At 35.1% G+C, this 72,089-nt stretch overlaps 2 protein-coding genes across 4 annotated transcripts; one reads left to right on the top strand and one right to left on the bottom strand.

The window, feature by feature from the left end:
* Positions 1 to 53,860: 53,860 nt before the first annotated feature.
* On the top strand, positions 53,861 to 64,665 carry LOC108463958 (DNA topoisomerase 3-beta). Of its 3 annotated transcripts, XM_017763988.2 has the most exons (15): positions 53,861 to 54,186; positions 54,316 to 54,372; positions 55,678 to 55,781; positions 56,238 to 56,331; positions 56,958 to 57,057; positions 57,404 to 57,647; positions 58,690 to 58,852; positions 58,943 to 59,062; positions 59,766 to 59,845; positions 61,053 to 61,331; positions 61,577 to 61,745; positions 61,825 to 61,953; positions 62,070 to 62,282; positions 62,380 to 62,559; positions 63,713 to 64,665. In XM_017763988.2, the coding sequence occupies exons 1-15, from the start codon at positions 54,160 to 54,162 to the stop codon at positions 64,370 to 64,372; spliced, it is 2,619 nt and encodes an 872-aa protein (XP_017619477.1). In that variant the 5' UTR covers positions 53,861 to 54,159; the 3' UTR covers positions 64,373 to 64,665. The 3 variants fall into 3 exon arrangements, with proteins under 3 accessions (XP_017619477.1, XP_052875974.1, XP_052875975.1); XM_053020014.1 differs by lacking the exon at positions 61,825 to 61,953 and having other exon boundaries at positions 53,933 to 54,186; XM_053020015.1 differs by lacking the exon at positions 53,861 to 54,186 and having other exon boundaries at positions 54,364 to 54,372; positions 56,243 to 56,331.
* A 220-nt stretch (positions 64,666 to 64,885) lies between these two features.
* LOC108463960 (WAT1-related protein At5g40240-like) lies at positions 64,886 to 67,006 on the bottom strand. Its single transcript, XM_017763990.2, has 7 exons — positions 66,701 to 67,006; positions 66,550 to 66,618; positions 66,335 to 66,448; positions 66,033 to 66,243; positions 65,431 to 65,589; positions 65,184 to 65,332; positions 64,886 to 65,116 (listed from the first exon to the last, which is right to left on the bottom strand). Exons 1-7 carry the CDS (start codon positions 66,895 to 66,897, stop codon positions 64,987 to 64,989), a joined length of 1,029 nt encoding a protein of 342 aa, XP_017619479.1. The 5' UTR covers positions 66,898 to 67,006; the 3' UTR covers positions 64,886 to 64,986.
* Between the last annotated feature and the right edge of the window lie 5,083 nt (positions 67,007 to 72,089).

Here is a 72,089-nt window from a genome sequence, read left to right as displayed (position 1 = left end):
AAACAATCACTCTTCAAGCTCACAATTTAATTAACACATCAAATATCAAGGGTGATTGTATAAATCGTACTACTAATACTGATCATGTGGTGAAACCTTATTTTCAGGAAACACGTTCAAAGAACACACCTGAACCATGTTCGAGTAATGACAAAGGACCCATCTATGAAGAACGAAGGCTACAGGTCGAGGAGCTAGATGAATGGCGGACATAGAAACCGAGATCACACGATAAACCAAAGCTACGCCATGATGAGCTCAATATTTCACCAAATCAACTTAAGGTTGGAGACAAAGTAATATTAGATATAGCAGACCCTCGGATTGCCACCTCTGAACCTAATAGAGAAATCGCTCTTACGATACTTAGCATTTTCCCATACGGCACAGTTGAGGTAATTCATCCCAAATTCGGTACATTCAAGGTAAATAGTACTCGTCTAAAACCTTATTTTGATAAAATTGATAGCAGGTATGAGGAGTGTAAAATCCTCGCACCACCATGACTGTGCAACAGAGAGGTAAGTCGAGCTTAGACTATAAATAAGCACTTCTCGGGAAGCAACCCAAGCACTAACGGTGTTAACTTCTTTAGATTTTAGTTTTTAACATTTAATTCACTAACTGAGTCACTGAACAGGTTTTCCAGAACCACACGGCCAAGCACACGGGTGTGCATTAGGTCATTCCCATACCACGGAAGGCAACATGGCCGTGCGATATGGCTGTGTGAAAACAGGGAAAAAATTATCCCCAACACGGGAGTCGATAAGTTGCCACAACCGTGCGACATAGCCGTAGGTGAATCTGCCAACAACACGGACGTGAGACACACCCGTGCTCACTACTCGTGGTCAAGATTGACAAAATAACACGGGTGTGGACATACATACATGGGCATGGGAGAAGCGAATGAACCAGAACACGGCCGTGCGACACGATCGTGTGCATCAACACGCCCAAAGAACACGGGCGTGGGCTGAATTTCAGACGTACCCAAATTTGAAAATCACGATACTCACCAGCTAAAATTAGAACACACGGTCGTGTCCCAAGGCAGTGTACCTCAAAATCTATATAAACCCCCACTCTTCATCATCCCCTTCCCTAAATCCACTTGTCTCCCTTCAACTGCTGGAGGGCTGTCATCCTTGCTTCGGCCACCTATAACCCGAGTCGCTCCAAGACATCGGCTCTCACCCCATCCCTGCCATACCTACATGCCATCCTAGCCCACACCCTGACAGGATGGTGAGAGAGCACCAGTGTCGTCAACACTCACGATGCCCATTTCTTATGGAGCATGGCGAATGGACATGTCTTTGACCTTGCTTATTTCATCGCCCTCGCCATTCGCCATCAGACGGAGCGGCAGAGGAAGGGAGTCATATCCATCGGCCCTTATGTGACTTGCCTGGCCTTGTACTTCGGTCTTCTCAACACGGTGATTCAAGCATCCTCCCTCACTCTCATCGGTCAGATGTCCCCATAGGGCATCCTGAGTATGCTGCATATGAGGATGATTGAACAACGACGTGGATTTAACCCTCCCCAGCACCGCCTAGTCCAATCAACTGAGAAGAAGGACCCAGAAGACATTGCCGATGATGTCCCTCCACCTCACAAGGATCCAGTTTTTCAGTCACCACCTATTCATCGTCCAGTTCATACGGCGGCTTCACTCTCTAACATCTCTGAGTGCTTAACTCGATTCGAGCAGTAATGTTTTCAGCACTTCAATCACATTGATGCCACTCTCTATCAGATTTGTCAGCACCTTCACATCTCATCGCAGCCCCCACCTTGCGAACCATCTAGCGATGAAGATGTTTAAAGACTTTTATTTATTATTTTTATGTTTTTATTTTTATTTTTATCTTTTCAAAACTACTTTTTATTTTATTTTTCTTTTTATTTTATTTTAATTTTATTTCATCCTTAGGTTTTATAGTTTATATTGAACAATTTATACTTTTGGCCATTTCTTTACGAGTAATCATGCTTTTATATATTTCCTAAGGAGTTATTGATGCTATCGCAGTTATAAAGAGCTCCAAAGCTCACTATTACTTAGGAACTTGAAACTCCACTAGAAAAGGTTCTCTACGACTGCCATGTCCTGCCCAACCACCACGATAACCTCTTCGCTGGACACTGTGGTTGTGGAACCCAACGTCTACCACCACCGGAGTATCCTCCTCCAATCTCATCATTGCCTTTGTCAATTACTTTCCATGACTCCAAGTCAAGGATTCAATTCATCATTTAGGAAGCTTCACTTCTCTCCTTACCTTATGATCTTATATTTATATTTTTCAGTAAAGCTAACTTTGTACATTGAGGACAATGTACATCTTAAGTGTGGAGGGGATTTATATATCATTATTAGAAAAATCCCTGAATTTTGTATTGTTTTCAAATAATCTCCCTATATCATTATTAGAATGAATTTTGATTAATTTATGATTTTTATTGATATGTATTGAATTAAAATAGAGGCAGTTATGCATTGATTGTTAGACTTTAAAGGAATTAAGGAATCAAGCATGAAAAGTTGATTCTTGAGAATTAAAAATTTTTAGGTTGTTTCCCCAAGTTTAGATATTATCATGAGTTGAAATTCACAAGTTAAACATCAAAAAGCCATAATTTTTGTGAGATCTTCAGCCTTTAGATCATATATTATTTCTTTCATGCTCACTTTTATTGTTGCTTTGAGTGCGTTAATAACGAATCGTTATTCTAGAACTTGTTTGATTATACATGTCAAGACCACACCATTGATTTGATATGTCGAGATGATAAAGGCACTTAGGTTTAACCCACTTACTCCATAAAAGCCTACCCTCATAATTAACCCTTAGTGAACCCCTTTGAGCCTAACAAGCTATTCATTGATTTACCCTCAATATTAACCCATAACCCATTATTGTTGAAATCCCCTAATTTGATCCCTATTTTTGTCGAGATTTGATTTGAATTAATTGCTTAGCTATGTTTTATTTTTTGTTGTAATAATTAGCAAAGTTCTATGTTAATTGACTTGTTCTTAAAATAAAAACATACATACATATTAGTAGTAATTCTTTGTTTTTGAGCTTAAGTTATCCCATGAAGAAAAGCTCAATTTTAGGATTTTCTAATTAGAAATGTAATTTATCAAGTTGTAGTATTTTTCTAGTTAGGTAATTTTTCAATTCAATCTCGATTTTAACCTTCTTTTTCAGCTTGTAACCACACCCCCTAACCAAAGCCTCGTTACAACCTTCTAAAGACCTTTTGATTGATGTATCATCTTAATATATAGTGGTAGAGATTTGATTTTCACGCAAGCCTATGGTAGTAACTTTTCATATTGACTGTTGAATGCTAAATTTCTTGTCCTTAAACACCTCGAGTGATTTGAGTGAATCTTTAAGTGAGGATGTGAAACTCTGTGATATTTTGAATCAAAGGTGATTACTTAAATGAGGGGAGACACCTAGGTCTCAACTTGGAATGTTTGAAACTTTGATATTCTTCGAGTTGAATTTTCAATGTATGATTACTTATGGATTATTTTGAGATACTAATGATGAGAATTATAAGTTGAGAAGAATTTATTTTGATTGTGAGTTGAGGATTTTACTTGAGGACAAGCAAACGCTTAAGTGTGGGGGTATTTGATAAATCATAATTTATACATATTTTTATCCCATGCTTAGCATAATTTTGGATGAATTATCCTTCGAATTGGTGAATTCAATGCTCCTAATCCTTTAATTTTATGTTTTATACTTAGGAGAGAATATGAGAGTAAAAAGAGAGAGAAACGGGCCCAAAACTGAGAAAATGGGTCAACATGGGATATCAACACGGCCTGGACTTCCTCATACGGGTAGTTCACACGCCCGTGTCCATTTAATAGACTCGATCATGATTTGAAGCAATCGCACACGAGCGTGTCACACGGGCGTGTCCCTGTCGAGCCCAAGTCTAGTCCTATTCGAAAAAGGCCACTCTTGAGGGTTTAGAAGCATTCTAAAGCCTATATAAACACCCCAGGAGGTACCAAAAAGACACACGGAGTAGGAGGCAAGGAATTACTCAAAGAAAGCCGATTGATCCATCTCAGAAGTCGGATTCACCTTCAAGACTGAATATCTCGCTTCAATTCCCTTCAAGAGTTCTTGGGTTTTCTTTATGTTTTGTTATCATTATTCTTTTGAGATGTTTTCTTTCATAAATATGAATTAAACCCCCTAAATACCTAAGAGGAATGAAACCTAAGACAGATCTTGTTATTATGTTCTGAATTGTATGATAAATATTTGACTTGTTCTTAATTATGTGTTCTTAATTCTTGCTTTAATATTCCAGGATATTGATTCAAGTATTGATGTGCTTATTCAGAGGAGCAAAAGTCCCTATCTAAGAGTAGATCTAACATAATTAAGCGGAGTTGATTGCACGTCTAGAGATAGGGTGATATAATTTTACCGGATTAGGGTAAAACCGAATAAAGGAATCCATAGATCGAGTTAATGCAACACTAAGGGTTTTAATTAGAAAGAGATTTCAATTAATCAACCTAGGGTTAGATGTTGTTAGTCTCGAGAGAGATAATAATATAACTTAGGGATTTCTATGGATCAATTCAAGTGAATAAATCATCTGATTCAGAGTCAATAACAAGTGAAGTCTAGGTGGATTTTTCCCTCAGGTATTGTGCAAATCATTCAGTTTTCCCAAAAGTTATTTCCCTAATTTACTTTCTGTGCATTCTTAGTTTAGTAATTAGTTTAGATAAAACAATCCCCTTTATTTTTAGGCTAGATAATAAAAAGAAAGTTAATACTAGTACTTTTAGTTCCTTTGGGTTTGACATCCCGGTCTTGCCATAAGCTATACTACTGTTCGATAAGGTGCACTTGCCTTTTTCGTGATAATAGTTAGTTTTCAAGAACGGACATTCATAAATTATAAAACTTATCACGATTTGTTCACATCACTTGGTCAGAAAAAGGTAAGGATATTGCTGACGCATTGAATCCTCTAGCTCCCAAGTTGCCTCCTCAGTGCTATGATTCCACCACAGCACCTTCACTAAGGGAATAAACTTCCTACGCAGAACTTTGACGTCGCGATCCAAAAGTTTAACTGGCTCCTCCTCGAACGCCAAATTTGGTCTAACCTCAATTTCCTCTAGAGGCACAATGTGCGTGGGATCAGAGTGGTAACGTCTCAACATCAAGACATGAAAAACATCATGAATACGATCTAACTTTGGAGGTAACTCCAACTGATATGCGACTAGCCCAACTTGCTTCAGAATCCGATATGGCCCAGTAAACTGAGGACTCAGCTTACCCTTACGTTCGAACTTCAGAACCTTCTTCCATGGCGAAACTTTAAGGAAGTCTAAGTCCCCCACAAAATACTCAATGTCCTTCCTTTTCAAATCAGCATAAGACTTCTGTCTATCAAAAGCCACTTTCAAACGCTCTCGAATCAACCGGATCTTATCCTTAGTCTTTGAAATCAACTCTGGACCCAGAACACGTCGCTTACTTAATTCAGCCCAGCACAAAGGGTTGCAACACTTATGACCATAAAGTGCCTCAAAAGGTACCATCTGAATACTAGACTGATACCTGTTATTGTAAGCGAACTCTGCCAAAGACAAGCACTCCTACCAACTACCTCGGAAATCCATAACATAGCCCTTCAACATATCCTCCAGTATCTAGATCACCCTCTCCGACTGGCCATCTGTCTGAGGATGAAATGCAGTACTGAACTCAAGTCCTGAACCCAAAGCCTCATGAAGCTTCTGCCAAAATCGAGAAGTAAACCAAGGATCCCTACCGGAGATAATCGACACTGGAACCCCATACAGTCTTACTATCTCTGAGATGTAAAGTTTAGCCAACTTCTGTAAAGAGAAGTCTGTCCTAACAAGAATGAAGTGTGCAGACTTGGTCAATCGATTCACGATGATCCAAACAGAATCCTTCTTAGTGAATGTTAGGGGCAACCCACTAATGAAATCCATCATCAGTCGCTCCCATTTCTACGTCAGTATCTTAACCGGATGTAGCAACGCCGAAGGCACCTGATGCTCAGCCTTAACTTGCTGATAAGTTAGACAGCGAGCAACGAAATCGGTTACCTCACGCTTCAACCTTGGCCACCAGTACAACTCTCAGAGATCTTCATACATCTTATTTCCACTAGGAAGCATAGCATATGGCTACTATGTGCTTCCCTCAAAATCGACAGCCTCAAATCCCCATCATTAGGTACACAGATCCTACCTTGAAAGCACAATACCCTATCATTATTCAGCCCAAAATCTGCAGTAGTCCCAGTCTTAACCTAACGAAATCTCATCTTGAGAGTCTTATCCTCTAACTGTTTAGCTTTAATCTACTCAATCCATGTCAACTTCACTTGTAGCTCTGCCAGAAGACTCCCATCGTCATAAAGACTCAGTCGAGCGAACAACGCTCTCAAATCAGCCACAGCCCTATGACTTAATGCATCGGCCACCACATTGGCCTTTCCAGGGTGATACTCTATACTACAGTCGTAATCTTTAAGTTGGTCAACCCATCGTCACTGCCTAAGATTTAACTCCTTCTGAGTGAGAAGATACTTGAGGCTTTTGTGATCAGTGTAGATGGTACACTTCTCACCATACAGATAGTGCCTCCAAATCTTTAATGCAAGGACAATTGTAGCCAACTTCAAATCATACATCGGATAATTAGCCTCGTGAGTCTTAAGCTATCTAGACGCATAGGCAACTACCTTACCGTCTTGCATCAAGACACAACCTAAACCCATATGTAACGCATCACTGTAAACCATGAAGTCCCTACCAAGCTCAAGCTGTATCAGAACTGGATCCTGAGTCAAAACTATCTTGAGCTTCTCAAAGCTCTCTTGCTGTGTATCAATCCAAACAAAAGGAACTCCTTTACGTAGCTACTTAGTCAACAGCACTGCGATCAACGAGAACCTTTTTACAAAAATTGGTAATATCCTACCAGTCCCAGAAAACTACCGATCTCTGACACATTCTTATTCTGTTTCCAATCCAACACAGCCTCAATCTTACAAGAATCAACACAAATCCCCCCAGCAGACACCACATGCCCCAAAAAATTACTTCCTAAAGCCAAAACTCACACTTAGAGAACTTCGCATAAAGTTATTTCTCACGAAGGATCTGCAGAATGACCCTAAGATGCTCATCATGCTCGTCCTCAGACTTAGAGTAAATCAAGATGTCACCGATAAACACCACCATGAACTGGTGTAAGTAAGGCTGAAACACACGGCTCATCAAGTCCATGAATGCCGTTGGTGCATTAGTCAACCGAAAGGGCATAAACAAAAACTCGTAATGTCCATAACGAGTCTTAAATGCCATCTTGTGCACATCAGACTCCTTAACCCTTAACTAATAATAACCTAATCGTAGATTGATCTTGGAGAACACAGAAGCCCCTCTGAACTGATCAAATAATTCATCTATCTTCGGAAGTGGGTATTTATTCTTAATCGTCAACTTATTCAATTAACGATAATCGATGCACATCCTCATCATACCATCCTTCTTCTTTATGAATATAATAGGTGGTCCCCATAGAGACACACTGGGATGAATAAACCCACGATCCAACAACTCCTGAATTTGAGCATTCAGTTTTGCCAGCTTCTTTTGTGCCATTCGATAAGGGGCGATAGACACCAAAGCTGTACCAGGAATCAACTCAATCTCAAATTCTACCTCATGACTCGGAGGCAATCCTGGTAGTTCCTCTAGAAAAACATCTGGAAAGTCCTTCACAGTACAGATGTCCTTAATCGAAGAGTCCACAGAATCAGAAACACTGATGTAGGCCAAGTATGACTCACATCCCTTTCTCAGAAGCTTCTCTGCTACCAACGCAGATATCACATTACTTAGATAATTCCATCATTCTCCAATCACGACTACCTCATTATCCTCTTCGGTCCTTAGAACAACACTCTTTTCAGCACAATCCAGACTTACACGATGCTTTATCAACCAGTCTATGTCTAAAATTAAGTCAAACTCCCCAAACGGAAGTTCATCAATCAGCCAAGAATACCGTTCTTTGGACTTCTAACAGAATGTCTCTAAACAGTTTACTGACCCTAATAAACTGCCCCAACAGACTCACCATTAAAATCTCACTAGAAGTGCTCTCACACGAAATTCCCAAAGTCTCAGACACAGAACCTGCCACATAGGAATGTGTAGAGCCTATGTCTATCAGTGCAACAAAGGTACATTAGAAATGAAGAACGTACCCGTGATGACATCCGGAGCATTTCCATCCTTACGGCAACATGCAGCATACACAAGTGCAAGATGCCTTGCCTCAATCGACCCAACACCTCTGCCTAGTGCTCTCTGACCTTGACCCTTACGTTACCACCCCTAGCCTGTCCTCGGCCCCAAGATGGCTGTTGTACCTCTCTCGACAGTTGTACAGCCTCAACAACCGGAGCTTGTATCTAATTACTCCTCAATGGACAATCCTTAACATGATGCTCAGCCGAACCACACCTCAAATAAGCTCCAGTAACCCTCCAACACTCACCTGGATGACGTCTATTACAAAGCTGGCACATCGCCACCCCAACAGGAATAGCAACAGTAGGCCCAACTCTCACAGGCCCATCAGTCCTGGCCTTTTTCTTAAGCCTCATCCCAGTATCCGAAGGCTCAGAATCCCTCTTGGCTTTCCCTTTCTCAGGATTTTGGCGCTCAGAGTGCTTTACCTCCTCAGCAATCTTGGCCTTCTCGACCAAGGCTGAGAAATCTCGCTCCCTCTGTAGAGTTATCAGAACTCGTAGACTATCTCGCAGACTATCCTCAAATTGAACAGAGCGCTCATACTCTGTCGCCACCATGCCCCTCACATAACGACTCAGTCTCAGAAATTCGACCTCATACTCGGCCACTGAACGGTCCCCCTAAGTGAGATTCAGGAACTCATGTCGCCTAACGTTAGTGTAGCTAGCTTCCACATACCTAATCTGATAGGTGGTCTTAAACAAATCCCATGACAACCGATCGAGCTGAATGCCCTCCTTAACAGTCAACCACCACCCATACGCCTCATCGAGCAGCAAAGACACTGCCCCCTTGAGCTTCTGCTCATCAGTAAAGTACAAATCATCTATTATGCGCATTGTGGCCTCCATCCAGTACTCGGCCACACTCAAAGCAACTCTAGCGATGCCTTTGAATATCTCAGTCCCATTTGACTTGAGTCCCTCTGTAACCAACCTACAGTCTCCAGATCTAGTATTGGCACCAGCAACCCTCTCCAGAATTCGCAGAATGGCCTGGGACAATGCATCGTCCCCAGCTGCACGATCATGAGACTCAGCACCAGCCTCAGTAACAGGTGACACCGGTGTCTCGCTAGTGTCCAGATTAGGAATCGTATCAGATGCGAAAGACTCAGCTCAAATCCCTCTATGACCCCTACCTCTGCATCTAGTACCCCGTCCACGAGTACAATGTGTGCTCATTGTAACTATCGAATTAATCTGTATTTAGAAGTTTTATGTAAATTAGTTTACAGTTTCGATAATTATTAACAGATATTTTATGCAAAACAGTATCAGATTTTCAGAGTCAGTTATCGCGAGTAATAAGCTCACCACGGTTTCCAGTTTACACTACCTAAAGGGCTCCAGTAGAGTACTACTTACAGCAGTCTCATCACACCTACACAGTGTTTCCGACAGATACAAACAAAATTTCAGTATAGGCATGCTTTCAAACAGTACATATCAAAGTTTCAGAAAACTTACAGGATCAGTGCTGGAGACTCGGTGTACCACATACTTGTTATAAAAAATATTTCAAATCGCTTTATAAATCATTTTCTTAAAATCAAATTTTGAAACCCAAATCCACAGTCGAGTTTTGCAACATGGCTCTGATACCACTAAATGTAACACTTTAAACCTGGCCTAGATGTTATGGCCGAATCTGGCGAAGTCACATGAGAATGTATTTAGAACTGTGTTTACCCAAAAATTGTTCCAGATACCACCTTTTACTTAACTTAGAAAACATATATTGATCAATTTGCTTGAAAACATTGTATTAATTCGCGGAAGCTTAAGAACAAATAAAGTTGCAGTTCCAGAATCCATAAACAGTATTTCAAAATTCCAAACTTAAACTAAACAGTCTGAAACCAGAAATTACATAATTACTCCCAACTATAGCAATTAAAATAATAAAAGCATTAAAAACCTTTAAAACCAGAGTGTATGTAGCAGTGGTCACCGTCGAGCCCTCCGCTGCACTGATCCACTACTGCTGAGGATTACCTGACAGACAAATAAAATAAAGGGTGAGTTTTCGAAAACTCAGTATGTACATCCCCACAATAAAACATGCATGTAAACGGGTAATAGTCAAACAATCATAATCAAGCCTGAGCTCTTAACAGAATTGGTCTAGGCCTTAGCTCACTCAGAATAGTATCAGATACATTTAAGCCTTAGCCCATACAGACATACATGCATATCAATCAGGACAGTAAGGCCCACCAACCCTGTACACCATCTCCGTCCAACCCAACACACCATGTGGGGATAAAATTGACCCATCTAGCCTTACACACCAAGCATGGGATAAAATCAACCCATCCAACCCTACACACCAAATGGTTTAGCATAAGGCACGTATCAGATATATGCAGCATAGCTGCCATATGACAGGCTAATAGCCTTTCAATCTTCCTTCTCGTCAACAACATACCCAACCCAATGCAATGCAACATAAATAATATGGCATGCTCATGTGCAGATATCAAATCATAACATCATCATCAAATCAGACAAATACACATGCTTTAATTATCATGCTTTTACATAAATCTTAGTATCGGATCGAAGTATAAGGGTCTAAGTAATGCTTACCGACCCTACAATCAGGTCACAGTCGACTTGGACGACCCATGCAACCTTGCAGAACATCTCAAACAAATCGAGTTCACAAGCCTATGCGCCCTGCCCGCATGGGCCCACAAGCCTGTGTGGATCACACGGTCTGGCCCAAGATCATACACGCCCGTGTGGTTCACCTGTGTGGCCCACAAGGCCCAATTGGTCAAGCCCCTGCCTCACACACTTCGTCGACCATATGGCCGTGTCTTGCCACACGGCCTCCACACGAGCAGTCCACACACCTGTGTGGCATCGACAATAGTGTTTTTGACTTTCGCCAAAACGCGATTTCAAATAGATTGGAGTACACACCTAGTTTTGATTGAAGTCTAATGCAATCCCGAGCACTCTAGAACCTGTAGTCGACAATGCCAAGACCAATTTCAGTCACTTAAACAATTTTTAATTGAAACTAAACAAGGTATTCTGCCTTGAAATTGTTAAATTTCTTACCTCGAGCGAGAACTAGCAAATACTATGCACTTAATTCGCTGTTCAGGAATGAAGAACAGCCCATTGATTAGTACCTAAACACCCAAAAAAAATTCCCCCTTAATCTCTTAATCAAACGATGTTTACGAATGACAAGCAGAAACTTACCAATAAGGAGAACGTCAAAGAATCGCAAAAGCCCGTTAATACGAAATCAAAATGAATGGGAGGAAAACAAGGGAAATTTCGGCAAAAAGAAAAGAAAAAGAACGCGGAGAGGGGAAAAATAATAAAGAATTTTGGCAAAGAGAGTTCTTTTGAGGAAACTACTCAGAAAAAAATCTCATAAACCCTACCACTTCAGTGTTTTAGTTCACCTCCAATTCTATCACGGCCTTAGTGGCAAAAATAATGCCCAAGCCAGGATTCGAACACAGAACCTCTGGCATAAACCCTTGCCACTTAACCACTAGACCAGTAGGCCCATTCTATTAAGTTTTTACCAATAAATTCTTATAAACCCATTAATCAAAAGCCAAGCTTTATTTAATTGAAAAAAAAAACCAAAATTTTTTGCAAGTTGAGACTTGAACTTGGGACTTCCCTAACACACCCTCAAAGCACTTAAACACAAAAGCAGACAGATATTATGCAAATTCATACAAAAACATATTCAGATATTTTCCTATGTTACAATTTCACAAAAGCCGAAATTATAGAAATTTAGGGTGTTACATCTATCCTATTACATATTTGCTATCAAAAGTGAAAACTAAGCATTATGCTCTGGTTCTTGGAGTTGCTTGCACTAGATTTGAAAATTGTGAGCTCATACTAGATATCTTTCATGTATGATCAACAAAAGGTAAAACTTTAATTTTTCTATTTTGTTTTATGTTGTTTTTGTTTAGGGTTTATTATATGTTAAAGAATTAAATTATTTTTGTTCTATTTGCAGGGACTTTTAGAAGCAATATATATGTTGTTTCCTAATGCAAAAACAAGAAATTGTGTTAGACACCTATATGCCAATTTCAAGAAAGTTGGTTTTCGAACAAATGAATTGAAAGATTTGCTTTGAAAAGCTGGTAGATCAAGCACTCTAAGAGATTTTAAGGATGTCATGGCTAAACTAAAGAATACCTATCAACATGCTTATGATTGGTTGAAGGAAAAGAACCATACTCATGGTCACAGTCCCACTTCTCAATTAGGAGCTAGTCTGACATGTTGGTGAATAGTCATTCTAAATGCTTTAACAAGGTAAACCCCTATTTTTTATGTTACTTACTAACCATTAAAAGAATCTTGTGTCCAAAGATCAAGAAAAAGGTGGATGTCAAAATCAAAGATTCACTAAGGCAAATAGATAAATTTTAATATATTGATGCATTTATTTTACCTTGTGTATGATTGCTGGTGGGGCTGATTTCATGCTATTGGACCAATACATGTATGTCTTTATTCTACCATTTTTTAATATATTTATGCCTTATGTATGATTATTGGTGGGGCTGATCACACGTTGCTTTTAAAACTTTTTTAGTGACTATTATTTAGGTGTGTTCCATCACATGCTATTGAGGGTAGGTATCAAGTTGAATGTGGTCCAAGCAGTCAGCATGTGGTGGACCTAGTTGAGAATTCTTGCTCCTGCAGGAAATGGGATCTCACTGGCATCTCTTGCATGCATGCAGTGGCTATCATTCATGTCACACCAAAAATAAGACCTAAGAGTTCTAGGGGTAAATTACGAATTTCAGCCCTAGGGAGTTTAGACTTTTGCGACAGGGTTTATCAATAATGTTTTCTACTATGGTTTTTAGAAAACTAAATCAATTTTTGAAAATGAGTTTTAAATACCTTTAATTTTTAAATTTGAACTAATTTGTAAAATAGTCAAAATTTTGAGTTTTTAAAAGGTAATTAAACCAAAATTTAAAAATACCCTAATATCATCCCCTATCTATAAATCTTACATTAGTCTTCGTCCCCTTTTATTGTTGTTGATCTCCTTTACTTCTTTAAGCCCTTTACAATCGATTTTGATTCCTAAACTCTATTCCTTTGATTTCTATCATCCTCCTAGCTATAAACCTCCATTGCAACCAATAAAAAGAAACCAAGAACACTATATTTTTCTCCATTGTCAAGCTTTTGGGTTTTTTGGGTTTTTACTCAAACTCTTGGGTTTTCATAAACTAAGGTAACAATTAAATTCCTTATAAGTTTCTAATGTTATTTAGTTTACAACTAACGTGTTAGCCATTAAATTGTATATTTTCAATAAAAGCCAAAATTTGGCTAGTTAATGGTGGATTTCGAGATTTTTAGTAAAAACGTGGTTTCAAAGTGTTTGTAATGCCCCAAAAATTGAAGTGTTTATTTTGTATGTTGTGTTGCATAAATGTATGCTTGTTCCAGTGGTCGAGTGTCCTGAGGAGTGTTGGAGAGGTCCTGAGTTCAAGCCTGGTCAATTGCTAAAACTTTGGTCTTTTTAAGCATAACCTTTGCTTGTAGTTAATAGTCTTTTAAATTGTTGTGGGTAAAATTTGTCACAAAGCGGTTGCTAGCCTAGTGGTAAATGGTGTGTGGGTGTTTCTTAGAGGTCTGAGGTTTGAGCGTTGGCAGGGTGGAAGGAGTATTTTGTTTTTGTCGCAAGTATGAAAGAGGTATCCTAGGTTGACCGAAATTGAAGAGTTGGTGGGAGTTTGAATAAGTGGTTGAGTAGAATAAGGTAGGGAGATTTTAGGAGAGGGATAAAGGAGAGGAAAAAATGGAGTTTGAGGTTGAGTGAAGTTATGCCGAATTTGGGTGTTGTGCATAGGAACTTTCGACTGAGTAGTTCTTTCTTAGGATTTTCAGTTTTGGTTACTCTTTTGGGGTCTTTTCTCTCTTCTTTCTCTCGGGTTTTTGCAACTGGGGTATTTTCTTTTGTTTCTGAAGCTGACTCGTGCTTTTGGAAAGTATATTTTTGGTCTTTGTTGCCTGCGATTTTACTACTTTCTCCAAACCTTTTCCCCACGATGCGATTTATTCTTCGCTGGCTGAATACTGCTTTTTCTTTTTCCTCTGTGTGCCGACACTTCTTTTGGCTTTTGCTTCTTTTTGTGGTCTTGGTGGTAAGTGCTACTCATTTGACTTTGTTTGGTTCATTCCTTTTTCTTTTTACCATACCTATGGTTCTCTTTTAACACTATGTTTTTGTCGAATGTTGCTAAGGGGTTCGATCTCTTTAGTCAAGGGATAAGGCTGATTGTTCTTTCCCGACAAGTGATCCTTTCATTCGTGGTAAGTGCTTAAAGTTCTAGATATGTCTATGTTGGGTTTAGAATCTTATGAATCGGTTAACTGTTTGTGTGAAGGATAGAGCTTTGAGGAGATTACGTTGGTTCTGGTTCAAGAGAGGGTTCTGCGACTGTTCAATTGGTAAGTACTATTGAATAGGGTTAAGTATCTTCACTACTATGGTTTTGGATTAATCATGAACATGAATTGATGATGGGATTGTTGTCATCATAGGTGTTTTGGATCTCGGAAGCGTTTCAACTACAGATTCATTAGGTGTGTAATCACACTGCAAAGTTTGTTAATTGGAAAAAAGCTGGAAGGCATGTTCATAGACGCTACACGAGCGTGTGCTCACTCGTATGGTGAATCGAACGCATAAACACGTACGTTTGATGATAGAGGCCACCATGAACGATATGATGGGTTTAGGCCGTTTTGGGCCACGTTGAGCCGAAATGTACCGTGTGGGCCCACGGGCTCATAGGCCCTGCAAGGGCAAACCGCATGGATGTGTGGAGATTATTGAGCTGGCGGTGTAGTTTGCATGGCCAAGGCCATTATTTGGGCTTATTGGGCCACACAAGCATGTAAGCCCACATGGGCCGTATTGTGGGCTTGGGCCCATTTTCACTGTTTAACTGTTAAGGTTGCACGATTTGCCTGAAACGACTGTGGACCTACTATTGGGTTGGTAAGTATACTTAGGCCTAATCTATGATATGACTGTTATACCCCTATGAGGTAAATGACGGACATGCCCCTATGTGATGTATGACTGTTTGAGCATGCCATTTTTATTGTATGTACATTTATCGTAACAGCCCGTTTTTAGAGTTAATCGGAACAGTGGTTTCAGGACCACCAAATCTGACGAGTAGGTTTGTAAATATTATATTTAATATTTAAGAGTTAATTGTGATTTAAAAAAGGTTTTTAATATTGTGATTTTTGTTTTATAAGCGATTTATTAAGTTCAAGTGGTATGACCCTAAGGTCAAGTGGGTTTAGAAAATAAGGTATCGAGACCTCGTTTCTATAAACTGAGTCATAAATATTTTAATAAATATTTATAGAGTGGCAATAAAATGGTATTAAAGTATCGTTGAAAAATTTTATCGTTTTGATAATTAATTAAGCAAAAAGGATTAAATTGCGCAAAGCGTAAAAGTTGTGTTCTATAAGTTAAAGATATTAAATGGCTATGGAATTAAATATTGTGAGTCCTTAAGTGGTAATATTCCATAATTGTTGACAGTGGAATTCCATGGCTTGGTATAATGGAAATTATTAATGTATATTAAGGTTAAATATAGTATTTGGTAATTATAATAAAATAAAATAAAATAAAATAAGCCAAATTACATGCTACCATCTTCATCAATAGCCGAATGTGAGAAAGAAAATAATGTTATCAAAGCTTTGAAGGTTCGGCCATGGTTGTTCATGCATATAAGTCCATTTCATCTCGGTTTTTAATAATTTTTACGTTTTTGAGATCGTTGCTTTGTGTTCTAGCTAGCTCGTACCTCCGATTTCAAAATTGTTAAAGTATTTGGATGATTCCATTGTTGAATATTTGAGTATCTTGATGTTTAATGATGTAAAATAAATCTTTGATGGTAGATTATTAAGTTTTGTGAAGTGAATTTTAGCAAAAATATCAATTTTGGACTAAATTGTGAAATATAATAAATTGTGTGGTAAAAGTGTGAATAAATGAAAAATATGGGCTTATATGAGCATGTATGAAATTCGGATAGCTTGGGCTATGATGAAATTGACTAAATTTGCATTTTATGAGCTTAGGGACTAATTTGTAAAAAGGTCAAACGTGTAGGGGTAAAATAGTAATTTTACCAAAATATGAAATTGAGTTAAAAATGAATAGAATATGAATTTAAATAGCTGAATTTGATTCATTAGATTAAGTTAAGCCTCGTACGAGTCTATATCGAGGGAAAAATAGAGTTTCGAACTAGTCGATCCATTTCAATGTTTTGACGATCGAGGTAAGTTTGTATGTATTAAGCATTGTTAAATTTATGCTTTCAATGCTAGATATTGTATAAATTGTCTATACGTGATTATTGTTATGATTAATGACTTATCGGCTAAAATGGCACTTAGTGTGCAGTTCGAAATAGCTTCGGCTAAAAGTGGCACTTGGTGTGCAATTTGAGATAGCTTCGGCTATATATATATAAATGGCACTTAGTGTGAAAAGTATCGAGAATGGCACTTAGTGTGCGAAACATCCAGAATAGCACTTAGCGTGCGAGGTATCGAGTATGGTACATAGTGTGCGAGACATCGAAGATGCAACGACATTATGTATATGTATGAAATGGTAAGGATCGATACAGGTATGTACAAAAACTCAACTTAATATGAAATCCATGAATGGTAAGTCCATGAGCATTGTGAAATGATGTTGTGTTAATTTGGTGAATAATGATATATGTTTATAAATGTATGGATTTCTAATTGAAAGAAAGGATGGTGTGGTAAATTTAGTTATTATCATTTTCTTACTAAAACAGTTTTGGATAGTAGCAGTAGTCCGAATTTGAAAATACACAAAAAATAGTAAAAAGTGAGTTAGAGATTGAATTAAATATTTAATTCAATCTTATTAAGTCTAGTCTCTTATAAAAGAAACGGTGTAAGCAAAAGAATTTCATATTATGATTTATTTGAAGTTGTGTGAGACAGAGTCAGAACAATTTTGAAATCCCCTGCTCTAATTTGAGAAAATCATTAAAAATTGTACAAAAATATTTATGGGTTATAACTTATATGCATATAATTCTTAATGAGTCTATTTTCAATAAAAATATATGGGAACATCATCTAAGTCCCGTACTATGAGATAATTAATTTTTAGTGAAGAAAGGTCAAAGCTATCAGGTAGCGAAATAGGGGTGATTTTGAAGAATAAACTGTACTTATTGGATAAACCAAAAATTCTAAAAATTTTATGATAAGAATATACATGAGTCTAGTTTTAAGGAAAATTAGCAGAACTTAATTTGGAGTTCCGTAGCTCCATATATAAATAAATTAGTGACTATGACTCGAGAAAACAGCTTGACCTGAACATAAGTAAAAATGCAAATATGGTTGTATTACCTTGAAAAGCAAGTTAATAAATTGCTTATTATTTTCATATGAACTTAATAAGCTTTATAGCTTACTCCCCTTCCTTTTCATCTCTTATAGGTTTATTTAGCTAGCTCGAGTTAGAGATCGTCAGAGATTCAATCATACTATCAAGCTACCATTTTGGGTATAAGTATTCAAATACTTAAGTCTATGGCATGTATAGGGGCTTTATCTTTTGTAATTATGTCATTACTAATGTGACCAAATGTGTTGGCCTATAATGGTTATAGTTTAATTTGTGTATAGCCATGAATGGTGGCTTATGTTATTATATGATTATGCATGTACCTATGTCATGGAGATGAGGCTTGTGATTGTGTGTATATAATAAGTTATATTGTTGGTGGTGAATGCTTGATGGTTTAATTGAGATGAGATGATGTTTTGATAACTAAGGCTTAAATGTGTGATATGGAAGTAATCTTATAAACTTTGAAGCATGAGAATTAGTAAATTTGAGCTTTACTAAGCATGATGTTTTAAGTATGTAAAATATGATATGAGGTTACCATGATCTTGTATTGTTTGTGGATGATTGAATGTTCAATTATGCCATGTTAATGGTCAATAAAAGTAAGCATGTGAGTTTGTTATTAAGGGTGGCAATTGGCTTGGAAAATAGCCTAAAAATTGTCCACAAGGGTCGTGTGTCCCCTGCATCATGTACTTTAGTTTGAATTGGCCACAAGGGCTGTGACACGCCATGTGTCTCAGCTGTGTGATGGACACGGCCTGGAGGCACGGGCTTGTGCCCTTATTTTTGTGATGACGTCATAAACAGAGAGTTACATAGGCTGAAGGCACAGGTGTGTCCCGAGCCACACGGGCATGTGACCTGTTTCATGATGAAATTTTCTAAGTTTTCCAAAAGTTTCCAAAGTTATCGGTTTAGTCCCGAACCACCCTCGATGTATATTTTCAACCTCGTAGGCCCGTATAAGGGATGTTATGAATGTGTATGAAAAGTTTTAATTTAGATGAAATTTTATTGCCTGGTTTTGTATGAATGTTTTGATGTAAGTCCGGTAATGCCTCAAACCCTGTTCTGACGTTGGATACAGGTAAGAGGTGTTACATTTATATTATGTTGCATTGCATGGGGTGGGATATATGATATTGGAGGAACTGTACTGAACGACTATAAGCCTATTATTGGCAGCTCTGCTGTAAATACTGTTAGTGCCGCAGTCGGTGCTATATTCTAAAGTGTAGGGATGGGTGGGTCGATTTTATCCCCACATGGAGTGTAGGGCTGAACGAAGTGGAGTGTAGAGGATGGATGGGTAGGATCTCTGTATGCATCTCTGATACTGTACTAAAATGGGGCTAAGGCCCATACTGATACTGTTACCGTAATGGGCTAAGACCCACACTGATATTGCCACTGATAAGCGCTTAAGCCCAGACTATTTTACACTGCATGATTTTCTTCTTGATAAATAGGGATCATAAACTGATTTTTCATAAACTTACTCTTCTACTTATTTGCGTAGGTAATCCATAGTCAGGTCGATGCTGCGAGGGACTCAGAGATGGCCACACCACTGTTTATGTTTTCGTATTTGACTTTTTAGTAAAAGTAGTTTTATTTGGGTAAATTTTATGTAATAAGGCCGCTTTAAGTTTTATTTTTATTTGGGGATTTATTTAAATTGGTTTATATCTGTTAGCAGTAGGATTTTCAACTACCACGTTACGCATCTCATTTTAAAAGTTTCCGCAACGAATAATGTTTTTTTCAAAGGTATTTACAATTTAATATGACAGATGTTTTACTAAACCAACCTATTTTCTAACAACAAATAAGATATGTTAACTACTCTTAAAGATCGCAATGGGGTTTTAATACAAAACGGACTTTACAATGAACTATGCTTTTCAAAACATAATCTAGTGTAACACCACAAATTCGGCCATAACATCTAGGTCGGGTTTGGGGTGTTACATTGAGTGGTATTAGAGTCAGGTTGCAAAACTCGACTGTGGATTTGGGTTTTTCTAAAGACATAAATTTTCAAAGGAACTATTTCAAATAGTAGAAAAGAATTTTTGAAGTGATTCTTCTGAATGTGTGGTCTACCGAGTCTCCGACGCCGATCTTGTAAGTTCTCAAAAACTATTGTTTAATTGAAATACTGAGATTGCTGTAGATAATAGACTGTACTGAGACTTTTGTTAGGGTACCCTAAAACTGTAGTAAGACTGCGAACTGCGAAAATAAAAACTCTGAATTTATGATACTATTTTTCATAAAATATCCATTAATAAACACTGAAACTGTAAAATTGATGCATAAACTGTTAATACAGCTAATACAAAAATCGATAATGAGGACCAGAGGTACTTGTGGAAGGGGTACAAGAGGCCGCAGCGGAGGCCGTGGAGGTGCTCGGGCTGGGTCTTCGGCATCAGACCATATGCCTAACGTTGAGCCAAGAGAGGCACCGGCTTCACCTGTGATTGAGACTGGGTCACATGATCGGGTAGCTGGGGACAACGTACTGTCCCAAGCTACGCTGCGAATTTTGGAAAGGGTCACTGGGCCCAATACTGGTACTGGGGGTCGTGGGCCGGTAACGGAACGACTTAGGTCTAATGGGGCTGAGATCTTTAGGAGTATCGCTGGTGTTGCCCTTAATATGGATGAATATTTGATAGAGGCCATGGAAAGGATCATGGATGGCCTCGACTACACCCTAAAGCTGAAACTGAAGGGTGTAGTGTCGTTGTTGCGAGATGAAGCCTATCAGTGGTGGCTTATAGTGAAAGAGGGTACTCAGCCCAATCTGTTGACTTGGGAGTTTTTCAAGAATGGTTTCCAAGGGAAATATGTAGGTGTTAGTTATATGGATGCCCAGAGAAGGGAGTTTTTAAATCTGACCTAGGGGGATAAGTTAGTAGCTGAATATGAGTCTGAGTTTTTGGGACTGAGTCGCTACGCACGTGGGATGGTGGCAACTGAATATGAGTATTGTGTTCGTTTCGAGGATAGCCTCAGAGATAATCTACGAGTTCTGATAGCTCCACAGAGGGAGCGAGATTTTTCTGTGTTATTAGAAAAGGGGAAGATCACCGAGAATGTGAAGCGCGCTGAGCGCTAGAATAGTGAGAAGGATAAGGGAAGGAACAAAAGGGTTTGGGAGCCCTCAGGTTTAGCTATAGAGCCTAAGAAGGCCAGAATGGATGGGCCAGTCAGATTTGGGGTCCCTGTTACTTCTACTGAACTACAGTCTTGCGCTAATTATGGAAAGTGCTATTAGGGCGAATGCTAGAAGAGGTTAGGGGCATGTTGGAAGTGCGGATCTATAGAGCACCGTATCAAGGATTGTCCAATGAGGCCTGATCAGATGCAAGCTTCTGGTATGGGTATTGTTCAGACACAAAGAGGTATTCAGTAGCCGTCGAAAGGTTGTGGTCAGGTCAGGGGTGGTAATAGTATGGGCCGTGGTCATAGAGCACCGAGTAAAGGTGTTGGGCATACTGAGGCGAGGCAGCCGGCGCTGGTTTATGCTACACATTGCCGAAAGGATAGAGATGCCCCAGATGTTATTACGGGTACGTTCTTTATTCATTATGTACCTTACACTGCATTGATTGATGTTGGGTTTACGCACTCTTATATAGCATGCACTATGTCTGAGACTTTGGGTATGATGTTTGAAAACACTACGAGTGAGGTTACTGTGTTAAGTCCATTAGGGCAGTCTGTGAGAGTGAATAAACTGTTTAATGAGGTACCTTTGGAGGTGCAATGAGAGATCTTTTTGGCAGATTTAATGGAACTCCCTTTTGGAGAATTTGACTTGATACTGGGTATGGATTGGCTAGTTAAACATTAGGCGAATTTGGATTGTCCTGCTAGTAGTACTGAAAACTGCAGAGGGTGACGAGGTAGTTGTGATTGAGGAACATCGGAACTATCTCTCAAATGTGATTTCTGTACTTAGAGCTGAGAAGTTGGTTCGTAAGGGTTGCGAGGCGTATCTAGCCTAGGTTAATGCTTCTAATTCTGAGGTTTTGGCTATTTGAGATATTAGAACAGTTAAGGATTTTCCAGATGTCTTTCCTGATGAGCTACCAAGGTTACCTCCTAACCACAAAGTTAAGTTTGGGTTAGAACTCGTGCCTGGTACAGCCCCGGTGTCTATCGCCCCTTATAGAATGGCACCGAAAGAGCTCATGGAGCTTAAGGCTCAGATTCAAGAGTTACTGGATCGAGGGTTCATCCGCCCTAGTGTGTCTCTGTGGGGAGCACCAATTTTGTTTGTGAAGAAGAAAGATGGAACTATGTGTATGTGCACCGACTACCGGTAACTGAACAAATTGACTATCAAGAAAAAGTACCCCCTACCGAGGATAGACGATCTATTCGACCAGTTTCGAAGAGCTTCAGTCTTCTCTAAGATTGATCTCCGATCGAGGTACCATCAACTAAGGGTCAAGAAGACTGATGTTTTCAAGATAACATTTAGGACTCGTTACGGTCATTACGAGTTCCTAATCATACCATTTGGACTGAGAATGCACCAGCGAATTTTATAGATTTGAGAACCGAATGTTTCAGCCCTATCTAGATCTGTTCGTAATTGTGTTTATAGATGACATTCTGGTGTATTCGATGACTGAGGATGAACATGATGCACATATCCGAGTTGTTTTACAGATTTTGAGGGAGAAACAATTATATGCTTAATTCAGCAAGTGTGAATTCGGACTACATGAGGTAACTTTTCTGGGTCATGTGGTATCTGCTAAGGGGATTAGGGTTGATCTTCAGAAAATTGAAGCTGCTCTGGATTAGAAGCAGCCTAAGTCGGTATCTGAGATTCGAAGTTTTCTGGGTTTCGCATGGTATTATAGATGGTTTGTTAAGGGGTTTTCGTTGATTGCAGCACCTCTAACTAAGTTGTTGCGTAAAGGAGTACCGTTTAACTGGACTGATAAGCAGCAGGAAAGTTTGAGAAACTCAAGAAAGTTCTGATTGAGGCCCCTATCTTAATACAGCCAGAGTCTGAAAAGGAATTCACTGTCTACAGCGATGCATCACATGTTGGTTTAGGATGTGTGTTGATGCAAGGGGGTAAGCTAATAGCTTATGCGTCTCGTTAGCTTAAGACGTAAGAAGCGAACTATCTGACACATGACTTGGAGTTGGCTGCGGTGGTATTTGCACTGAAGATTTGGAGGCATTACCTATATGGTGAGAAGTGCATCATTTATACGGATCACAAAAAGCCTTAAATATCTCCTCACTCAGAAGGAACTAAACCTTAGGTAGCATAGGTGGATTGAGCTACTTAAGAATTATAACTGTTTGATTGAATACCATCCTGGTAAAGCTAATGTGGTGGCCGATGCACTAAGCCGTAGTGAGGCCCCTGTCTTAATACAGCAAGAGTCTAGAAAGGAATTCACTGTCTACAGCGATGCATCACATGTTGGTTTCAGATGTGTGTTGATGCAAGGGGGTAAGCTAATGGATTTTGCGTCTCGTTAGCTTAAGACGCAAGAGGCAAACTATCCGACACATGACTTGGAGTTGGTTGCGGTTGTATTTGCACTGAAGATTTAGAGGTATTACCTGTATGGTGAGAAGTGCATCATTTATACGGATCATAAAAAGCCTCAAATATCTTCTCACTCAGAAGGAACTAAACCTTAGGCAGCATAGGTGGATCGAGCTGCTCAAGAATTATGACTGTTTGATTGAATACCATCCTGATAAAGCTAATATGGTGGCCGATGCACTAAGCCGTAGTGAGGCCCCTGTCTTAATACAGTAAGAGTCTGGAAAGGAATTCACTGTCTACAGCGATGCATCACATGTTAGTTTAGGATGTGTGTTGATGTAAGGGGGTAAGCTAATGGCTTATGCGTCTCGTTAGCTTAAGACGTAAGAAGCGAACTATCCGACACATGACTTGGAGTTGCGGTGGTATTTGCACTGAAGATTTGGAGGCATTACCTATATGGTGAGAAGTGCATCATTTATACGGATCACAAAAAGCCTCAAATATCTCCTCACTTAGAAAGAACTAAACCTTAGGCAGCATAAGTGGATTGAGCTGCTTAAGAATTATGACTGTTTGATTGAATACCATCCTGATAAAGCTAATGTGGTGGCCGATGCACTAAGCCGTAGGGCTATGACTGATCTGAGGGTGATGTTTGCTCGTCTCAGTTTGTCTGACAATGGTAGCTTGTTGGCAGAACTCCAAGTTAAACCGAGATGGATTGAGCAGATTAAGGGTAAACAGTTGAAAGATGAGTCGTTGGGTACTCGGTTTTGACATTTAGAGATTGGGGAAACTTTAGATTTCGGATTGAATAGCGAATGGGTACTTTGTTTTCGTGGGAGAGTATGTGTATTGAAATATACTGATTTGAAGCAGTCTATACTGCAAGAGGCACATAGTAGGCCTCACTATGCATCTTAGCGGGAATAAGATGTATTGAGATCTTTGGGAGTTATATTGGTGGTCAGATCTTAAGCGTGAAATTACCAATTTTATGGGTAAATGTCTGACTTGCCAGCAGGTTAAAGCGGAACATCAGCTTCCTTCAAGGTTGCTTCAGCCAGTTAACATTCCACTTTAGAAGTGGGACAGAGTGACTATGGATTTTGTTAGTGGGCTGCCCTTAACGCCTACTAAAAAGGATTTAGTATGGGTCATTGTTGATCGACTGACTAAATCTGCCCATTTTATACATGTTCGTACTGATTACTCCCTACAGAAGTTAGCTAAGCTGTATGTGACTGAAATAGTGCGACTGCATAGGGTACCAATTTTTATAATATCGAATAGAGATCCTCGGTTCACATCTTAATTCTAGAAGAAGTTGCATGAAGCATTGGGTACAAGGTTGGACATCAGTACTGCATTCCATCCTCAGATAGACGGACGGTCAGAGAGGGTGATTCAGATACTGGAGGACATGTTGAGGAGTTGTGTAATTGACTTTCGTGGCAGTTGGAAAGATTACTTACCATTGGTAGAGTTTGCATACAACAATAGCTACTAGTCTAGCATACAGATGGCACCTTACGAGGCCTTATATGGTCGTAGGTGTCGTACCCCTACGTGTTGGGCTGAGCTGGGCGAGCGGCATATTCTGGGTCCCAAATTGATTTCTGATACTGAACATAAAGTTAGAATGATTCGGGATCGACTGAAGGTGGCATCCGACAGGCAGAAGTCATATGCGAATCTAAAGCATAAGGAGATTGAGTATTCGGTAGAGGACTTGGTGTTTCTTAAGGTCTTGCCATGGAAGAAGGTACTAAGGTTTGGTCGAAAGGGCAAGCTAAGCCCTAGATTCATTGGGCCTTACCGTATATTGAAGCGCGTAGGACCGGTTGCCTATCAACTTGAGTTACCTCCAGAATTGGACCGGATCCATGATGTGTTTCATGTCTCTATGTTGAGGCGATATCACTTAGATCCTACACACATCATCTCGACGGAGGAGATTGAGGTTAGGCATGATCTGACTTTTGAAGATGAGCCGATTCAGATTTTAGACTGCGATGTGAAAGTTCTGAGGAGAAAGTCGGTTCCACTGGTGAAGGTGCTATGGCATAATCTCAGTTCTAAAGAAGCCACGTGGGAACCCGAGGAGGCAATGCGACAACAATATCCCCATCTGTTTTGACCAGGTAAATTTTGAGGTCGAAATTTTCTTTTATGGGGCAGAGTTGTAATGCCCCAAAAATTGAAGTGTTTATTTTGTATGTTATGTTGCATAAATGTATGATTGTTCCAGTGGTCGAGTGTCCTGAGGAGCGTTGGAGAGGTCCTGAGTTCAAGCCTGGTCAATTGCTAAAACTTTGGTCTTTTTAAGTATAACCTTTGCCTGTAGTTAATAGTCTTTTAAATTGTTGTGGGTAAAATTTGTCACAAAGCAGTTGCTAGTCTAGTGGTAAATGATGTGTGGGTGTTTCTTAGAGGTCTGAGGTTCAAGCGTTGGTAGGGTGGAAGGAGTATTTTGTTTTTGCCGCAAGTGTGAGGGAGGTATCCTAGGTTGACCGAAATTGAGGAGTTGGTGGGAGTTTGAATAGGTGGTTAAGTAGAATAAGGTGGAGAGATATTAGGAGAGGGATAAGGGGGAGGAAAAAGTGGATTTTGAGGTTGAGTGAAGTTGTGCCAAATTTGGGTGTTATGCATAGGGACTTTAGGCTAAGTAGTTCTTCCTTAGGATTTTCAGTTTTGGCTACTCTTTTGGGGTCTTTTCTCTCTTCTTTCTCTCGGGTTTTTGCAACTGGGGTCTTTTCTTTTGTTTCTAAAGCTGACTCGTACTTTTGGAAATTACCTTTTTGGTCTTTGTTGCCTACGATTTTACTACTTTCTCCAAACCTTTTCCCCACGATGCGATTTATTCTTTGTTGGCCGAATACTGCTCCTTTTTCCTCTATGTACTGACACTTTTTTCGGCTTTTGCTTCTTTTCTATTATCTTGGTGGTAAGTGCTACTCATTTGACTTTGTTTGGTTCATTCCTTTTTTCTTTTTACCGTACTTATGGTTCTCTTTTAACACTATGTTTTTGCCGAATGTTGCTAAGGGGGTTCAATCTCTTTCGTCAAGGGATAAAACCTATTGTTCTTTCCTGACAAGTGATCCTTTCATTCATGGTAAGCGCTTAAAGTTCTAGATATGTCTATGTTGGGTTTAGATTCTTATGAATTGGTTAACTGTTTGTGTGAAGGATAGAGCTTTGAAGAGATTGCATTGGTTCTGGTTCAGGAGGGGGTTCTGGGACTGTTCAATTGATAAGTACTGTTGAATAGGGTTAAGTATCTTCACTACTATGGTTTTGGATTAATCATAAACATGACCTGATGATAGGATTGTTGTCATCATAGGTGTTTTGGATCTCGGAAGCGTTTCAACTATAGATTCATCAGGTGTGTAATCACACTGCAAAGTTTGTTAATCGAAAAAAGCCGGAAGGCATGTTCATAGACGCTACACGAGCGTGCGCTCGCTCATATGGTGAATCGAATGCACAAACATGTGTGTTTGACGGTAGTGGCCACCATGAACGATATCATGGGTTTAGGCCATTCTGGGCCACGTTGGGCCGAAATGGGCCATGTGAGCCCATGGGCTCATGGGCCCTGCATGGGCAAACCGCACGGATGTGTGGAGATTATTGGGCCAGCTGTGTAGTTTTCATGGCCAAGGACATTATTTGGGCTTATTGGGCCACACGAGCGTGTGGGCCCTCATAGGCCGTATTGTGGGCTTAGGCCCATTTTCACTGTTTAACTATTAAGGTTGCACGGATCGTCTGAGACGACTGTGGACCTACTGTTGGGTTGGTAAGTATAGCTAGACCCTAATCTATGATATGACTGTTATACCCTTATTAGGTAAATAACGGATATGCCCCTATGTGATGTATGACTATTTAAGCATCCCATTTTTATTGTATGTACATTTATATTATGTTGCATTGCATGGGGTGGGCTATATGATATTAGAGGAAGTGTACTGAAAGGCTATAAGCCTATTACTGGCAGCTCTGCTGCAAATACTGTTAGTGCCGCTGTCGGTGCTATATTCTGGAGTGTAGGGATAGGTGGGTCGATTTTATCCCCACATGGAGTGTAAGGCTGGACAGAGTAGAGTGTAGAGGATGGATGGGTAGGATCTCTGTATGCATCTCTGATACTGTACTGAAATGAGGCTAAGGCCCACACTGATACTGTTACTATAATGGGCTAAGGCCCACACTGATCTTGCCACTGATAAGGGCTTAGGCCAGACTGTTTTACACTGCATGATTTTCTACTTGATAAATAGGGATTATACACTGAATTTTTATAAACTCACTCTTCTACTTATCTGTGTAGGTAATCCCTAGTCGGGTCGGTGTTACGAGGGACTCGAAAATGGACACACCACTGTTTATGTTTTCGTATTTGAGTTTTTAGTAAAAGTAGTTTTATTTGGGTAAATTTTATGTAATAAGGCCGCTTTAAGTTTTATTTTTATTTTGGGATTTATTTAAGTTTGTTTATTTCTATTAGCAGTAGGATTTTCAACTACCACGTTATGCATATCGTTTTAAAAGCTTCTGCAACGAACAATGTTTTTTTCAAAGGTATTAACAATTTAATATGACATATGTTTTGCTAAACCAACCTATGTTCTAACAACAAACAATATGTTAACTACTCTTAAAAACTGCCATAGTGTTTTAATACAAAACGGACTTTACAATGAACTACGCTTTTCAATACATAATTCAGTGTAACATCGCAGATTCGACCGTAACATCTAGGCTGGGTTTAGAGTGTTACAGTGTTTTTCAACTTATTTTAACATGATTAGAAGGTTTCTAAACTTAGTGTTTTTCAACTTATTTTAACATGATTAGAAGGTTTCTAAACTTACTTTGAAGTTTCATTAAATATTTCTTGAGTTTTAATGAATTTTTGGAAAATAGCCATAAAACATGTCAAAAAAGTGATACTATAAATTGAGTATTTTATTGTATTTAAAGGTTGGGAATTAGTCGTAGGTGAATAATTAGATGAATGAAACTCGTTTTAGGCGAAAAGATTAAGTTTAGATAGAGATATTTAGATTTCAAGTTGGTTAAGTTAAAGGTTTCAACTACATAAGAACATAGCTTAGGCTTATGCTTTTTATTGCTTGTGGTAGGTCTTTAGCTGATTGTTTTGAAAGTCTTGTTGTGTTGAAGCTTCGAATTCGTTAGGACCTTCTACGATTAAAGATTAAGGCACGGAAAAACTAGTTTGAGCTTTCGACTTTTCAGCGAAAGCGTAATTGGTGGGTGTTTAGAATAATTGTTTGTGGACATGATTCAATGTGTTATTTGGGAATTTAGTAATAGGCTAAACCCCTACTCTAAATTCTGAGTGTAATCTTTCTCATACCTATGCTATCTTGTGAACGATGTGCTTATGTGTTTGTGAATATGTGAATTGAGATGAGATGCTATAACATGTGATATGTGGTTATGATAACCATTTTGAAAGCGAAAATGTGTACATGTTATGTATATGTTAAATGTTAGTGACAGTGTTTTACTAAATATGCAAATATGAAGTGATAGTGCATGGATAATTGATAAGTGATATGTGTTTGATTTCGAATATTTTGGCCTTGTGATCGAAACCATTGGATATAGTTGGGATGCCATAAGATTGTGAGTACTCACCTATATGTAAAGTGATTTTAGGTGTTGAGGCCTTGGGACATGTTGGAAGGATAAGGGAATGTGAGCTAAGCTCCATTCAATGGGACATGTGAGGGGAAATAAGGAGAGTGTTAGCTTTATCTTCACTTTTGCGTCATGTTTGACTCTATGAGACTATGTGGTGTGTTGGAGATCTGTGTATCCGGTGAGTGATGATAGAGCTCACTTTTATGTTTCATAGCTCAAGTGCCAAAATTACTTAAAGTGTATATATATGTAATGTGATGTATGCCTAAATGAGTATGTGGTCGCTATCCAATTTATCTATAAACATGTTTTTGAGTATTGTGATATATGCTTGAATGTTATGTGATTATATGAGTATTGTGATATATGCTTGAATGTTATGTGATTATATGTGTAATGTGATACATGCTTAAAAGTGAATATGATTACCATGTAAAAGAACTAAAAAATGATGCACGAGTAAGTATCTTATGAAACTAAAGTTGGAACTATTGACGTTGTGCCATATGGTTTTTTTGTTAATGCTTGATGAATTTTTTGCATGGTAGTTATTCTAGGAATTCACTAAGCATGTTAAACTCACGCACTCCTTTTAAATCCTTGTAGAGTAATTAAGTGTCAATAATTAAGCGGTATGGTTCTATGGGGTGATCCAAGCAAGTTTTTTTTCCATTATTTCATAGGTGTTATTGTTATTTATTTTCATTTTGGAAATAAGGTAATGTGGTAGACTTTACTTGATATTTGCCTTGATGTTTTGAATGCTTCTATAAACTATTTGTTCTTAAGTTTAAGAGATTTGTTTCATATGATGTTGATTATTTCTTAGATTTACTTTTGATGTTTGAGACTATTATAACAGTCGTTTTGAGTTTATTTGATGATGATGTGATAAATTGATGTGTAACAACCCGTTTCATAGTGGTGTCGAAAACAGTGGTTTCAGGGCCACAAATCCGACGAGTGAGTCTGTAAATATTATTATTTAATATTTACAAGTAAAATATTTTATTATATTTGATGTTGATTTGCTATGGTAAATTATGTTATATGAATAAATAACTAAGTTTAAGTGGTGTGTCCCTAAAGTTAAGTGGGTTTAGAAAATGAGGTATCAGGACCTCTTTTCTATAAATTGAGCCTGTAAATATTTAATAAATATTTATGGAGTGTTATTAGGGCCATATTAAATTTTGGTTAAGAAATTTTAATGTTTAAATAGTTTAATTAAAAGGACTAAATTGTAAAAGATACAATACTTGAATTCTATATGTTAAAGGGGTCAAATGACTATGATATCTTAAATAAAAGGACTTAATGGGTGATTATACTACATACATTAGTAGTGGACAATTATGGGCATGTTTTTGTCATTTTATAAGTTAATGACATAAGGGCAAAATGGTATTAAGTGATAAATTATGTTAAACAAAAGATGAAATGGTGTCATCTTCTCCAATTTGTTATTTTTACCAGCCGAATGTATTTTGGGAGAAAGCTTGAAGCTTCGGTTTGCATTCCCCGTTGCTTTTGAGTGATTTTAGTTTTAGTTTGTAGTTATTTTTATGTTTTTGAGCTCGTATAAGCTTAATCTAACTAATTCGGGGGTCAAATTGTAAAACTGTTAAATGTTATAAACTATGTCACGGGTGAATTTGATATGTTTTTGAAGTTTTTGGTAGATTGTTAGGCTTGGTTGTTAAATAGACATATTTTGTCAAGTAATTTTGATGATTTTAAGGTTTAGGGACTATTTATGAAAATGGTAAAATTTAAGGAAATTATTGTAAATTGATGATAAATATGGGCTGTTGTATCATTAGATAAAAATCGGCTAGCATGATTTATGGTTAAAAATGGTGAAACTACAAGTTTTATGCAATTTAGTCTTAAATTGCATAAAAGGTAAAATTTTATGGCAATTTCATAAATTTTCATTCTTAAGGGTTATAAGTTAAATTGATTATTTTAAATGTTAGAATAGGGTTAATTGAATAAAAATATTTATCTAGATCAGGAAACAACTCAAGTAGACACAAATAGCAGAAAAGTCAAAGTAGCGGAATAGTGGTCTGATCGTGTTAGAAGTTGTTATAAGTTCAGGTAAGTTCGTATATTGAATCATTCATTAATGGTAAAATTGTAAATTGCTATTAAATATTTAAGGTAAGTAACGTGATTATAATGTATTACATGGTTAATTGAATTTAATGATTAAAGTGAGTTAATGATGAATTTAAGAACATGTAAATTTCATGAATGGTTATGTGAGATATTATATCAAAAAGGGGATTAAAGTTAAATATGGAAAATGTGAATTTCATGGAAAAATATTGAAATGCTAATGTGAAAATGAAGGTCACGGATAAGGATATGGAAAGAGACACATTTGAACCTTGTGAACACTTAAGATACAAATGACATGTCATTAGGGATTATATGTTTCGGATGCTGGTCTTGGAAGTCCTACCGATGGCTGAGGTCCTGCATTTGTTGCAGATTCTCCACAGCTCATATGAGCAGCATTGTATGTCTAACATCCCGACCCATAGCTCGAGTGAGCAGGCCCATTTCACAGCTCGTGTTAGCATTATTGAAAAGGTTATGGTTATATGGAAAGGTGTTCCCAAGTATTCGATGTTATTCTACACAGTTCAACAGTAAGTAAAGGTTAATGGAAAGGCATGTATAAAAACTTAATGTTACCAATGTTCATATGAAATGGAAAGATGGATATGCATATATGAAATGAAAATAATGAGAAATTACCATATGATGGATGAAATATGCATGGAATTTATTTCTTAATATATGTTATGTTCCATAGATGTTATGTTTACTTATCATCTACTAATTATATGGATTCAAATAAGAAGAATGTGTAATGGATATATATATATATATGTGTGTGTGTGTGTGTGTGTGTGTGTGTGTGTGTGTGTGTGTGGTGGATGATATAGAAAGCCTAAATGCTTATTATGTATATGCCATGATTTTCTTGGAACTTACATATAATGTTATATTTACTAACCATATAAGGTGGTGTGTATAGCAAAGGAAGTTAGGCATATGACATGATGAAAGTACATTTGGCTGTTTAATTTAAAATGTTTGGTAAGTTTAAGTTTCCTTTATATGAGCTTACTAAGCACTAGTTGCTTATCTAGTTGTTTTCCTTGTTTTGTAGATCATTAGAAGGCTCGATCGGTTGGAATTTTCGTTGGAGCATAATCACACTATCCATTGACAATTTTGGTAGCTTTCGAATAAGTTAGAATAATGATTATAAATGGCATGTATAGGGTTGTATGGTAGTTTGTTATGTTTCAAGCTTATGCCTAACATACTTGCGTATATATATATATATATATATGTTTTGAAATAAATGGTTTATACCTGTGTTAATAGGTGAGTTCGGTCTCTTAAGTGTGTGTTGTGAAGGAATGTGACTAAGTGGTATAATTTGAGAATGAAGTAACTAAATGGTGAGTGTGTAATGTGTGTTTGGCACGTATAAGGCTCATATGTAATAGGTGTCATGAATATGTTACTTGGTCCACTTGGTTTGGCCATATCTTTTGGAGATTATGTTTTGTGGTGGACTTGTAAAACTTTGTAAATAAGTGTATTTTGGTCACTTTGAGTGACATGTAAATGTATGTTTTAGACATGTTTATATGTGTGGTTGACATGGTTGAAATGTTTCTGGTTGTAGTGAAGTAAGCTTAGGCTATGAAGTGATAGTAAATTGTTTTAAGTTGAGGTGCCTTTGAATGGCATATTGTTTAGAACCTATAGGTTGATTGTTTTGGCATGTTTTAGGCTTGTTTAATTTTTTTTTTTTTTGAAGTATGGAAATGGTTGATTTTGATTTGGCTTGGAACCCAAGTGTTGGATAAAAGTTTTCCTTATTTTAAAAGCTTTTTAAGGTGCACACGGCCTAAGCTATTCCACACGGCCATGTGTCATATAAATTTTTAGGTGCAGGATTTTTCACATGGTCACAGTTAGGTACACGGTCTGGCCACACGGGTGTGTGGGAAGCCACACGGGCGTGTGACCCTATTTCTAAAATTTTTAAATATTTGCATATTCTTCTGTTTTGATTCAAATTAGGCCTGGCACACGGCCTTGTGATGCCGAAGCCATGTTTTTTGGCATCTGAATTTCACAAAAGAAGTCAAGTTTTCGTTCCACACACATGATACAGATTCAACGCAGATGCAACAGGAGTGATTCCAAAGCCTAAAAATGACAAGAAGGGTTCCAATCAATGACTTAAATGTACAATTCAGAAGAAAAAAAATAACAGTCAACCCCACAGGTCGAAAACTTTGGTGCTAACCCAAAAAGTAAACTAACTCTTACAAACAAATCAATAGCAATTACTAGAACTTAGACCGCAGAGGGAACATTTTCCGCAAGATCTTCGACTAACAAACCCCAATCGCACAATTAACGGAAATTCAAACCATAATAGTAATTTCAAACTTCGAAAAACAACAACAAAAACTTGTGAAAACAAAAGAGAATGAAGATAGAACTTACGCAATAACCTTTCAACAATGCAACAAGCAATGGAGAAACCTCAATTTAACCTGGCACAATTTACAAAAGTAAGCAAAAAGAACGAAAATGAAAGATGAAAGAAAAGAAGAACAAAAGAAGAAAAAGGAAGGAAAAGGAAAACATTTAAGAACATATATTCTTAAACAACCAGAAACTAATAGCCTTTTTATGAAGTAACATAAAAAATATCTCCTTAACGCATGCGAAGAGACTCGAACACAGAACTAGAAGATATACAAAAGCTTAACCATCAAATCAACAGGCTCATTCTTGACACAAAATTTTAAAGAAGTAAACTTAAGTCGATAGTTCTAGAGTAGGGATTTAGTCAATTTAAAACAAAATCGTAAAACTTTTCAATAGTGAAACTCAAACCCCTGACCCTAAACATATAAGCGAACACTTAACCACATATATCAAAACTTAATTATTGACAGACATTAACATGAAAACATTCAAATTTTCGGGGCATTACATATAGTCACTGAATTTTTTTGTAAATTTGCCTATAATTCAAATTTGTTCAATTGTATTCAATTGTAGGCAAATTTGGCAATAGTTTGCCCTTCCTTTTGTAAACAGTTTGGCCTTAATATATGAAAGAAGTTTAATGCTAACCAATGTGTTTTTATTTTTTATATATGTTTTATCTCTTCTAACATATGAGCATTGATCCATGCAATGTAAGAAAATTAAAAAAAATAACCAAATACTTTTTCAAGTTTTAAAAGAAGATTAAACATTTAGAAAATCAAATGAAATGAAATGAAAATGTGTGGGGATACTAGACCATTACAATAACCAAATACTTTCCCATTACAATTAGTCTTTCAACTTTCAAGTTTGTAAGTAAGCTTCTACCCTTTACAGGCCATTACATTTAGGACCCCTAGCTTCCATTCACCAGGAATGAATAACAAAATAGTATACCAGCAGCCACATAAGCTGGTTTTTAATGCTAACAACAACAGGAACACCAGCTATCACATAAGCTGGTTTAGGTTTAAAAAACAGTAACAATATTACAAATACAAGTACCAAAACTTGTTTTTTTCTCTTCTTCCTCCTTGCATCCTCCAATGTCCTCACTGTTTTTTTAGAAGACTCAATCACACAATTTGTTAACGGGGCATCAATAGTGGATCAAACAAGATGAAAAAATGACATGGTTTTTGAAATCCACTCCCAAACTTCTTACACCCAAAAAACCTCCTATCTGGGTTGTCATTGGACCAAGACGTGATTAATTTGGCTAGGATTCCACAATAGCACATCGGAATCACGGTCAGCATTTCAATTTTTCTCTTCTCTCTCTTCTTCTTATTTTTCTTCTTTTTTTTTCTTCTACTACCTAAACCCCAATTGGTGCTAAAGGGGCTGTTTAAATTGGTGCTAACCGACTAGCTAGACGATTAATGACAACAAGGAATCTGTCATCTGCCATGTCATTTTTTCGTTATGTTTTTAACGAAAAATGATTAAAAGGACTGTTTTTTTTATTTTTCAAAAGTTGAGTGACTGAATTGAAACCTAAGTGACTGTTTTGTTAGCTACCCCAAAGTTGAGTGACTGTTGGTGTAATTTACCTTTTAATTATCTAAATGCTTTGATATGAAAAAAACATTTTACAAATTGCTTTGAAATCAAGAAGCAGGTAGTAAATATAAAACACTAAACAGAATGTAAAGTCAATTTTTTTTATCTTTGAATATTTTAACGATTACCTTGAGGTTTTTGAAGTAGCATAAGCTTAAAATATTCATCAAAAATCAAAGGGAGCAACACTATCAAGAAAGTATTTAACATTCATAAAGAGCAAAGTATTACACCCTAAGGTTTTTTAAAAAATATGTACACAAGACTTCATTAAATAGCATATCGTAAAGATGTGACAAGAGTTCAAGAGGAAGACTCACCACGGATAGTGAAACCAAGAGACCCACACTATGTGCTTTATCTCCCAAAAGTGATCTCAAGTTCCCTAGTCTATCTTTCTCTTACATATGCTAAGAACAAACTCATGCAACTCTATGATACACTTGTCATCCTGAAGAACAACAATAAAACTTTTAGTCACCGCCTTTGATTTATAAGAATTTCACATGTTCACACAAGAAATGACACCTTAACATATACAACTTATCAAAAGTACCCATAGTTCAAGAAGTTTTGATAGTTGTTGGTAAGTTTTGATAGTTGTTGAGACCATTAACCAGTTATAAAGCTTGAGTGCTAAATGTCACCACCAAGTTGGTTTCAAGTTTGGGGAACTTTATATATATAAGTTGTCTATTACAAGAAAGACTAATATGAAAAGTTTTCTTATAGTTAATCTCTCACATTGTGCAGTATACAAAGTGCAAAGCTAAGCACATTTTATCATTGAATTAAACTCCAAATATGATGAATAACATTAAATTCAAATATAGAAAAAATAAAAGATAAATAAAATCGAAAAGGAAATAAAAGAAAATAATTAGTATACATAAATACCTTTGTGTAAATGCGAGCAAAGCTTGGGCTTTTATTGAAGTTCCAAAAGGGAAAAAAGGTTAGCTTGTGTCCCTGTCATTGTTGCATCTTCATCGTTGTTGATTTTTTTATGTTTGTTTTATGAAAAAGTCTTTGGCCAATAGAAAATAATTTATAGGTCAACTAAAAATAAGATAATTTTTTTGTAAATTTACTTATTATTTTGCAAAGCTTAAACCATTTTCTCAAAAAATTTCTTTTATGAGTACTTTTATTTTTATATAAAAATAACTAGGATCACACCTAATATTATTATATTTATAATTTTAAATTTTAAAAATATTAAAGTATTAATATCGATATTATAATGTTCAATATTATTAAACATACATATTCAATTATTTATATTTAATAATATAATTTATTATTTTAATAAATTATTTAATATTAAATTTTATTTTAATAATAAATTTTACAACAATATTTTTATATTTTAAATAATATTCTTATTATATTATTGAAAAATATTTATATTATTATTTTAATAATAAATATATATTACAATTTATAGATATTTAATAATAAATGTTTTATAGTAAATTATGAATATTTTAATTATATAAATATGAGTATTTTTTAAAGCCATACTTAGCTTCATTTATCCCTTCAAAGTCTAACTGTCAACATCTACTCTCATATGTAATATATGTAGTTTAAATTTAAGTTTTAAATATGTATTTTTATTATTAAGTTTATATATGATATTTATTATTATAAAAAGAAATGTTACTATAATTTTTGTAACAAATATATTTATGTTGTGTTTGTTTCATTAAAACAATTTTTGAAAATGCTTTCAAGAAAATTTTAAAAAAAAAGGGAAAATCTTTTATGCAGAACCATTCAAACATTAGAAAATATCAGATTTTCCAAAAAAAAATTAAATCCATTTTCAAGAAATCATTTTCTGAAAAATATTTCAGTGAAATAAATGTAGCTTTAATTGCTAAGCTTATGTCATCTTTTGCTCACTTTGAACAACTCTTCTAAAAAACCCAAACACTCGTTGAGACAAGCTCTCGTCTAATTTTTTCTTTTTCTAGTTTGTGGTTATTATATCTTTGCTCTTGCCTAAGAAAATCCTAATCTTGTTCACCAATACCGAAAGCCTTTCCACTTTTACCTCTAAATGAGGACTTACCAATGCCACAAACAAAACTCTCACTTAATCCATCACCTTTTGAATCATGATAGACACAACATCTTTTGAATTTGCCTATTCGGTAAAGGAATGAACCTCTATATGTTTATAACTAGCATTGCATCCCCTAAAGATTTCTTGGAGATAGACATGCATTCACATTGTCCTTATATGAGACAATAATATCATAAATTAACACAATATAGTCATTATGATAGTTACAAAGAAGTTCTCTAAATCCTACCCTTAATATCTTAATCCAAGTGAGTACTTTTACCAATGACAACATTTTGCAGAATGACCTCCTCTATCCAACCAAGAAATATCGATAAACATCAGTAAATTTTTAGCTTTAAAAAGTGTTTTTAATAGGCTCACAAAAAATCCCTGAATTGTCATAGTTAGTGGAGGTGCGTCGTGCCTAGAAGCACCAAAAGGAGACTGCTATTTTTTTTTATTTTTACCATCTATTTTCAACAAGATCTTGGTCTCGTAAACCCTTCCTAATCAGCCTTTAATCATGTGTGACTTAGGAAAACTTTATCTTGATCATTTTTCAACTCTGACCTAACAATCGAGAAGCGTAAGTGTGATAGTTGTGGGTTAATGCGAAGTTTTCAATTAGATTATTGGGGATTGTGTTAATTGATTAGATTATGGTTTTCAATGGTTATTTAGCTACTTCTTTTTCAGTATTTAATCATATTAGGTGCTCGAATCAATAGTAAAGACATTAGACATTCATGCATACATTTCGCGTCTAACCAGTGTAAGTAGCCTAGTCATTTTTGGATCTGAAAATTTTTATGGTAAGATTGATTTGATGAAACCCTTATGGGAGTGTTATAAGGTTGGCTTTGACAGTGTCCTAACTTGAAAAAATATTTACTCTAATTTAGGTTTGATTTAAAGTCTTAAGAAGAAATCACGAGTTTTGCAAGTGGTGCTGCAGCAGTGCGAAAATAAGGTGTAGGTCCTAACTTGTTAACTTAAATGCTTTAATAATATTTTAAATGTTATAAATGTTGATCGAGCTTGTTGGCCAGGCTTAGTTAAATAGCTAGTAAATGATTTTAAAGTGGCCGAATCAGGTACATTACGAGCTCCAACTAAATGGCATGTTTGCAAAGTTTCTTGATTGATTGAATATTTTTTTGATTGGTACTGATATGAATGGCATGTTAATATATATCATATGTCAGTTCTATGTATAGCATGAATCAAAAAGAAAATAAAGTTTAAATGCATAAAACGTATGATTGGATGAAATATATAAAATGAGGCTTGAAATCATATGAAGCGTAAGTGTGTGTCGCGATATATCATATGAAAATTATGGCATGTTTGAGCGACACCATATTGATGGTGAAACTGACTGTTTGGTAAGTGCTCTCACTGAATGAGAGTGAATGATAATATAAAGGCATGTTGAGCATGCTACTGTAATGATAATGTAATGGAAATACATTTTGATTTGAATTTCTATAACATATCGCATGTACATGGGGTAGGACTTTGTGGATGACGGAGGAGTTCTGTGGAGTAATGGCGGCATATTAAGTCCACATATATGTTGTCAATGCACTACATCAGGAGTACTGAGGAAATTGGCGATTATATTGCACTTTATGTTAAATGGCAATATAACTGCATTATGAATTATTGTGGTTTAAATCGAGCTTTGCTCGCAATGATTGGAGTTTGGCAGAGGGGTTCTGGGAAACTCGTGGTGTGTAGCGGTTGGTTTAGATAATAATCCATTATGCATTATGATATGTCCATGACATTTATGCACGATAATATTTATGCCATGTTTGTGTTGCAATTGTAATAATGGTGAATGATATTTACATGTATGATTGAATGTTTGTATTGATTTGACTCATACTGAGCTAGTTAGCTCACCCCATAGTTTCAACCTTCACTGATAATGCTCGTGAATAGGATCGAACATGGCATGTAGACATACGATGGACTTCGAACTTTGTTATTTTGCTTGGGTTTTAAATTAAGTTTATTTGATTTTTGGACTGTAAAGCTATTTAAACTATTTTTAGGTTTTATTTCTGCTCTGGGATTTTCATGCATGCATACTTGACATATAAATTTTGTTTTTATAGGAATACTTGAAATCAGACAAATATGATATTTGGCTAAAACGATTAATTTCTTAAAACCGAATTTTTCACTGCAATAAAAGATAACAAACTTTTCAATAAAGTACAATGAGGTAAGTGTTTTCTAAACCACACTAATGCTAATAACATGACCTAAGAATGGTTGATTTAATTAATGAATGTTTTCCAAAAATTAACAAAGGTAAATCGGGGTTTTTCCTAAAAGATAGAGTACTTAAGGTTTTTCAACGAACGATAAGGTAGCATTTCACATATAATTAGGCCATAACGTCTTGGTTGGGCTTGGGAGGTTACATTTAGTGGTATCAAAGCCAAGGTTCAAAACTTCAAACTGAATTTTGATTCTTTTTCAAAAATGAGTCTACATGCATGCATACATAAAAAGGCAAAATTTTGGGGAAAACAACCATATTATTTTGAAAAAAAATATTTTTTTAGGAAATGACGAAGTCCGAAGGTCTAATGTCGTACCCATAGAAATAGTATTGAAACTCTATAAAAACACTAGAAACTATTGCATAATATTTTAAATGAAATAACTTTAATTAAGAGTGCGCTAAAAGATTAAACAAAATATTAAAGATATTCTTACTTGTAAATTGTAGATTCCACAAAACATCAAAATCAATACCCGTAGAATGATAACTTGTGGTAGGGGGTCGTAGAGGGAAACCTCCAATGGCTTTGACTGAGTCATCTACGTCTTAAGAGCCCATATAGAATACTAAACTGAATTAGGCTATTAGTGGACCCACTACTGAAGGTGGGAATATGGGTAATCGGCACTATGACAATGAATACGATGAGGATGATTCGGTAATGTGGGCTTTGTTAAGAGCTTTATAAAGGGTCGTTGAGGCCCTAATCAATGGTAGTAGTTGTGGGACGATTACTGAGAGGCTTCATTCTAGTGGGGTAGAGTTATTTAGGGGTATTGCTAGAACTACACCTACAGTGGTCGAATATTGGATAGAGACCATTAAACGTATATTGGATGATCTGGACTACACGCCTAAGTAGAAACTTAAGGGTGTTGTAACCTTGCTGAGGGATGAGGCATACATGTGGTGGTAATTAGTGGTTAGAGTTACGCTACCAGAGCATATTGACTGGGTTGATTTTTAAGATGCCTTTCAGGGTAAATTTGTGGGTCCGCGCTATGTTGAGGCTCGATGTTTGGAGTTCACAGAACTTAAACAGGATGACATGATAGTTTCTGAATATGAGGCAAAGTTTTTGAGGTTGAGTCACTATGCACCTAGTATGGTGGCATCAGAACAAGAAAAGAGTTTCTATTTTCAAGAGGGCTTGAGGTATGATATTAAGGTGTAGGTAGCTCCACATCAAGAGCGCATATTTGAGGCTCTGGTTGAGAAAACCAAAATTATTAAAGAGATTAAGCGAGAGAAAAAGGCTAAATAGGAAATATTAGACTAGGAGAAAAGCAAGCTCTATTGGCCCAAATTAGCAACCTATTAAGCAAGCCAGAAAGACTAGGCCACCACCGAATAGGGAACAAGTGGGTACTAGAGAGGGGCAAATTCAGGTATGTTAATTTTGTGAGAGGTGTCATCCGGGTGACTGTTGAAGAAGAATGGGTGCTTGCTTGATTTATGGTTCGATGGAGTAGAAAATTAAGGGTTGTCCTCACCAAAATGATCAGATGCAAGCTCTAGTTCAGAATCAGGGCCCAGTTAGGGGTCAAAATCAGAGGGGTAACCAGGGTGTTCAGAGAGGTTATAATCAAAACCGAAATGGGAATAGTAATCAGGGATAGAGAGCACCAGCACAAGGTGGGAACCAGGCTGAAGCTAGGAAACCTGTATTGGTATATACAGCTAGATGCTGAAAGGATAGAGATATGAGTGACATCATTGCAGGTACCTTCATTATTTATTCAGTGTATTATTTTGCATTAATTTATATATGATCTACTTATTCTTATATAGCATGTGATATGGCTGTAAAACTGGGGATTGGGGTTAAGACAACTAATAACACCATTATTGTAGTTAGCCATTTAGGATCATCTGTACTTGTAAATAAAATATATAGAAGATACCCTTTAGAAATTCAAGGGGAGATTTTTCCTGCCAATTTAATGGAATTGCCTTTTAAAAAATTTGATATGATTCTGGGAATGGACTGGTTGGTTGAACACCAAGTCCTCTTGGATTGTGCATTAAAAAGCGTAACTTTGGTGTTTGAGTCTGGAAAAGAGGTTGTTATGGTCGAGGAACATCGAAATTAGTTATCTAGTGTGATCTCTGCTATGGTAGCGGAGAAGATGGTTTGAAAGGGGTGTGAAACATTTTTGGCTTACATGCAAGATACGAGCGTAGTTGGTCCTTCTATAAATAGTATTTGTACACTAAAAGAATTTCCTGATGTTTTTCCAAGGAATTGTCAGGGTTGCCTCTGGATTGGGAAGTGGACTTTGGTATTGAGTTGTTTCCAGGAGCGACACCCATGTCCATTCCTCTCTATCACATGGTACCTAAAGAGCTTAAGGAGTTGAAGGTATAGTTGCAAGAACTGTTAGATAAGGGTTTCATTAGACCCAGTTTTTGGCCATACGGCACACCGATTTTGTTTGTGAAGAAAAAGGATGGTACACTTTGGTTATGTATCAATTATAAATAGTTGAATAAGCTAACCATAAAGAATAAGTATCCTCTACCAATGATCGATGACCTATTCAATCAGTTCAAGGGTGCAACTATCTTTTCTAAAATTGACCTAAGATCCGGGTATTACTAAGTAAAAGTGAAAGAATCTAATGTTCTGAAAACTGTTTTTATTACTTGTTATAGACATTATGAGTTCCTTATCATGCCTTTTGGATTGATAATGCACCAGCTGCATTTATGGACTTTATTAATCTTGTCTTTCAACCTTTTTAAATCAATTTATTATTGTGTTCATCGACGACATCCTGGTTTATTCCAAGTCAAAATCTGAGCACAATGAGCACCTGAGGGTGTTCTTCTACAGATACTTCGTGAAAGCAGCTTTTGGTTAAACTTAGTAAGTGTGAATTCTAGTTGAAAGAGGATATGTTTTTGGGTCATGTGGTATCAACTGAGGGTAAAAAGATAGAAGATATCTTGGACTGAAAGCAACCGAAGAGTGTCTTAGAGATTCAGAGTTTTCTAGGTCCTTCTAGGTATTATCGAAGGCTTGTTAAGGAATTTTCCTTGATAGAAGTCCCATTGACTAATTTGTTAAGGAAAAACACATTTAAGTGGGAAAAATAGCAACCGGTCAGCTTTGAGAAATTAAAATTCATGTTGACTAAAGTTCCTGTTCTAATTTAGTCAGAATTTGGTAAAGGTTACGTTGTTTATAGAGATGCTTTGCATATTGGGCTTGGATGTGTCTTAATTAAGGATGGTAAGGTAATGGCATATGCCTCGAGACAGCTTAGGCAACATGAGTGTAATTACCCTACTCATGAGTTGGAATCAGCAGCTATCATTTTCCCTCTTAAAATATAGAGAGACTACCTTTTTGGTGAAAAGTGTACCATCTACACAGATCACAAAAGTCTCAAATATCTTCTTACCTAAAAGGAATTTAACTTGAGGTGGCATAAATTGATTAAGTTGTTAAAGGACTACAATTGTATGATTAAGTGTCACTCTGAGAAAGTTAATGTAATGGTCGATGCTTTAAGTAGAAAGGAAATGACTGATTTGAGGGCTATGTTTGTTCGTTTAAGTTTATTCGATGATAAAGGTATTCTGGCTGAGTTGCAAGTAAAGCCTATTTGGGTTTAGGAAATCAAAGATACACAAGTTTTGGATAAATCTTTAGCACTTCGATTTAAACAAGTTGAGGATGGGTCGATTGAGGACTTTGGGATTAATTCTGATGGAATTTTGTGCTTTAGAGGTAGATATTATATACCAAACGATCAAATTTTGAGACAATCTATACTATAAGAAGCACATAGCAGCCCATATGCTATGCATTCTTGTAGTAGTAAGATGTACTGTGACTTAAGGGAAGTGTATTGGTTGCCAGGTCTCAAACAGGAAGTAACTGAGTTGGTGTCAAAATGCTTGACTTGCCAACAAGTTAAGGCTAAGCATCAATTTCCATTGGAGTTATTACAGTCGATTCGTATTCCGCAATGGAAGTGGGAAAGAGTGACAATGGAATTTGCCAGTGGGTTACCCTACTTTCAATTTCAAGGTAGTTGGGAAGAGCATCTACCGATCACGGAGTTCGCTTATAATAATAGCTTCCAGTCAAATATCTAAATTACACCTTACGAGGCTCTTTACAGTCGTAATTGTTGTTCACCTCTATGTTGGGCTAAGTTGAATGAGAAGAAGTTTATGGGTCTAGATTTGATTTCGAAGACTGAGGATAAATTTTGGTTAATTCGAGATAGCTTAAAGGCAGCATCCAACAAGAAAAAGTTGTATGTCGATTTAAAGCGCAAGTACATTGAATTAAATGTAGAAGATTGGGTTTTTCTTAAAGTCTCTCCATGGAAGAAGGTTTTGAGGTTCAGTCGAAAGGGCAAGTTAAACCCTAGGTTCATTGGACCTTATCGAGTGCTTAAAAGAATTGGTCCTGTGGCATGTCAGCTTGAATTGCCTCCTGAGTTGGATCATATTCACGATGTGTTTCATGTTTTGATATTGAGGCGATATCGATTTGATCTCTCTCATATTATTCTAGTTAAAGAGATCAAAGTCAAACCAAATTTAATATTTGAGGGGGAGCCTATTCAGATTTTAGGTTATGAGGTTAAATTTTTAAGGAGGAAGTGAATTCTTTTAGTCAAGGTGCTTTGAAGAAACCATGGAGCCAAAAAGGCTACTTGGGAGCTCAAGGATTCGATTCGACTTCAGTATTGTCACCTTTTTGAAATAGATGAATCTCGAGGCTAAAATTTTTTTAAAAAGGTAGAGTTGTAACACCCCAAATTTTAGTTTAAAGTTTTGTGAGATTATTTCAAAGATGAGTAAATGGCCCAATCACTAAAAGAAAAATAATTAAGTAAAGTATTTAGATTAAGGTCTCAAGTTTGAATCCCTTTCTTTGCCAAATAACTAAAATTTTGCTAAATTTTTTCCTTTGCCCTATTTTTGTGTTGCCCCTACCTAGTAAACCTAGGTATAAATATCACTTTTTATTTTTTTTCAACCTTTGGTAGTAATTTTTCCACCCTAGTGGCCCTTCCTCTTCCTCTCTCCCTTTCTCTTCAATTTTTCTCTTCTTTTCCCTTGTGTGCCATCGCCAAAACCACCAAGCTCCACCACCTCTTTTTCCTTCTTTAACGACAGGTTTGTGCACCATTCTCTTCCTCTCCTTACTATCACTTTATTATAATCTTTACAACCTTAAATCTAAAATTTTTGACACTTAAAATCGGTCTCCATTGCTGCTCTAAAAGGTCTTCATTGTCGCCCACTTTTTCTTATTAGATCAAGTGTCATTTTCTTTTACTTTTTTATCCAATTTTTCAATAAAATGCACAATTTTCCAAATCTAGAATTGGGGTATTTTTTTATGACTTTAAGGTAATTTTCTAGCCTTCAAAAGTGTTTTTAATAGGCTCACAAAACATCCTCGAATTGCCACTGTTAGTGGTGGTGCGCCGTGTCTAGAATCACCAAAATGGAGCTGCTTTTTTTCATTTTTAACATCTATTTTCAGAAAGATCTTGGTCTCGTAAACCCTTCCTAAGCATCCTTTAATCATATTTGACTTAGGAAAATTTTAATCAATTTGATTAAACCCTTATGGAAGTGTTCTAAGGTTGGTTTTTACAACGTCTTAAATCGACAAAATATTTATTTTAATTTAGATTCGATTTAAGGTATTAAGGAGAAATCGTGATTTTCGCAAGTGGTGCTACAGTAGTGCGAAAAATAAGGTGTAGGTATTAACTTGGTAACTTGAATGCTTTAATAATATTTTAAATGTTATAAGCATTGATTAAGCTCGCTGGTCAGGCTTATAAATGGCTAGTAAATGATTTTATAGTGGTCGAATCAAGTACTTTACTAGCCCTAACTAAATGGTATGTTTGCAAAGTTGTTTGATTGACTGAATGGTTGTTTGATTGGTACTGTTATGAATGGTTTGTTAATATATATTATATGTCAATTATGTGTATAAAATGAATCAAAATGAAAATAAATTTTGAATGCATGGAACATATGATTGGGTGAAATGCTATGAAATATACAGAATGAAAGTTTGCTATACATTCACTGAGAATAGTGTTTATGAGCTGATATGGAAATTATGGCATGTTTGAGTGACACTGTAACACGTAGGTTTGGGCAAGTGTACACAGTCGTTATCAAATAATAAGTAAGCATTGAGTTATCGTCTCCACAGGGATTGTATTTGTGTTAAATCACTTAATTGTAAAATTATACTAACGACTTGGTAAATAAAAACACAATATGGTTGAGAAGTGATGATAAAAATTAAATATATTAAACTAAATGCAATGATCTCTAATGCAAATTATCCTAAGCATGCAAACTATATGAATGACATAGATTTTAGCAAAATTAAACACAATTTGCAACAATTATAACATAAATAAACTAGGACAATTACTTTAATTAAACTCAATTTATTATCAACATGCTTAAAAACATTAAGAAAAACATTCCATGGCAACTCGATCTTTCATGAGTTTGGAAACCACATTTGGTCCTTTCAGAATCCTTTACTTAGTAAATACGCATTTTACTAATCCTTATTTACTAAGGGTTTCTTAGCATTTGTGTGAGGTAACAGGGACGTGTTAGGTAACAGGGACGTGTTAGGTTTGAAATAGTTTAATCACACAAATCTAAAAACTATGCAGATAACAGAGCTTGGTTAGAGTTGTTATGCAACCTGCAATTTAATCAAGTTAGGATCTAAATTGAGCATGCACATTTCAATTATGTGTCCACTATTCGTCATCTAGTTAGGATCACTCAGCTAATTCAGGTGCATTTCAATCACATATGAACGAAATACAGACTTGATTTTAATTGAAAACATAATTGATTAAGACACAAACATTATAAGCATGAATCAAATAAATATTAATTAATCAAAGCAATCATCCTAGCTTAAATAAAATTAAGCTAACATTGTTGTAAACAAGAACAAAGAACACATAGCAAACATTTTCAGATTAAATTAAAGAAAAGAAAGATTAAACTCAAATCAAAGTGGCTGTCGCCCAAGACTCTAACTGACAAGGCTCCTTCTCTCCTTCACTTTGCTCCTTTACTGATGGCTCTCCAAGGTGGCCGACCAAGGGCTCTTTAAGAGGCTTAATTGCTAAAATCTCTATGCAATGATGATGCTAGGTGTGGGGAATGGAAAATGCTAAAAGAGAATTGAGAGAAAAGAGAGAATGATGAGGGATGATGGATGATGGATGAGGATCAAATGAAGTCTTATTTATAGGTGAAGAGAGGAGAGTAGTTTGCTAAAAATAGAGAGGTTTACTCTCTTCAAGCTTTTCCAATGAGTGGTTGGCCATGCTTAGTGGATTTTGAGTTGAATTTTGCTTGATTTTTAAACAATTTAAATGCCATAACAACTCAGGACTGAGACTCGGTCAATTATAAATCTTCGGGCAAATCTCTAATTTCTTCAACATTGTAAAGACCTTGTGTAATTAAACCAAAAAATGGTTTATGTGGACAGCCATGTGTAGCCAAAATTGGGTTGACTTCGTCTTCAATTTAGACGGTTTTTGTAATCCAACAAAGCTACTAGACCTGTCCAAAATAAATCAATAAATTAAATGACCAAAGTATAAAATTTATCCAATTTAAATAATTAATTAAAACCCAATTTATTAATGAAATATTTTAAAATGAATTATTAAATATAATTTTATATTTTATTATTTAATTTAATCAATCATGACCCATTTTATGTCTTAAAAGTATAATATGTTCAAATAAATATAAAATAAACCATTTTATGCATGAAAACTATACAATAAAGCATAAAATCACATTCTAATAATTTCTATGTCCTAATTTCATGTTTTCACATATTTCATTAATTTATTAAAAATTACTTAGTTTTAACAACGAATTTAAGTAAAAAGGTGATAAATTACATAGGAAAAATCCTATATATTTTTCAGCTTACAAATACCGTATTGATGGTGAAACTATGTAACACCCTATACCCAGCTCGATCATCAAGCAACAAGATGTTACACCACTGTCAAAACATCACACATCACACATCACATAACGTCTCATTAACATGCAAACGTCATCAAGTTTGAATCAATTATAGAGATTCCCAGCCAAGAATACCCTAGGCGACATTAAGTTATGCCAAACATACATAAAAACAGGTCCATAACAGATTAGAAGCATGCTTTAAGACCACTTAACAAAAATTACCAAAAAATCACATAAGTATTGATACTAATTCAATGGTATCGATATTTCTCATATATGTATCAATACGGACTAGAAAATCAATACCATTCTATTTTCCTGCAAAAGTTAAAACCTAGAAATTATCGATACAGATCCAAAACGTATTGGTATATTTAACTCGAGTATCAATACTTAAGAAATGGTATCAATACCAAAATGAGCTATTGTTTTCCTACATATTCGAATTAGCTTAGAAGTATCGATACTTATGCCCGATTATCGATACCTCTGTACTTAGTAACAAAAATTATACCAAAACAGGGCAATTAACACAATTAAGCACATACCATATCAGTAAGTTCATAAAACCTCAACAATCATCAATAAAATGTTCAAGTTTGCAGTTTAATAAATCGTCAACAAACTAAACCATGTAAACGAACAACCCGATGGCATACATCCATAATTTCTATGAGTAATAAAATCATGCAAACATCCAAAAATATCATGACAATAATCAACCACAAGTCTACCGCATTGCCTTATTCCCACAGTCAAAATAAAAGGAATAATATCACCTACTTAATCACTAAGCCTAACTTAGATCACTTCCTTGGAATTTTCGCATCGCTCACACTACAAACGCTAAATTTCTGAAATGGTTAGAAAGAATGGATAAGCTTAAACAAGCTCAGTGAACGTCAAAATAACCACAAAGTATACACAACTTCAAAGGTTAAACATAAGCATACTACAACACATTCACAACCATATTCTAAGCAAGTCAAAATAACATATTCACATTTCATTAAATCATAAAACTAGCATATACTCTCACATGCAATTACACTCAACTCATATTGATATAATTCATTTAACAATAATTTATCAGGATAAAACAATGTATTCATGCTTTAATAACTCACAAGTCTAGATTATATATTCACATGCATTTACACAACATTTTCATATATTAATCACATTATGATAATTTGGCAACTTGGAAACATGAAACATAAAAGTGGGCTCGATCACCACACATTGGATACACAGATCTCTATCGTACCAATGACTCAAAGAGTTGTGTAGCATAAAGATAAACACTCTCTAATACACCAACATGTCCCAATGAATGGAGCTTAGCTCACATTCCCTTATCTCTCCAAACTGTCTCAGGGCTTCACTACCCATATCACAAAACACAAAGGTGAGTACTTATAATCTTATGGCATGCCAACTATATCTAACGGTTCCAAGAGATCACAAGGCAAAAATATCCGCAAATACACACATTTAATTACTTTTTTAATACATACAATCTCTGTTCATATTCATCAATTCACATCACAATCTCATATACAATGCGCACTTATCATATTCACATTTAATTGCACTTTAAATGCCACAATAATGCTCGTTGAGCTATCATTCATCAAATCTGACATGTGTACAATAAAATTGGTACATCATATATCACATACAATTATTTCCACATTTTACTTGTCATAATAGTATTACATTCCATAATTTAACACATATGTACTTACTAATTTCTGCACACTTTCACTACACATTTATTTCACTAATACAACATTATCACTTTCATTCGACATGTTTAATATTCCCAAAACTAACACATTCACAAGAGCTATTACAATATATATCACATGTCACATTATCACAACTTAGTACTCAATGCTCATCACACAATCACACACTTTGCAAAATAAACGAAGGGTATAAGCTTACACTCAGAACTTAGAGTAGGGTTTTAGGTTACTACTAAGCTCCCAATTAACACTATGAATCGTGACTACAAGCAGTGATTCCAAACACTCACCGATCACGCTTTTGCCTAATTGCCGAAAGCTCAAACTAGCTTTTCCTCGCCTTTCTTTTTACTTGTAGAAGGTTCTAACGAAACCGAAGCTTCAACAAGTAAATCCCACAACAAGCACAATAAACATTCAGCCAAAGAATCTCCTAAATCAATAAAAAAACACAAGCTTAAGTCAGATTCTCTTGGAACTAAAACTTTCGACATAACAAACTTGAAACTCAAATATCTCGATCTCTACTTATTCTTTTTGCCTAAATCTGATTTCATTTATCTACTTATTCATCTATGACTGATTCTCAACCTTCAAGCTATCCAAAACTATACAGATTAATGGTTCCAAAATTTTCAACATACTATGGCAATTTTTACGAAAATTCAATAAAACGTTGGAATTCTTTAACAAAACTTTAAGGAATGTTTAGAAATCTTCTAATCACATCAAAACTAATAGAAAAACACTTTGAAACCTCATTTTTATTCAAAAACTTGAAATCCACCATTAACAACCCAAATTTTGGCTTTTATCAAACATTTGATTCATGGGTAAAAACTCTATTTAAAAGACTTGATTGCATAAAAAAAACTAACAAGAAAATGAATTGTTACCTTTTATTGGAGAAAAATTAACATTTGGTTGGAAATCCAAAAAACCCATAAGCTTGAGAGATGATGAAATCAATGGTGTTTTTGGTGTTTTTCTTGAAATTTTATGGAGGTTTGTTAATTGGGTGATGATAAAAATCAAAGGGATGAAGTTTGGAAATCAAAATTGGAGGATCAAAATAGATGAATGAAGTTTGGGGTTTCAAGGGACGACACAAAATAGGTGAAGAATGCTCTCTTCATTTCTACATGTCAAAATAGGGTGAAAAGGGGGGTTAAATTGGGCTGATTTTAAAACTTGGTTTATTTATTTAAAACTACTCTTAATTTAACCCTTTTCACAAAACAATCCTCTTTTCAAAATTGAAGTTCTTTCTACCTTATTTTCAAAATTTTATTTGATTTCAAAAAGCTATAGTTGAAAATAATTTCGGGTTACCATGCTACAAAATTTCTAAACCTTTATTGAGCCAAAATTCTAATTTACCTTTAAAACTTCTAGGCCTAATTTTGGGGTGTGACAAACTGACTATTTGATAAGTGCTCTTACTGAATGAGAATGAATGATAATATGAGGGCTTGTTGAGCATGGTAATGTACTGGAAATACGTTTTGATTGGAATTTTTATAACATATCGCGTGTGCATGGGGTGGGATTTTATGGATGACAGAGGAGTTCCGTGGAGTAATTGCGGCATATTAAGTCCACATATATGTTGTCAGTGCACTACACCAAAAGTAATGAAGAGATTAGCGATTATATCGCACTTTATGTTAAATGGCAGTATAACTGTATTATGAATTATTATGGTTTAACCAAATCGAGCTTTGCTCGCAATGATTGGAGTTTCGCAGAGGGGTTCTGGGGAACTCGTTGTGTGTAGCGGTTGGTTTAGATAAGAATCCATTATGCATTATGATATGTCCATGACATTTATGCATGATAATATTTATGCCATGTTTGTGTTGCAATTGTAATAATGGTGAATGATATTTGCATGTATGGTTGAATGTTCGTATTGATTTGACTCACACTGAGCTAGTTAGCTCACCCCATAGTTTCAACCTTCACCGATAATGCTCGTGACTAGGATCGGACATGGCATGTAGACATATGACGGACTTCGAACTTTATTATTTTGCTTGGGTTCTAATTAAGTTTATTTGGTTTTTGGATTGTAAAACCATTTAAACTATGGTTGAGTTTTATTTCTGCTTTGGGATTTTCATGCATGTATACTTGACATATAGATTTGGTTTTTATAGGAATACTTGAAATTGGAAAAAGCATGATATTTGGCTAAAACTATTAATTTGTTAATACCAAATTTTCTGCTGCAATAAAAGATAACAAAGTTTTCGATAATGTACGATAAGTTAAGTGTTTTCTAAACCATACTAATGCTAATAATATGGCATGAGAATAGTTGATTTAATTAATGATTGTTGTCCCAAAATTAACAAAGGTAAACCGCGGTTTTTCCTAAAAAAGAGAGTACTTAAGGTTTTTCAACTAACGACAGGGTAGCATTGTCGCATAGGTGACCAATGTGATCTCTACGATTCAACTATAACATCTAGGTCGGATTTAGGAGGTTACAGTGCAAGAAAAAAGTACTTCATCGGAATAATTGATTATTTTCTTCTCATCCCTATAAAGAGTGGCATACCAGTACAATTCATGAAACTCAAGTGTCATTGAGGGTCAAAACCCCAATCAACATTGTCATTCTTTTCCACCACTAAAACTTACTCTCTTTTTTTTTTTTTGCATTACCCAAATACTTGTTGAATATCTTCAATCACTTTCTGAGGAGTTTGAATAAAGAACCAACAACCCTAATTCAACTATCACATATAAATTAGTGAAAGAATTTATCATCAATTCCAAATTATGCTTTTGACTAACAATGAGAAAGATTATTATCATAATCCATCCCCTTGGTAACAATTGACTACTAGTTGGCCTATATCTCATCAAAACAACATTACAAGATGGATGTAATAAGAGATAAAAACCAAATAGTAACAAATAAAGATACAAATATATCTTCTTTTTTGCAAAATAATGACATTGTTAAGTTACCATAGAAGAAATCAAGAGAGGCAAAAAAGGCACAAAACAAAGAAAATAAGGAAGATGGAAGGATTCAAGAAGAAATGCAAAGAGGAAAGCACAAAGGCATTAGAGAATTAAAAGTCCTAACTTTTGTTCACTATTAGCTATATATAGAGACACAAACCCTATCAAAATACTTGAAGTCAAATGAGACTATGAAATGACAAACTTCTCTAATTTGGCAGTCTATAGATATTTAAAACCACCTACCACGCCTTTCCTCCTTAATAGAGCATGGACATAATGAACTAATAATCTCAAGCCATTTGTCTCAAGTGGGATAATCATAAAATTAGAAATTTCCACTCGCCATCATTACGCTAAAGTGCCATTTCCCTAAATGATGTTTAATTTGCATTAATGCAAGTTGCCTTTTAAGAAAAAAGTACAAATGTCATGATGATTTGCAAATCATGACAATTGTACTTTTTCCTACCAAAACTCGTAGTCACTATACTTTTTCCCTTAGAGGACATAATTCCTCTAAGGGTAGAACATAGTCAAATAATTTAACTTTTCTAAAACCCACACCCACTTATTTGTTAGAGCTCAATCCCTTAAGTGACACACCCTTAAGGTATAGAATAAGTGAAATAAATTGATTTTTTCAAAAACTCACTCCCACTTAATTAGTAGAGCTCAATCCTTTAGAGTACGCAATTCCCTAGGGTATAAAACATAGTCAAATAATTCAACTTTTTCAAAATTCACTCCCATTTAAGTGGCGGAGTTTAACCCCTTAAGGATACAATCCTTCATAGAATACAACAAAGTTAAGTAACTTGACTTTTTAAATTCTTACTCCTCTCTCAAAGCTCAAACCCACAATGAATAAGAATGAAATCAACAAATCTTCCGACCACCTTTATTAGGTCTTTGCTAGGTCACTTTATTAGTCACTTTATTACTGGCCTTAGACATAAAATGAGACATATTGTTATACTAAACGAGAGCTCAAACCCAGGCATGAGACAACCAACAAACTAAAATGCTCAATTCCTACAAATGCATAGATGCATTGAACACTAGTCATAACCCATCCCATAGTTCTTCCTTTGTCTTGCAAGTTGGAAAACCTTACCAATTTGAAACCAACTCTTTAACCTATCCTCCTCTCAAAGATATATACAAGGAGCTTATCAAATTTTTTAAATTTATTATTAAAGGTTTGATTCATACAAATTGAGTAGAATAATTAAAATTTAAATAAATTTATTTTGGATTTTGTATCATATTTATCATGTAACACCTATGCTATTATTTAAATTTTAATTGAGTTTCTGTCATTAATCAACCAAGTATCAATTCATTTGAAATATGATTAAAAATAATTATTTATACAAAATAAGTGAAGAGTCTTTTATATTTTTTAGGAATGTTTTTAATAAAATCAATAAAATTAAACAATTTGATATTAAACATTCAACCTTTCCATTATAACGAAACATTTCTTTCATTTTTATGTAAACTTTTAAGTAATATAATCTGCAATAATCAATACTAGTAATATAATTATAATATTTATTCCAGATAATATATTGAATTTTAATTCTAGAGGGGAAAAAGAATCCCGACACCGGATCATCTATCGGTCGTTTGGACCGATATGGGATTAATAAGCGTGCCAGGGGATAGAGAGAATTTAAACTAAAAACTACGTCGTTTTTCATCGCGATGCGTATTATTTAGAGCCAAAGTTGAAGCTGAAAAACTCAACAAATATAGTGGAACTGGAAATTGGAAAAATCAGGTTTAAATTCGAATATGTCTTCGCCTCCCAAAGTTCTAATGGTAATCAATCAAACAAAGCTTTTGAAAATTTTCAATTTCAATTTCTTTTTGCTAAATGCATAAAATTAATCATAAAATAAATTTCTTCATGCTTATTGTTTAAGTTGATTTTTCTCACTGCTTTTACAGGTGGCGGAGAAGCCTAGCATCGCACTCTCCATTGCTTCCGTACTCTCTCGTGGCCAGGTATGCTTAAACTCTCTCTTATTTTGTGAAATCCCCTTGTAGTTATTCTGATTCTGTAAATTTGAACTTTGAAATATTTAATCTTGATTAGGTTTCTTCTTTAGGATGTTATTGACCATTGACTTCATTGCGAGAGCAGACATTCGAAAAGAAAACGAAGTTTAGAGAAATAAGAAAATGTTCTATATTTATGAAGATTTAATTAGTTCCGTTAATTTTTATTTTAGGCTACGTAAGTTAAAGCAAATTATTGAATTTTATATTAGAAAGCCCTTTAAGAGAATGTTGGCATTGCCTTCTTTTGAATTATAGAAATTCAATCAATGTTTTCAAGGGCACGAGGCACACTTGAGGCGCTAGAACCTCTATATAGCATGAGGCGCGAGACGCAAAAAAAGCGCTCGCCTGCATAAACCAAGGCGCAAGCACATAAATATAAATTATATGTAAAATGTAAAATGTACACAAATTTTAATATAATTCAATTTATAAATTCAAAACATTGTTCAATAGTTTAAGTTCAATAATTTACTTAATGCATTGTAAAATAAAACACCATAAGAACGAACTTAAATATCATCATCAGAAACTAGCTCTAAATTTCCTTCATCTTCATCTTCTCTTGAAAAGTTTTAACTTTTAAGAGTTAACTAGGTTTTATATAATAAAATTATGTCAATAATTAATTAAAAATGTCATTTATTATATTTTATTATATTTTTCTTTTATAAGTCAAAATAAAAAGAATCACGGGAATGGAGAATGGAATGGCTCTTTAGTGAAGTGCACTTTTTTTGCGTCTGGCTTTGCAACAAAGGCGCCTGAAAAGCGCACCAAGTGCTCGCCTGATCGAAGTTGCCTCGCCTTGAGGCGGCAATGGCCATTTGCGCTGTGTCTTAGTACCTAGGTTCTCGCCTTGACATCACTGAATTCAATCAATGCTTGATTTGTTTGATTCTCCTGCTAATATTTGTTCTTGAGCTACATTACTAATGGCTTCTTTTTTGAATGAACAATAATCTGTTTGGAAAATTCCATACCCCTTGGTCAGTGTTGGATTTGGTTTAAAATAACATTTAGTAGAAGTAATGCATAGTGCTCTTATGTGTCGGACGCAATGCTGAATCGATCTTCTTTTCCTTTTTCTTTCTTATATCAGTTTCATTTTAGAATTTTAGTACTAATCATGAAGCATTTCATGTTTTGGTTAGGATACCATTGTCTTTTTTGTAAATGCTGTGCCAAATTTTCAGTTTTTGCCATTGAATATTGCTAGTTACTTACAAGTTCTATTACATTTGTCAGATGTCAACAAGGAAAGGTAGTACGGAAGTCCACGAGTTCAACGGGAAGTTTCTTGGCTTTCATGCCCATTATAAAGTTACTTCAGTTATTGGACATGTATTCAGGTCTTTTTTCTCCCTGAAAAACTGAAAAAAAAAAGATTATTTTCTTTTGGTTTTCTTGTCTTATGCTGACTGCCACTTGAGGTTTTATTATATTTAGGTGCCCAGAATGCTGATGCTTTTCTCCTTTTGAAGTTATTTTATGTCTATTCTAGTTAAAAAATAGTATGACAAGGCTTGAGTGAATATTTTGATACAGGAAAAGACATTACGTAAAGTTTGACTCTTTTGATTCAGGAAGAACATATGCAGCTATATGGTGCAGTGAAATTTAGTCTAAGCAATATTGCAATTTACAGTTTGACTCCATAACAAAATGGCTTGTAGATGTTAGAGAACTGCTAATTTTGTTTGTTACTTTTTCTATGTTTACCTATTGTAGCCTTATCTTGTATAATTTATTATCTTGATTCCTGGTGATGATATTTTTTTCCTTTTTTCTTTATTGTACAAATCTAGTGTAGATTTTCCAGCGTCTTTCCAAGACTGGAACGCCACTAATCCTCTGGACCTATTTCAAGCTTCAGTTGTCAAGACAGAAGCAAACCCCAGGGTATATAGTCTATGTGGCTTCCTATCTACCTTTATAATTTTCTACTTTGTTGTTCTTTTTAGTGATTTTTGTGTCAACTTGGCATTACTAAAAGAATTGTGTTCCTATTATCATGACCTCAGCAATTCATGTGATGGCAGTAGTTGACAAATATGTCTGAATTCCGGGATGTATCTCAGCAATTTAGTGATGGAATTAAAAGTGTCTCTCTTCCTGCCATGGAAATTCCTACGCAAATTCACAGATTAGTTTATTATTATCAGATATGTCTGCCTTATGCACTTAGTGAGTGAATGAAAATTTGCACTTGAATTGTAAATTAATTTCATATATGAGTTCTCTAAAATTCATGTCTCGTAAGGATTTGGATGTAGTTTAACTTGGAATGTTGACCTACTTAAACCCACCAACCTGCTGTAGTCACAGTGCATAAAGTATATGACAGTAAACCTGACAGTTGGAGTTGGTCGGGCAAACAAAAAATTTGTTTCTCCATCACATTATGGTCCGATCTGCATTTTATTTCTTGGTGATGAGTGTGTTTAGCTCCTTGTTCTGGTGCAATATTTCTTAAGCAATAACTCCTTTTTAAATATAAATTTCTAATAACTTTTTTGGTTAATCAGGCTCATATTTCTAAACATTTAAGTCAAGAAGCGCGTGGTTGTGGTTATTTGGTACTATGGTTGGATTGTGATCGTGAAGGAGAGAACATTTGTTTTGAAGGTATATATATATATTCTTTTTGCTTTTTGTAGTTCCATGTACATCACTGTGAAGTTTGTTGGTCCATGAACTTATCAAATTATTAAGCGAATTTATGAGAGGATAAATGGTACCATGTCTTATTCCCTGTAAATTAATCTGTATTACTGTTTTATAATTACTTTGGAAAAAGAAGAAGAAAGAACAAAATTATTTGTTTTTCCAATTGTGATTATACTGAATAGTGATGTACGGGTTTTCCAGTCTTTAAATGTATGAGATTTCTTGCTCGTACATTCAATGACTGAATTACAGATTTGCATGTCTTCTTATTTAACTCATTATCATCATTATAAATTTCTTGCAGTCATTGAATGTACGAGATTTCCACTGAATGAGGCAAAGAAAAGGGTTTATCGTGCTCGGTTTTCTTCTGTGACTGAGAAGGACATTTTGAAGGCTATGGACAACCTGGTGGAACCAAACAGACACGAGGCACTTGCTGTGGATGCTCGGCAAGAGATAGATTTGAAAGTTGGTGTTGCATTTACACGATTTCAAACTAGTTATTTTCAAGGAAAATATGGGAATCTTGACTCCAGGGTTATCTCGTTGGTTCTTTCACCTCTCCTATCATTTTTTAGTTCTTTTTGCATTTTTTTCCTTGGGGTTTTTATTTGCTTAATAATTTTATGCCCACAGAGAAGTTTGTGCGTGTCAGTTCTCATTTGCTTATACCAGAGTCGAGGATTACATCGTAGTTCTATTGGTGATAATATTTTATTGACATATGAATTAGTCATTGCCTTATATTTCTGCCCTTTCTATTTTGATAATTTAGGGTCTATTTGGAAGGGCATATGAGGTTTGCTCTAGTGAGATTGGAAACAATGGTCGTGCTAAAATCAATAGTAGGATACATGCTTGAATACAAATGCAACAATTGCAGTGAGTTGAATTACAGGGAGAAGAGAAAACGATTATTAGATACATTAGATTAAGATGTGTGTATATATAATAAGTGAATAAAAAATATTAAAATTTTAATAAGACATAAAATAATAAAATAAAAGTTACTAAAATTAATAATTTAAAAAAGGAATAAAATTAAAAATTGTAAAAATAGTTTGGGGAAAAAAAAGTAAAAGGGAGTTTTCCCCCTCCTCTGGCGTACCTTGAACAACCAGATCTTTCTTTCAGCTCCCACCCTTGTTTCTTTGGCCATTAATTAACAGTTATTTCTTAGTTATCCTTCATCATTACTAGTGTCCGCTTTAAACTCAAGCTCCATTGATTTAGGGCGTCCCATGCTGAACATACAGAAACGTCATTCTTGGTGTTGTTTTACCTTTGCTTATTCACAATTTTTGTTTTCTGGATATTGATTTAGCTAGCTTCTTTTCTAGATTTCTTGTTCTGTACAGCTATCTGCAAGTTTATGGTCTTGCTTGTTTTTCTACTTTTAGCCTTTCATTTTACCTTTAGACTAGGCAATGTTGATTGTTTTCTTTTTGCTTTGTCTTCTTTCTCTAGAGTTACACTGACTACTATCCCATAAAAGTGGTTTGTTTATTTTTTGCTTCGCAGCAACTGATAATCTTTTTGGCCAACTTCGGTGCACTACTTAATCTTCTAATTAATTGCTTATTCCAGCTATGGACCATGTCAAACTCCTACCCTTGGGTTTTGCGTACAGCGTTATCTGCAAATTAATACTTTTAAACCTGAAAAGTTTTGGGCATTACATCCTTATATTATTCAGAATGGTTATGAGCTCCAGCTAGAATGGAAACGTCAAAAGTTGTTTGACATAGATGTGAGTCCTTGTAAAAAAAAAGAATTTATTGATGTTTCTCTTGGAGTTTTAACGAGCTATGCTAACTGATGATATTTGGTATATTTTCAGGTTGCTATGATGTTTCAGAAGTTGGTGACTGAGGATGGAATTCTTGAAGTAATTGATGTATCAGAAAAACAGGAAGCTAAAGGTCGACCTTCTGGTCTCAATACAGTAAATCTTTTGAAGGTTAGAAGAATTATGAATTGCTCTAATTTTTTTACTTGTAAAAGTAATTTTCTACTTGATTCTTGAATAGCTGCTTAAAAGAACTGTAAATTACTTCGGACATGTTGGGTGGACCATATATGGGTATAAAAATCTTTGCTTTTTATGGCTAGTTGTTACATGAATAGCATATTGATGTATCCAATGAGGAAAGAGTGAATGTAGATTGCTTTCGATCACGTAACATTCTTTTTGTAAGATGTTCTATTGTTGCATGGCTGATTCGTTATGGACAAATTAGATCTTGCTGAATTTTCTGTTTTTGTAACTATAAGATCTAGTGTGACATTGTTGGTGTGAATGAAAATCATGGTTAAAGGTATGCAGTTTGAAAGATATGGAGAAAATTTGTGGTTGCAATGTGGGCATTTGGCATTGCTATGATTAAAAAGAAGTGTTTGTTTGAGATAAAATGTCCAATATCAGCACACAATGTTAAGTTGTAAAGAAAAAGGGCAATAAAAGTAATTGATAACAGAAGCAGGTATCTTAACATTTGCTTCTGCTGTTCCTCAAAGCGGCTTTCTTCTAAAAAATTATTGAAAATTTCAAATTTGTAATCCCAACTTTTTGGACCTTTGGAAGTAAATTTTTTAGACTCTTACATGGTTTACACCATAAGTAAATAAAATATATCAGGATAACCCTTCTTAATTTTGTTCAGGTTGCTTCAAGTGCATTAGGCTATGGACCTCAGACAGCCATGCAAATTGCTGAACGCTTATACACTCAAGGTTTCATAAGGTCCTCTTCTCTCACTGTTTTAGATTACAATGAGTTTCTTTGTATCTTTGCTTATGTTGAAATTAAATATTTGAGAGATGAATTTTAGAGGGATTTGAATAATTTTCACTCATACAAAAAGATGATTACATAGGTATTTATACAAAGAGAAAAATCTAAGGCAGGCAAGGAAGGAATAATATACAATCCCTAATTTACAGAGAATGGAAGAATCTCATGGCTGTCAATATTGGCTTTGAGCAGCTAGGATTCAAGGCTGTCAACAGCTTACTGATTTTGGCTATTCCATTGTAATTTGTTATTATGAAGAAAGCATATAGATTCTGTATCGATATTCTTGGATATGACCTGTTGAGTCTTTGGAACTGATGTTAAATGTTGTTGCTAAAGATTTAGCTATTTAGATGACTGATTTTTTTAATAGAATGATATTAGTTTTACCTAGACTCAACATAGGGTTTATGTTCTGCAGAAAGGTTTCTGCTGGAAATGAAATCTGGATGATTTAGTACTTCTGTTGCGTTTATATTTAATTGATGATTAAAGTTCAGTACTAAACTCTGTTTTGTGGTGACTGTAAGACTATATACTCTGAATCTTTTTCCCTTTTAGGGTTGTCAGGATTGATACGAAGCATTGTGTGTGTCTAGGTTTAAGAGGGTTGTCTTGTCTGGAGCTTAGTTCTATGTGTCCTTTTGATGGAAGTAGATATACACAGGCATGCATACTTTCATTGTATTGTTTAGACTATACAATAATAAATAAAAAACTATGTGATTAGTCTTTATATACCTAACTAAATCATGGGTTAATGGTTTTCTGAATTTGCAGGTGCTTCCTTAACTGATGTTTTGGAGCCTTGAATGATGAAAATTAGGGGTTATTGTTTAGACTATACAATAATAAATAAAAAACTATGTGATTAGTCTTTATATACCTAACTAAATCATGGGTTAATGATTTTCTGAATTTGCAGGTGCTTCCTTAACTGATGTTTTGGAGCCTTGAATGATGAAAATTAGGGGTTATGGTTTAGATTCATTAATTACTATTCCTGGTTCTAATAAGCATGGTTAAGAAAGTATTACGATAAATAACATTGTTGCATTTTACTTCATGTATAACTGCATTTTATTTTGTACTTCCATTGTATTCAGTAGTAATTGTTTTATTTATTTATTCTCCTTTTGGAATTTTGGCGGTTTAGCTATCCGCGAACTGAAAGTACAGCATATCCTTCATCATTTGACTTCAAAGGCACGCTTAAGGTACTAGAGAACAATCCATCATGGCGTGATTGTGTCCAAAGACTGCTTGCTGAAGGTTATCATAAACCACGGACAGGAACAGATGCTGGTGATCATCCTCCTATAACTCCAATGCGACCAGCAACTGAGGATGTTCTTGGGAATGATTCTTGGAGATTATATCAGTATATCTGTCAACATTTTATGGGAACTGTGTCTCCTGACTGCAAATATGTGAGGTAATAGCCTAATGCGTATTCTTGTTTATTTAGTTTAGTTATTTCCAGCAGTTTCTTATATCCTATTGTGATCAATGTAAAAAATGAATGCAATTGGTGCCACTGAAACATTCTGTGGTTCTAATGCATGATTAGCCATCTTCTCATCTGTTGATTTGCCACCGAAACATTTTGATTATTATTGGTTAATTATATTTTATTATTCGCTTTTCTTTCACAATATGTATCTTTGCTGCCTATTTCAGGACAAAAATAGAATTTTCAATTGGTGGAGAATTCTTCCTTTGCATTGGGCAGCATGTCACAGTACAAGGATTTACATATATTATGCCATGGTTGGCCATAAATGAGAAAAATCTACCCCAGTTTACAAAGGGAGAGAAAATTGAAGTTTCAAGAGTGGAGTTATATGAGGTAATATATGCAGTTCGATTTAGCGAATCATCAAGTGTTCAAATATTAATACTGATGCCCGATTTTGTAAATTCCTTAGGGTGAAACTTCACCTCCTGATTATCTCAGTGAGAGTGAGCTCATTTCTCTAATGGAGAAGAACGGGATAGGCACAGATGCATCAATACCTGTGCATATAAACAACATATGTGAACGGAACTATGTTCAGGTTTATAAATTAAGTAACTAATTTAAGTTTACCCTTGTGATGGTTAGCATTGGTATGCAAAATAGTTTAGTTTATCTTTGCACGAGATTGATATTTCATTCTTACTTAAAATGCAGGTTCAAGCTGGTAGGAGGTTGGTTCCAACTACTTTAGGCATAACATTGATAAGAGGCTATCAATGTATTGATCCGGATCTTTGTTTGCCAGACATACGCAGTTTCATTGAGCACCAGATCACTTTGGTTGCTAAGGGTCAGGCCAATCATTCTCGTGTTGTGCAGCATGTACTCCAACAATTCATGCAAAAATTCTGTTATTTTCTTCAGCAGGTTTGAGAGCTTATGTTACTGATTTTTATGATTGCTTTTGGATATTGTAGTTTAGAATTATTTATTCATCACTTTAACACCCCCCTTCTTTTTCCAGATAGAGAACATGGATGCATTGTTTGAAGCACAATTCTCTCCACTAGCTGATTCGGGGCGTAATCTTAGTAGATGTGGTAAATGTTTGCGGTACATGAAGTACATTTCTGCACAACCACAACGTATGTTTTGTGGCACATGTGAAGAAGTTTACTATCTTCCTCAAAAAGGCACAATCAAGGTAACACTGAAATCCTAGACCTTTTCAAAATTTATATTTTCACTAAAGCATGTTTTGTGTGGATGTTATTCCTTGCATATAAGTGGCACATAGATTTTGTGTCTGCGCAAAATCCTTGGATTAGAAGGAAAACTAGTTAAGCACTATGGTAATGTCTTCCCTTAGCTTGCCTAGTTCATCATCGACTCCAGCCCCCCACCTTCTCTCTTTTTCTTTCATTTCCTCCTCTGCATGGTTTGATTCTAGAATGTACTATTTCCTCATCCAAACTTGTTTCCCTCATTGGCTTTTTGGATCAGACTAAAATAAGTTTGATCATTATTTTTAATAACATCTTAAATAAATAAGATTTACAAATATAGAATTTCAAAATTTCCAGAACATATTTCTTAAATTTTAAATTCAGTATGTTTTTAAAAAGATGTTCGAAGTTGAGTTTGGTAGATTGAAAAATTCACACACAAGGACCTTTTTGATCTAACAAAAAATGATTAGAAAGGTCAAACACAATGGAGCAGAGGGAGCAATATGTAACTTTAGGCGCCTGGTTTGTCTTCTTTCTCTTGTTCCTCTTGTAAAGAAACCTATTTGAAGGTGGGGCATCCCAGGGACATGACAGGAAAGATTGAACTTGTTATCTCTAGCCATGTTGGTCTCCTGAGTGTACAATACTAGTCTTTGATTTTTTTAAAGAAATTAATCTATAAGAAAATTAGAGCTGAATGTAACTTATGCATAGCAAATGTGATTCGATTTGATTAGTCTTTTTCTTTCAATAGCTTGATGTGCCGTACAGAATTGCATGGATTATAGTACTCTAGACTTGGTAATTTTGAATAAGATACTAAAACATTTCACAAACATGACATATTCAATAAAATACAACAGTAATAAACTTGACATCTTTAAACACAATAACTTAATATTTTGTGTTGAGCTTGTATTTACACGACTGACATGCAAAAGAACGCAAGCAATGACACAAATATAGACGTGGCCACATATTGTGTGGCAATGTTTCAGATCTTATAGGTTGTTTTGAAAGCTGATGGCAGGAAAAGCCTCATAAGTGGTTGTATTGTCATGTCATCATATCTATATCGTTGACTGTGCTTAACGTTGTCCCTTCTGACTTACATTTTAATTTCTACAGTTGTACAAGGAACTTACATGTCCGCTAGATAATTTCGAGCTTTTGATCTTCTCCTTGCCCGGTCCGGAAGGCAAGTCATTCCCCCTTTGCCCGTACTGCTATAATAGCCCTCCATTTGAAGGAATAGACACTCTCTTTGGTTCTGCAAAGATAGGTGGTACAGGGAAGTTGGGGAAGGGAGCAGGCATGCCGTGCTTCCTCTGCCCACACCCCACATGCCGACATTCTGTGGTGGCCCAGGGAGTCTGTGCTTGCCCTGAATGCAGCGGAACACTAGTTTTAGACCCAGTAAGTGCTCCGAAATGGAGACTGTATTGCAACAAATGCAATTGCCTTGTCTTACTCCCCGAGGGCGCTCACCGCATTGCCACCACCCGAGACCGCTGTGCTGAATGTGACTCAACAATCATAGAGGTAGATTTTAATAAGAAAACAACTCCTTTGGAAGATGGAGCTACATTGCATACTGGTTGCATTCTTTGTGACGAGTTGCTTCATTCACTTGTGGAGGTGAAGCATGGTAAATCATTTAGCCGAGGCTTTGGTGCAAGAGGAAGAGGCAGAGGAAGAGGAACAGGTAGAGGTAGAGGTGGATATAGGGGAACAGGGCGTACAGCTGGAAAAAAGGTCGACCCTAGAATGAGTTTCCGAGATTTTTGAACTGTATTTTCTGTTAACTTTGGCTTTCAAATCCGTTGGTTTTTTAGCTGGAGAAGTGTACAGTTTTTTTTTTTTTTTTGCAAGTAGATTCCTGCTGTGGCGAATCTATATCTTCAGTTCATGAAAAGAAGTCCTTAAAGAACCTAACATTTTAGGCCACAGTCAAAATTACTCGAGAATTTTTCCTTTCTGAGGTCTCAGTTTGAGAATTAACAAAAATTATTTATATTTTGTAGGTTTTTTGTACCATTATTGTGTTTAAATTAGTTCATATTATAGAATTTTTGAAATAATTGTGTTATTATTAATTTTGTCATGTTCATGTATTGGTATCATATTTGTTTTTATATTTGTAGTGTCGTGTTCATATCATGTACTTGTATAGGATTGTCGGAGCTGCTAATAGTATTGGATTATTTAGGTTGAAATGATAATCATCATTCATGAGCTCCACATTACTATTTTTCAATGGAAGACAATAGAGATGATCCATTAAGTGTGATCTACTCTAAATTCTGAGAAAATCCAAAACCGCTTTTGGTGTTCTTATTGTATTGCAATTGCCATTGAACTAATCATTTTATGATTCCAGGAACAATTAATAATCAATTCAGCTATTCTACAATGTCTTCCACTTTCAACAGGGGAACTTTATCACTAGATGATGAATCCCTTCCACCTTCCTTCGCTTTACCCCATATTACAGCGTAAAATCCCATTGATATTATAATTGCACCAATAATACTGCAAATTGAAGATAAAATATATGAAATTGGTAACATGAAAGCTATGGAAAGGAGAATTTTAGTACCTTCCAAGATGCAGAGAATCACCAAGGAAAATTGCACTCATAAAAGCAGCAATGGCGATTGATACAGGGCTAAAAATTGCAATGTATACAGGCCCTTTCAAATGAAGGCCCCATGTGACCACAAGTGAGCTAAAGGATTGGAAAACACCCTAACACAAAATACACATTCAAAATATTAAATACGAAGTTATTCCATATATTTGCCTATATGTATCTACCAAATTATAGTTAATTATTAAGTTCTTACCGAGTATAGTACTGCAATGACTGCAACACTAGGCCTTAGTATCCAAGAACTCAACTTAGGTTGTGTTATTAAGGAAACAGGTACAGAGATAATTGCTCCACATAAGTTGTAAAACAATGCAACAATCAGCTCAGCTGGGTAAATCTCCAATACTTGGGTCTGACAAGTTTTCAAAATCCGAAATTTAGTTCAGTTTATACGAAACTTTTTTGAGTATCGTAGAGGATCCAATGAGTTGTAGGAGGGTAAAAGTATCATGAGGCCCTTATAGTCAGAATGTATTTTGTGATGGGTAAATTAGTTCCTGTACATAAATTAATTTTGTAAAAAATTTCATTAATTTCTACATTAAAAATTAGTCTCTTTACGTCAAAATGAGTAATGTGTGGCACTCCACATGAAATTGTCTAGTTATTCTATCTGTCACGTCATTTTCTAACAATAAAAATATATGAAATTTTTAATAAAATGATCTGTTTGCTCTCTAATCTAACATATTGAGATTAATTTGTCAATTTTTTTAATAAAGAAAGCCAAATACAATCTGACTGTTAACAGGGATTTCATGGTACTTTTGCAGTCATTGGACATGAATGATTTACCTGAACAATGTACCAAATTGAAAATAGAAGATAGGCAGTAGCAAGTAAGATCCCACTAATGACCCAATTTGGCTCTGAAGATTCCAAGGGCCATTGAACTAAAACATTAGGACCTTTGTAAAGAACAACTAGTAATGCACCTGAAATTGATGCTATAGTCCCTATGATTTTAGCTTGACCGCTGGAGCTTCTCAAAGCTACTCTTTCCAATCTTGTTGATTATAAAGTATCAAATCAAAGGTAGAAAACAAGAAGAATTAGGTTTGGTTTTATTGAATTTAAGATAAGTAGAAAGAAGAAACCTGAAAAGAACAGCAAGTATGAAGGTCAAAGCTGGTTCAAGATTGCTGATGGCAGAAGCAAGAGTTGGGGAGCTATAATCTATACCCTTATATGCACATATTTGCGCTAAATACCTATCAAAATAAAACAAACAAACAAGAAAAATGTTATCTAGTTTTCCATTTTCCATCTTCAAATCTTTTCCAGAACTGAAAAGAAAAAGAAATTCAATTACCCAATAAGGCCAAGAAGGAAAATTCTAGAGCCAAGGTGGAATTTCAAAGAGGGAATCACTGTTCTATTACTGCATCAAAAACAAGCAAAACTCCAATAGTGTTATGTGAAAACTGGATGATGATAATAAGAAGAGAAACAAAAAGGAAAACCTGGGAAAGATGAAGGATAAAGGGAGGAGAAGAAGAGTTCCAACAGCATAAGAATAAGTGATGAAGATATAGCGGTTCATCCCCTTTGCTGTTGCTTCTTTGAATAGAACGTTTAACCCTACATTTGTGCACTCCACAGCAACCATGGCTGTCAATGGCAGAACATGGTTGTAACAGTACTGCATTCTACTTGACATCTCTATCTCCTCTGCTTTCTAACTCTTCTTGGTGGCATTCAATTATTATTACACAACATCAAACTCTGGTGTGCTTCTTACTTTTGTGGTTGGTGATCGTATCCCATTCAACCTCCACTTAAAAAATTAGAGATGTTTATGGGCTGGGTTACCCGGCTCGGCCCGAATATCCGCCCTAAATGTGGGAGAGTTTGGGTAAAAATATAGGCTCGAAAAATGAACTAGGACAAAAAATAAGGTCTGTTTAAAAAATGGATTGGGCCTCGAGTAAGGTATTTTTAGCCCAGGGGCCGGGCCCGAATTCACTAAAGAATAAAAAAAATTTGCATTTTTTTATTTTTGAATGTTATCTTCTTGTTGTTTTCTCCCTGTTTTGCTACAATTTTACTATTATGTTGCTACTATTTTTTTGTTATTATTTAGATATTGTTTAAAAGTTATTTTATTGTTAATTTTGTTATTATTTTAAAGGCATTTGTTAATTTTTTTATTATTTTAGAGACATTTGCTTGTTAAGTTGCATTTATCTTAGTGTTATTTAAGTCTACATATTTTTTAAAATTTATTTTTAATTTGTTGTAAAATATTTATTTTGATGTTTTTAGTATTTTTGATGTATTATATATATTTAAAAATAATATAAAAATTTAATACGAGCGGGTTAGGCTAGGCCCGAGTTTTAATATTTTTATCCGAGTTAAGCTTAGAAAAAATTTTAGGCTCGTTTTTTTTAAGCTCGGCTCCGCCTAGATCCAATAAATGGACATAATTTTTTAGTTGAGCTCGACTCAAACCCAGCCCGGCCCCGCCCATAAACACCTCTAAAAAAAAGCAAGTGTTCATTGAATCAAGGAATAATTTGACTTCAAATATGAATATCTTCTTTTATATTTTATTTTCCACTTGCTATTTCTAATTCTTTATTATTTTGAACTTTAATTTAATGGGATTCCACAAGGGTTAGTTAGCAGGGGCGGCACTGGTTGGATCCATCAAATGATAAATTTATAGTTTAGCCCTTAAAAGTTATAGAACTTAGATTGATATAAAAATAATATTACATTTTGACTCTTTAAAATTTATAATTCCATTATATCTCTTTGAAAACAATAAAGTTATAGTTTAACCCTCCAAAATTTAAAAATAATATAATTTTAAAATTACATTTTGTCTTTTTTAAAAAATTATAATTAAATTCGGTCCATTAAAAAATTGCCTTTATATGGTGTATGTACTGGTATGAATACATAAATTTTCTTTGTAAGTTTTAATGGATCATAACATATCACGGTTGTTTGAATCGGATCAAATCGATTAAATTAAGAAATTGTTGAGATATCGGTCCAAAAAAAAAAATTAGATTGATTAAGATTGTTTTCTAATTTTAATTTTTTTTACTTTTTATGAATTTTTAATGATTTATTTAATTAAACCTACTGAATTGGTTAAACTAACGAATCAGTGACTTAACTGATTCAGTTATAGTTTGGTTCTAAAAAGCTTAGAATGTATCATCACATATTCTTTAAGATGGTAGTGTTAATCATGTTGCTCGTATAGAGAAACCATAAGGAATCAATAGTTTCTCCTTTACAATGGTTACTTCTTTTGAGTTAAAGAATGATTTTGTAGATGAATTAGAAGGAAATTAAGGAGTGGCAATGAGTTGTTTTATAATGACAGATATAATAAAATGGAATATATGAAAATATGAAAAATAGGGAAAGAAGGAAGAAAACTCTGCAAATATGAAGGTAAAACAATAATCGATTATAAGAATGCATGCCATATTAATAGTTATGATAAATCATTTTAAATATTATTTAGGATTTTTATAATTCATACAGAGGAATTTGTTGCTATAATTATTATTTTTATTCATTACTAAACTTTAAGTTTATAGTTTGATTTTGATGTTTGAATGGATTACATGCATTTTGTTAAGACGAAATTTCGAAAAGTGTATTTTCCTTTTTTTTAACTGTGGTACTCATTAGTTTTGTTATTAGAAATGAAAAGTATAGATAAATAAGAGACCAATAAGAATTCTCACTATTACCCTTTAAAGAAAATCAATAATTTATAATAAAAATTTTAACAACCCATTTTTCAAGTGGTATCGGGAATGATAGTTTCAAAATCTCATTTTCGATGATCGGGTCCATAAATATTATTATTTAATATTTATGAGTCTATTATAATATTATATTGAATCTCAATTTATAATTTATTAAATGGATAGTTAACTAAGGTACAAGTGTAACGACCCTAAAATTAGTGGTGTCGAAAAATGAGATATTGAGACCTCATTTAAGTAAATCGAGCTCATATATATTTAATATCAATATTTATGAAGTAATTATATAAGTGAATTAAATTTTGGATAGATAATTTTGTCAAATTAAAGACTAATTAATGTATAGGACTAAATTGTAAAATTAGTAAAGTTAATCACTATGAAATTTTAATTAATTGAAGGACCAATTAAGTATTTTGACCCTTTTTAATATAGTCGATGGTAGTGGTGGACAAATTTTATCCCCAAATTGATTAATTAAGATTAGTGTTAATTAATTATTAATTAATTAAGTTAATTAAGAGTTAAACTTAGTATATATATTAAATTAAAAGAAAAAAGATGACAATTTTGATTTCATCTTCTTCAACCTTGCCGTGGGTGGGTGAGAAAGAGGGTTTGAGCTTTTCAAGTTTTGGTCCTTCAATTAATCAAGACTTGAAAGAAGGTTTGAGCTTTTCAAGCTTTAGTCCTTCAATTAATCAAGACTTGAATCAATTAGAGAATAAATGTGGAAATAAGAAAATTGCAAATTAGTCCTCATCACCTTTTTTTTTTGTTTTTATCAGTAAGTTCATATGAGACTTACTTATTTAATTCATGATATGATTTTATTATATCGTTTTATTTATTGGTTTGAATTGTTATGTAATCTTGGTGATTTTGACATTGAAAGGATTAAATTGGAAAATATGAGATACATGATAAATAAGGATATATACACAATAACGAATGGATGTAAAATTGTTACACGGATGAATGATATGTACATGGTGATGTTAAAAATATGGAATTGATATGAATTTGATAATAGGCCCGTGTTGTAACACGTCAAGTACGACGGGTCGACCGACAAAATGTGGTGCTACCGGAAAGACGAATGGACTCACGAAAATAGTACTTTAAGATTTTATTTAATAAGTTTTACTGAAAAAAGGGTAGCAGCCAATGGCCTCAAGAACACTAGGCGAGCAACGAATTTGAATTATAATCAAAGGTAATGAAAAGAGTTTGCAATGACTTTATCAAGAATGAAGTTTGAAGTTCTTGACATTTTAGGTAATAAAAAAGGAGAAAATGATAGACAATTCTATTGATATTTGGCGAATACAGATATTATACTTTACTTCATCTTCCAGCGAAATAAAACGGGCGCAAGGTTCATTCACAATATGTAGGCTTGTGTAATGCCTTATATCTCACCAGATCGTTAGGTCTGGGTATTGAATGTTACAAAAAAACCGAGTAACTTAACAAAATTTCTGATCTGATTTAATTACACACTTAGACAACCTCAATTTCCAAAAACTAACCACAATTAAAACTCATATCACACTAGTGATAATTTCTTACAACGTTGATTCCTTAGATAATCCGACAACTATTTAAGATTCAATACAAACATAATCAAATTAAACCATGAGGCGTGGTTTCTAAGGGTGCCCCTCTATATACATGAATAGCTATTGCGCCCATCACTAGAATCTGGTGGTGTCTAGCTTGGTTCCTATAACAGGCCATTTTTTAATGGTGTCAGAAACTACTATTTCGGGACAACAAATTTGACGAGTAAGTTCGTAAATATTATTTATGAATATTTATGAGTCGAATATGGTTTTAAAAAGATGTTTTGTTATGGTAATTTATGTGATATGAATGATTAATTAAGTTCAAGTGGTAAGATCCTAAGGTCAAGTGGTTTTAGAAAATAATGTATCGGGACCTCGTTTCAATAAACTGAGCCGTAAATATTTTTATAAATGTTTTCGGAATTTCATTAAGGTGGTATTAAAATTTTTTTGAAAAATTTTAACGTTTTGATAGTTAATTAAGCAAAATGGGCTAAATCGTAAAAGTTGAAAAAATCAATTACTATTAGTTTAAAGGTGTTAATTAATTAAAGAATTATAATTGGATGACCTTATTGAGTAAATTAGCCATCCTAAAGATAGTGGGACGGCAAGGGAACTTTAAAGTTTTGTTTTATTTATGTATAAAGGTTAAAATAATTAATAATAAGTATTATAATTAAAATAAAGATGAAAATTATGATTTGTTTTCTTCATTCTTCTTTAAACAACGAATGTCACCGTGGATAAAGAAAGGGAGAAGCTCCAAGCTTCGACCAAACAAAAATGGATGCATATCAAGATTGAGTGGAAAATCAAGGATAATAGAAAATTCCAAAATGCTCTTATACTTTGTCATTTCTGCAATTTAGCCAGGTTAGTTTGTACGTTCAAATAGCGTTTTATTTTTTTAAATGCTATTATGTTATATTATCATATTATGCCTCAATAGAAAATCCAACGACGTATCGACAATCCTCAAATATGAAAAGGGATGGTTTCGACCATCAAATATGAAAAGGGATAGTGACGACCATCGAATATGAAAAGGGATGGTTACCATCATTTAGTACACTTTGTGTGAGATTCGGTAATGGTTCTGGTTGACTTCACTACAACATTTATGCAAAGGTATGATGTATTGATGATCAAGATATGAACATTCATAATTATGAAAAGTATGGTTTAAGTGATGCTATGTTTATGTACCATATCTTACCATCTGATGATATTGTTAAGTTATGTGTTTAATCATTAGCTTATGGTTATGGTTAATGTTATGTTTATTTCTTATGTGTTATGCAAATAAAATGGTAAGTGTTCAATATGAACTAAGACATGTATGCATGGAACTCATTGAAATGGTGATACATAGAAAACATGATATATTATGAAGGATGATAAATCCAATTGGATCATGCTCAAGTATAATGGTTACCTATATTAAGTTCATATGAATTATATTCAATTATGCTAACATGTATTATTGTTGGTGCTTAGGCTTGTGCCAAGTTTATGATTGAATGATATCATGTTTAATCTTAATG

This window comes from Gossypium arboreum, chromosome 10 (assembly GCF_025698485.1).
Source record: "Gossypium arboreum isolate Shixiya-1 chromosome 10, ASM2569848v2, whole genome shotgun sequence".
Taxonomy (NCBI): Eukaryota; Viridiplantae; Streptophyta; class Magnoliopsida; order Malvales; family Malvaceae; genus Gossypium; species Gossypium arboreum.
This window is presented reverse-complemented; position numbering and strand designations above follow the sequence as displayed.

Coding starts and splice junctions, on each gene's coding strand:
- LOC108463960 (XM_017763990.2), bottom strand. CDS start 66,897: ATGTCAAGTAGAATGCAGTACTGTTACAACCATGTTCTGCCATTGACA. Junction 66,619..66,700: donor TTATCCTTCATCTTTCCCAG/GTTTTCCTTTTT, acceptor TTTTTGATGCAG/TAATAGAACAGTGATTCCCT. Junction 66,244..66,334: donor ATACTTGCTGTTCTTTTCAG/GTTTCTTCTTTC, acceptor ATAATCAACAAG/ATTGGAAAGAGTAGCTTTGA.
- LOC108463958 (XM_017763988.2), top strand. CDS start 54,160: ATGTCTTCGCCTCCCAAAGTTCTAATG. Junction 56,332..56,957: donor AGACAGAAGCAAACCCCAGG/GTATATAGTCTA, acceptor TTGGTTAATCAG/GCTCATATTTCTAAACATTT. Junction 62,560..63,712: donor CTCAAAAAGGCACAATCAAG/GTAACACTGAAA, acceptor TAATTTCTACAG/TTGTACAAGGAACTTACATG.